Below are 72089 nucleotides of genomic sequence, written 5' to 3'. Positions count from 1 at the left end.
TATGAGTGAGCCTGTGATTTCAGCACACCATCCCCAGCAGCTCCTCCTCTGCACACCATCTTATCAAACCATGCCTGAGGACGCTGGAGCATCCTTACCTCATCCTCCTTTTTAACTGAGGATGTTTCACATCCCATGAAGAGATCCATCCCCCAGAGGGAACACAGAGGAAGAGAGGACCATAAGGACAGACCAACTGAGTGGAGTAACTTATGAGTGCTGTCACTGAGGTGAGCAGGGCCTCCCCAAGGCCATCCTCTCTCCATAAGCCATGTCAGGCCCCATTTTCCTTTAACAACACAAACCCTATTTTCCAAGGCCTGAGACATGGCTCTTGGCTTCAGAAAATTGTTGAGGCACTGTGTACAGCTTGAGAAAATCACACAACCACACGTTAGAGCCACTGTGCTTTTATCATCTTCACTGTCTCCTGGGATCTCCATGCTGTACAGAATGCCATCACTCTTTGTGATGCCCCTATCCCATCCCATTCCCTTCTGGAAGGCTCCCAAGTTTGAACCTCTCTCCTGGTATCCTCTATCACACATCTTTCTATTCACTCTTAGCCAAAGCAAATTTCCATTCTTAGATGAGATCAAAGCATGCAGGAAGCAGGAGGGAGAAGAGCCTCAGTGCTGGACTGGGTTGCGGGATCCTGTTGTCTTGGCAACATTCTTCTGCTCGTCCTTACTGGGCCACTCAGCTCAGACAACAGCCCAGCCATGACAGGTGAGAAATACTTCTCTCCATCTCACTCCATTTTCTGTTACCAGAGGCTGTGATAAAACACTAACGTTGGTTACCAGAGAAACTGAAGCTTAATCCATCTGACCCAAGAAAAAGTAACCAGTAAAGGAGTAGAAAGTAAGACACAGGATGTATTGTGGAAGGCCACACACAGACATGAAACTGTGCCTCTGAATAGATGTGCTTGTTGCAGGGGTCCCACTCCTAGATATTTATCGAAAGGAAATGTAATTATGTTCTCAAAAAAAATCTGTGGATGGATATTTATGTTGGCTTCATTTATCATTGCCCAGAATGGAAAACAACTCAAATGTCCCCATCTTGTGAAATCCATATGGAGAAATACTATTAGCAATAAAAAGGAATGGGTAAACAACATTGATGAAGCTCAAATGCATAAGGCAAAATGAAATAAGCCAGATGCAAACATTAATTACCGTATGATTTTATTGCTATAAAAGACCAAACTAAAGAGCCACGTGGAGATTAGATCAGTGGTTGCCAGGGGCCAGAAATAAGGGACACATTGAGTAAAAAAATGGTAAAAGACAATTTGAGGTTGATGGAACTACTCTGTTTTGATTGTTATGGTAGTTATATATTATATGTATTTGTCAAAAGTCACAGAACTGTAGAACAAGAAGATTGAATTTTTCTGTGGTTAAGTTATGCCTCAATATTAAAAATAGTAAGACAGAGTAAACTGTTGGTACTACAGATCAACTCAGGTGTGACCTGACTAATTGAAACACAGCATTTCTAAAAGGTCTCATGCCAGCCAAAACAAAACAAAACAAAACAAAACATAAAAACCATACATACATATGTGTGTGTGTGTGTGTGTGTGTGTGTGTGTGTGTTGTGTGTGTGTGTGTGTTTGAAGCTGAATAATCTCTATTTTGGAACAGCTGAGTGATGGAAGATGTATTCAGGAAGACGATATACTTAGATTGGGTCACCTTGGAGGAACAGGCTTCAACCCTTAACTTTGATGAGTCAGTTGTAAAGATTTAGTTCAAGAACTGTCACATCATGTGGAGAAAGTAGGAGCAGAAAACTAAGGAATGGCTATTACTAGTACCACCAAACCAGACTGTTTCAGTGAAGGAGGAAGAGAATCCCCTATCTAAAACTGCTATAAGCGTTTGTCCTATGAGTCTTGGAATTTCAGGTCCCCGTGTCCCTGATTAACCTGAGCTTCCTTGATGGATTAACCTGAAGGGGTCAATGCTTCTCTTTGGAATTCATCATGTGAATCTCAGCCTCATGATGCCCAGCAGACACATCTCAGTGTGCGTGTATGTGTGTATGTTTGGGGTGGGGGTGGGGGGTTCTCTGGTCTTCCTGAGGTCTTTATTCCTGTAATGTAAATCAATTTGTGTAATTATATCCTTTGCCCTGAGAAGATGATCTCAGTAGCCTAGATACGTATCTTTTCCTCAAGGGGCCTTTGCTGAGAGGAACTAACACCAATCTTCAATATGGCTTCTGACCTAATCACAGAGCTCCTGATTAAAGCCTGAGCAGCAGGAAAACATCTTTAATCATTTTTAATGGGTAGATTCAAATATAAATAGATCAGACATCATGGGTTTATCTTTTTCTGTAAAGAGAAAAATCTTTCCCCTTTTCCTCGTTGCCCAAGTTTTCCATCTTCCATTCATCCAAATTTCTGAATCAAAGTCTTTAGGCGACTTGGGGAGAAGAGCAGAAATAAATCAGTTTCTCCTAACTTTCAACTTTCCCCAAATTGAAATTAGTTCATTGAAAGCACCCCAACAAAATCAGCACAAAGTAAGAATGCCTGTTCCCTATGGATGACTTCTCCACCTCCTTTTCAAAAAAAAAAAAGCCTATTTAGATTGCAAACAAGGCAGGGGGATTTCAGGGCAAGATACAACCCCCGTGCTCTGTAAACTCTTCCATTAGGGAGGGCAAGAATGTGTTTCCAAAATTTTTTAGGGAGTTGCCATAACTTTGGTATCAACAAGGACAGGAGAGAGAGGACAAGATGGCGGAGGAGTAGGAAGACACGCTCTCCCTCTCCCACAAACACTACAAAAAAAGCACATCTACAGAAGAAATGACTCGCACAGAACAGCAACCAATCGCTGGCAGAGGAACCTAAACTCCAATAACGGCAAGAAATTCGTGACATTATTGGGCAGAACAGGAGAAAAGAGGAGAGTGAGAGAAGGCGAATCCGAGCGAGACGGGGGCTCCCGAAAGGGAACTGCGGAGGAGAAAGGGATCCCGCACCCTGGAAAGTCACCTACCGGGCGAAAGATCAAACGAACCGGAGGAATCTCCAGATGCAGAGAAGAGTGTAGCAGTAAGTTGGAGTACGGAAAAGCCGATCAAGAACCCAACGGACCATCTGAACTACGGGCAGAGTCATCAAAAATTGAGACGCCTGGGTGGGGGCTGGGCACTGAGACCTCGCCTCTGAAGGTTAGTCCCCGAGAGGGGGCCGGGGGACGCCTGGGTGGGGGCTGGGCACTGAGACCTTGCCGCCGAAGGTTAGTCCCCGAGAGGGAGCTGGGGGACGCCTGGGTGGGGGCTGAACACCGAGACCTCGCCTCTGAAGGTTAATCCCTGAGAAAGGGCCGGGGGACGCCTGGGGGGGGGGCTGGGCACCGAGACCTCGCTGCCGAAGGTTAATTCCTGAGAAAGGGCCGGGGGACGCCTGGGAGGGAGGCTGGGCACCGAGACCTCGCTGCCAAGGTTAGTCCCCGAGAAAGGGCCAGGGGGCGCCGCCTGGGTGGGGGCTGGGCACCAAGACCTCGGCTCCAGAGATTAGTCCCCGGGCTAGGGGGGCGGGGCAGAGCGGAAACTGCTTGGGAGGTCTAGAAACCAGTTGACAGTTGACGGGGCAGAGACTGCCTGGGAGACTAGAAAACAAAGCTGTCGCAGAGGAAGGGAGCAATACTCCAGGAGTGGGGAAGGGGAAAGCCACATCAGAGGGAACCTGGGAGAAGAGCCTGGTCTGCGCCCGAGATGGGGAGGGGAGAGAAGAAGGGGTGGGTCCCCAGAGAATACCCCCCATGCCACAGCAAGCTTACAGGCCCGCTAGCTAGCTGAAAACTCTGCTTCCCAGTGCATCCCCTCCCCCCACCCCCGCCACGCCCTACGCTCTCACGGACCTGGGGCTGCCTGCCATCCAGGAGGGCTGGCCTCAAAAATTGCCTGAAGCCTACCACCACAGGGGCTGTCCCTGCACAGGCCTGCTTGCCCTTTGGAGGGGCTACACTTCCGCAGAGCAGCACCAAACAGCACCAGCCCCCGAGAAAAGGCCTGCAGCCTAGAAAAGCTAGAACAAGCTTAGCCAGGCTGTGAATAGATCATAGATCGGCCTAATTCTCGGACTGTTTTTCTGAGTCGGGTTGCCCCGGGGAGGAGCCTCTTCGGTTTCCAACGGCCCTGCTACCCGCCCAAGCCCCCAGGGGATGCTCTAGTGGACCAGCTGCATAGGACTGCCAGCTCCAGGCAGGACCCCCTGCAGCCCAGAAAAGCTGCAACAAGTTCAGCCAGACTGTGAAAAGATCCGCCTACATTCTCAGGCTGTCCTTCTGAGTTGGGCTGCCCTAGGGAAGAGCCTCTCAGGTTCTCAGTGCCCCAGATAGCTGATGCAGCCCCCAGGGGGTGATGCACCCCTAAAAAGCAGCTGCCCAACACCGCCAACCCCCTGCAAGAACCCCACAGCCTAAAAACACCAGAGCAAGCTCTGCATGGCCAAGTGAAATCTGCTACCATCGAGGTGTGGACCTCCCAGTCCTGTCTGCCCTCAGGAAGTCCTCCTTTGCTTCAAAGAAACACTGTTAGCCCCATCAACACTCCAGAAAAGCCACACTGCCTCAAAAAAGATTGACCAACAACGCCAGCCCTCAGGAAATATTTCACGGCAGTGACAAGGCAAACACTGCCCGATAACGGAGAGGACAACTCCCTCAGGAGAAAGAAAACAACAAGCAAGATGAAGAAGCTGAGAAACCACTCCCAGTCAAACCAACAGGAGAACTCACCTAAAACAGTCAACAATGAAACAGATCTTTGCAGTCTGACAGACCTGGAGTTCAAAAGAGAAATACTGAAAATACTGAAGGAATTAAGAGAAGATAGGAACAGTAATGCAGATACCCTCAGAAAGGAACTAGAAAATATAAGGAGGAGCCAAGAAAAACTAGAACATTCATTTGCAGAGATGCAAACTGAACTAGGGGCAGTAAAACCCAGAATGAATAATGCAGAAGAACGAATCAGTGATATGGAAGATAGAATAATGGAAATCACTCAATCTGGTCAACAGACAGAAAACCGAATCAAAAAACTGGAAAGCAATGTAAGAGACCTATGGGATAATATAAAGCGGGCCAATCTACGCATAATAGGAATTCCAGAAGGAGTAGAAAAAGATAAGGGAATGGAAAATATATTTGAAGAAATTATCGCTGGAAACTTCCCAAATCTAAAGGATACTGGATTCAAGATACAAGAAGCACAGAGGGCCCCAAACAAACTGAACCCAAACAGACCCACACCAAGACACATCATAATAAAAATGGCAAAAGTTAGTGATAAAGAGAGGATCCTCAAGGCAGCAAGAGAAAAACAGAATGTTACCTACAAGGGAACCCCCATAAGAATATCAGCTGATTTCTCTACAGAAACACTACAGGCCAGGAGGGAATGGCAAGAGATATTTAAAGTGCTCAAAGGAAAAAATATGCAACCTAGAATACTCTATCCAGCAAGAATATCATTTAAAATAGAAGGGGAAATAAAAATTTTTCCCAACAAACAAAAACTTAAAGAATACAGCAACACAAAACCCAGGTAAAAGGAAATATTGAAAGGGCTTCTCTAAACCAAAAAGAAAGGAAGGAAAGGGAAGAAAAAAGAAAAGAAAAAAAAAAGAAGAAGAAGAAGAGGAAGAACTAGGACTGAGGAAACTGCAATCAGAGAGAAGTCACTCAAATAAGCCAGCATACAGATTTAATCATGAACATGCTTCAAACAAAATAAAATTAAAAAGAAAAAAATTAAAAAAGAGTCATCAAAACCATAAAATGTGGGCAAGGGATGTCAGGAGGTAAATAACCCTTTTTGTTTATATGTATGTCTCTCTTCTTAATTTTAATATAGTAATGAAGTGCTTGAACTTACAGGACCATCAGGCTAAAACACACATTTATGGGAAGGGGTTAGCATACTTAAAAAACAGGGCAATCACAAGCCAAAACCAAATATTGCATTTGCAAAAAATGAAAAATAAAACCACTCAAGCAGATAATAACAGGAGACCATCCAACCAAAAAAAAAAAAAAATGGAGAACCATAGAATCAACTGGAACACGAGGATCAAATGGCAATAAATAATCATCTATCAATTATCACCTTAAATGTCAATGGACTGAATGCCCCAATCAAAAGACACAGACTGGCTGAGTGGATAAAAAGGCAAAAACCTTCAATATGCTGCCTACAAGAAACTCACCTTAGGACAAAAGATACATATAGATTGAAAGTGAAAGGGTGGGGAAAAATATTTCACGCCAATAGACATGACAGAAAAGCAGGAGTTGCAACGCTCATATCAGACAAAATAGACTTCAAAACAAAAGGCATAAAGAAAGACAAAGAAGGACACTATTTAATGATTAAGGGATCCATCCAAGGAGAGGATGTTACTATTGTCAACATATATGCCCCAAATACAGGAGCACCCAGATACACACAACAAATATTAACAGACATAAAGGGAGATATTGATGAGAATACAATCATAGTAGGAGACCTTAATATCCCCCTCACATCAATGGACAGATCCTCTAGACAGAAAACCAATAAAGCAACAGAGATCCTAAAGGAAACAATAGAAAAGTTAGACTTAATTGATATCTTCAGAACACTACATCCAAAAAAAGCAGAATACACATTCTTCTCAAATGCTCATGGAACATTCTCAAGAATCGACCACATATTGGGACACAAAGCGAATCTCAATAAATTTAGGAGTGTAGAAATTATCTCAAGTATCTTCTCTGACCACAATGCCATGAAATTAGAAATCAACCACGGGAAAAGCAAAGAGAAAAAACCTACTCCATGGAGACTAAACAACATGCTACTAAAAAACCAATGGGTGAATGAGGAAATCAAGAAGGAAATTAAAAACTACCTTGAAACAAATGATAATGAAGACACAACCTCTCAAAATCTATGGGATGCTGCGAAAGCAGTGCTCAGAGGGAAATTTATAGCAATCCAGGCCTTTCTCAAAAAAGAAGAAAGATCCCAAATGGACAACTTAACCCTCCACCTAAACGAATTAGAAAAAGAAGAACAAAAAAGTCCTAAAGTCAGCAGAAGGAAGGACATTATAAAGATCAAAGAAGAAATCAATAAAATAGAGACTCACAAAACAATAGAGAAAATTAATAAAACCAAGAGCTGGTTCTTTGAAAAGGTGAACAAAATTGACAAACCTCTGGCCAGACTCACTAAAAAGAGGAGAGAAAGAACCCAAATCACCAAAATTAGAAATGAAAAAGGAGAAATCACAACGGATACAGCAGAAATACAAAAACCCATAAGAGAATACTATGAACAACTCTACGGCAACAAGTTTGACAATCTGGAAGAAATGGACAATTTTCTAGAATCTTACAGCCTGCCAAAACTGAATCAAGCAGAAACAGACCAACTGAACAGACCGATCACTAGAAATGAAATTGAAGAGGTCATAAAATCACTCCCTACAAATAAAAGTCCAGGACCAGATGGCTTCACAGGTGAATTTTATCAAACATATAAAGAGGAATTGGTGCCCATCCTCCTTAAACTCTTTCAAAAGGTTGAAGAAGAAGGAATACTCCCAAAGACATTCTATGAGGCCACTATCACCCTCATTCCAAAACCAGACAGAGATACCACCAAAAAAGAAAACCATCGCCCAATATCTTTGATGAGTATAGATGCAAAAATTCTCAACAAAATCTTAGCCAACCGAATCCAACAACATACCAAAAAAATTATACACCATGACCAGGTTGGGTTCATCCCAGGTTCACAAGGATGGTTCAACATACGCAAATCAATCAGCATCATACACCACATTAACAAAAAAAAGGTCAAAAATCATATGATCATCTCAATAGACGCAGAAAAAGCATTTGACAAAGTTCAACATCCATTCATGATCAAGACCCTCTCCAAAGTGGGTATAGAGGGAACATTCCTGAATATAATCAAAGCCATTTATGATAAACCCACAGCAAATATAATCCTCAATGGGGAAAAACTGAAAGCCTTCTCACTCAAATCTGGAACAAGACAGGGATGCCCACTCTCACCACTGCTCTTCAACATCGTTTTGGAAGTCTTAGCCACAGCAATTAGACAAACAAAAGAAATCAAAGGCATCCATATAGGAAGTGAAGAGATCAAACTGTCACTGTATGCAGATGATATGATACTATACCTAGAAAACCCTAAGGACTCAACCCCAAAACTCCTTGAACTGATTAATAACTTCAGCAAAGTAGCAGGATATAAGATTAACATTCAGAAGTCAGTTGCATTTCTGTATACCAGCAATGAAACATTAGAAAAGGAATACAAAAAAAATGATACCTTTTAAAGTTGTACCTCACAAAATCAAATACCTCGGAATACACCTGGCCAAAGAGGTAAAGGACCTATATGCCGAGAACTATAAAACTTTCCTCAAAGAAATCAAAGAAGATGTAAAGAAATGGAAAGATATTCCATGTTCCTGGATTGGAAAAATCAATATTGTGAAAATGGCCATCCTACCCAAAGCAATCTACAGATTCAATGCAATCCCTATCAAATCACCCATGACATTTTTCACAGAAGTAGAACAAACAATCCAAACATTTATATGGAACCACAAAAGACCCAGAATCGCCAAAGCAATCCTGAGAAACAAAAACCAAGCAGGAGGCATCACTCTCCCAGACTTCAAGAACTACTACAAAGCCACAGTCATCAAAACAGTGTGGTACTGGTATCAAAACAGACAGACAGACCAATGGAACAGAAGAGAGAATCCGGAAATAAACCCTGACACCTATGGTCAATTAATCTTTGACAAGGGAGGCAAGAACATAAAATGGGAAAAGGAAAGTCTATTCAGCAAGCATTGCTGGGAAACCTGGACGACTGTATGCAAAGCAATGAAACTAGAACACACCCTCACACCATGCACCAAAATAAACTCCAAATGGCTGAAAGACTTAAATATACGACAGGACACCATCAAACTCCTAGAAGAAAACATAGGCAAAACACTCTCTGACATCAACATCATGAATATTTTCTCAGGTCAGTCTCCCAAAGCAATAGAAATTAGAGCAAAAATAAACCCATGGGACCTCATCAAACTGACAAGCTTTTGCACAGCAAAGGAAACCAAAAAGAAAACAAAAAGACAACTTACAGAATGGGAGAAAATAGTTTCAAATGATGCATCGGACAAGGGCTTAATCTCTAGAATATACAAACAACTTATACAACTCAATAGCAAAAAAGCCAATCAATCAATGGAAAAATGGGCAAAAGACCTGAATAGACATTTCTCCAAGGAAGATATACAGATGGCCAACAAACACATGAAAAAATGCTCAACATCGCTGATTATAAGAGAAAAGCAAATCAAAACTACCATGAGATATCACCTCACACCAGTCAGAATGGCCATCATTCATAAATCCACAAATAACAAGTGCTGGAGGGGCTGTGGAGAAAAGGGAACCCTCCTGCACTGCTGGTGGGAATGTCAACTGGTACAGCCACTATGGAGAACAGTTTGGAGATACCTTAGAAATCTATACATAGAACTTCCATATGACCCTGCAATCCCACTCTTGGGCATCTATGCGGACAAAGCTCTACTTAAAAGAGACACATGCACCCGCATGTTCATTGCAGCCCTATTCACAATAGCCAGGACATGGAAACAATCCAAATGTCCATCGACAGATGATTGGATTCGGAAGAGGTGGTATATATACACAATGGAATACTACTCAGCCATAAAAAAGGATGACATCATGCCATTTGCAGCAACATGGATGGAACTAGAGAATCTCATCCTGAGTGAAATGAGCCAGAAAGACAAAGACAAATACCATATCATATCACTTATAACTGGAATCTAATATCCAGCACAAATGAACATCTCCTCAGAAAAGAAAATCATGGACTTGGAGAAGAGACTTGTGGTTGCCTGATGGGAGGGGGAGGGAGTGGGAGGGATCGGGAGCTTGGGCTTATCAGACACAACCTAGAATAGATTTAGAAGGAGATCCTGCTGAATAGCATTGAGAACTATGTCTAGATACTCATGTCGCAACAGAAGAAAGGGTGGGGGAAAAAACTGTAACTGCAATGTATACATCTAAGGATGTCCTGACCCCCTTGCTGTACAGTGGGAAAATAATAAAAAAAAAAAAAACAAGGACAGATTAATTTACATATTTATATTTAGCCATAAATTAAGAAAGAGTAATAGATTTTTAAAAAGAAATTTTTAGAAATCAGGTAGCTAATAAAAAAACATTCAATGGAAGACTTGGAAAAAACAAGTTGAGAAAATCTTGCACAAAGTTGAATGAAGAGACAAAAGGAGTGAAACTTTTTAATGTATTTATATTTTTAATTAAAAGAATTTCAAGATACTGAAAATACTGAAAGAAATAGAAGTTATCAAAGAAATAACACAAGAATACCCCTAAAATTTAATGGCATGATTATTGAGTACAAGTGAATAAAGGCTCAGACAAAGGTGTATTACTGTAAGCATTCACATACCAAGAATATAAAATTAGTAAATCCTAAAAAACCATAAGACTAACAACTCAATATAATATGTCAAAGGCATTTGAGCAGACTAGAATTTCTGCTATTCTCCCCAAGTCGCCTATATATGGCATTTGAGCACATAGCCATATATATGGCAAATAAATATATGAAAAATGTATTCAAGATGTTGAAATGTACATTAAAACTCTAAGGACATATCACTACATGCTATTGGAGTGGCTAAAATTGAAAAAGACTGATTATACCAAGTGTTCATGAGGATGTGGAGCAACTGTAACCCTCATTCACTACTGGTGGGAATGTAATATGGTACTTAAAATTGACTTTGAAAACTTTTTCAGCGGTTTGTCAATAAAGTCATGCAAAAACAAACTACAGATGAGTTAAAGAAAAATAGTTTATGGGAAAAGCACAGCAAGGAAAACTATACATGATGAGTGTAAAATAAAAGAGAAGACGATATTAAGAGCAACCAGATGGTTGTAATAAGAAGTACACATGGACTCTAAGATCTGTAGGTTGGAAACTGACTGCTCCACTGGCTAGAGATTTGACTTTGAATAAATTACTTATCTTCTCTGATCCCTAGTCACATATAAAATTGAGGTTTATATAAATGGATTTATATTTTTAATGTAAATAAAGGGCAATGATGAACTAAGAGATTAAAATTTATTTATAGTGAAGCAGTACTTAGAACACATGCATAATCCCCAGGAGAAGCCATATTTGACTCCTTGGGTTACAGGGCCTTTTACTATGTTCTAAGAATCCCCTCTTTCACCCCTGACATAGCTTTCATCATACTTGTTTTTTTTTTTTTTTTTTCTCTTTTCGTTTTGTCTTTTTAGAGCTGCCCTCACGGCATTTGGAGGTTCCTAGGCTAGGGGTCGAATTGGAGCTGTAGCCGCTGGCCTACACCACAGCCACAGCAATGTGGGATCCAAGCCATGTCTGTGACCTATACCACAGCTCACAGCAACGTGGGATCCTTAACCCACTGAGTGGGGCCAGGGATCGGACCTCATCAGTTTAGTTTCTGCTGAGCCATGATGGGAACTCCTCATCACACTTGTTTTTTCATTGTTATTTAAACGGTTTTCTGATCACTAGACTTCGAGCTCTTTGAGAACTTGTATCCAACATAAACCATTTTTTAAGTCTTCCTAGCCCAGAGCCCAGAGGCTGATTCCCAACAGGTGATTAGAGAGGATTTTTTGTATGTTTCTGACTCCTCACTTTACTAAGTATAGCCATGATTATAATAGAAGTTTATCAAAAATAATACATTGCAAGTGAGAGATCATAGGAAATCTCTCTTCCCAAACTTCTGTTTGAGGGATTTGTAACTTCATTCCACACCACTCAGAGTGTTCAGTACCAGGGTGTTCCCTACCTTGATGATGTTCATAATGAATCTTGGACACTTTGCTCAGATCACCTGTTATGGACTGTATTATGTAATTCACTGATCTTCCTCCATACACAGAGGCCAAAAAACAGATTGGGTCATTAATAAATACTTTCCAAATGATCATGTCAGTGCCAATTTGATTATTTATCTATTTAAATATGAGGTATAAATGCCACTTAGCCTTGTATTAGCAGAGTCAAGTATATGAACCTAGTGATCAATGGACATGAGAAAGCCAGGGGACCTATTTCACTCTCATAATTAGTCTTTTCTCCTTGGTTGAACTCTTGATTCTAGACCACCTCATTCATTGTTTTTATTGTTGTTTTGTGGGTGCTTGTGTCCTTTACTTTTGACTTTGCTTTCTATTTGTCTGCTTTTCCAACTAGAGTGTTCTATCCCTTATGACAAGTACTGTGTGACATTAGTCTTTTAATTTCCAGCATCCCAGATATTTCCTGAAGCATGGGGGCATTAATTCATGTATAATTAATTAAAATTAATCCTTTATAATGACTCTGGCAGGAAAAGCATCTGCTCTCGAGTCACTATTATTCATGTCATGTTTGTAGGTACCATACATACGACCTCTTATTTTATGCTAGACACTGTAGGGGTATGGCTCTGCCTTGGTCCCCTGACAACCTTGCATATCACCACTCAGGCCATGGATGCAAGGCTAGACTGCAGGCAGACCTGAATCAGGCAGAACACCATGTGATTCCTCTGGGGGCAAAAAGAAATAAGTATCTTGGCGAGAGTTTCTACTAGGCAGTTTCTCGCCTGCCTCCCTGTCTTTGCTGGAGGCTGACATAAGGAGATTCATCCATCCCCTTCTTTTCAGTTGAGTACAGGATGTTCTTCCTTGCTCTACCTTAACCTACAGCTGTGGTCTTCAGAACTGCTCACTCACTATTTTAAGGTACAGCTATGGGCTCCTCACCAGCAGAGAGACTCGCCACCTGTGGCGTTTCTCAATGCAAATCTCTGACAGTGTCATGCTGTGGACTAGGGACACGGGGAACTGACACAATGCTGACCTTTCTTTTGCTGTGTCATAAGTAAGAAACTTTTTAGATCCATTTGAGCTACTTGTCTCCTTTCCAGTCAAATCTATGGAAGTGTGGTAACCCAACCTAAAAACTGCAGTACTATACTTTATGGCCCTGTTCACCACCACAGTGCTGTTTAAGGAACGCCTAATCACTTGACAAAGACTCTGTTATTGAAAATTGTGTGGAGCACAGTTTTCAGCTCACAGCAGGACTTAAGCAAAGCAGCCTTTGCCAGGCCTCTGTCATTTATAAAGCAACTTTAAACTTGATGCTATGTCTGATAATGCTATATAACTTATTTAAATCAAATCAGTTTTTCTAAGCCAAATTCATTTATGAAGTTAACCTGATATCCCAATATGAAATTCAAAAGCAGTATCAGCTGCTATAGGTATAATTGCAAAAGTAAAAAAAAATTAAAATTTAAATAAAAATATGGAATATAATTAATAGACCATATCCATTTGTACTGTAACTCCTATCCTATATATATATTGATTAGCTCATTTTTTCTTCATAGCAGTACTCTAGTGTAAACATTATAATTTTTATTTTAGACATAGATAAATAATCCAAAGAATTTAAGTATTTTCTACCATCACACAGCCAGTATGTCAAAGCCAGGACTGAAACCCATGGCTATTTCATGCCATAGCCTTTAAGGAGAGAGAGTAGGTAGGACCTAAGTAATTTTGCCTCAGCAAGTCCCTTTGGTTCCTTTCACTTTTTTTTTCCTACTTTGATACCGTTTTGTTCTTCTCTAATACTTTTCAGCCAGTTCTATAACCTTGGCACCTCTCACATATCTTGTGGCAAATTGGGATACTCTAAATTTAGACTCATTTTTCATTTGGACTGCAGATTTTCAGCCATTTTGGGATAAGGTATTTTTAAACTTCTGTAAGAGGGAGCGATAATTGCCATTTATAATTCCCTGCCATTTCCTAAGCAGAGTGGATTCTAAATGGAGTCCTTTGTTGCAGTAGTGTTTTACTGAGGTGTAAGGATGAAAATGCAAAAAACAATGTAATTTATCACATTAACCAATTATTAATGGAGGAATAATCCTCTGATTTCAAGAGATGCACTATGTTCAGTGTTTGATGAAATTTTACATACGGTCAGAATGGAATGGAACTTTCTTACTTCGATAAAGTGTACCTATGAAAAAGTATAGTAAACATTATGTTGAAAGGGGAAAATTTTCCATTTCTGATCAAGAAAAAGACAATGATATCTACTACTAATTAGTTCTGGGTGGTCCTGTCCAATACCAAAATTGAGAAAAGTAAATAAAAGGTATAATGCTGAAAATGGCAAAACCAAAACATTATCCAAAGATGATATGACTGTGTACTTTAAAAATCCAAAAGTGTCAAGAGGTAAACCTTTGGAAATAGTAAGCATATTTTAGCTAGAAAAATGAATCAACGTACATTTTTTTTCCTCTAAATACAGGCTCAAACACTTAGAATATAAACTTGCAAAAAAGATTCAATTTGCAAGAGCATCAAATACATAGGAATAAATTTAATAAAACTATACAAGAATTCTTTGAAGAAAAGTTGTAAAACTTTATTGAGCAATGTTTAACAGTCAAATTCCCAACATAAGGATAGCATGCCTGTCTTTATTTAAATCTGTGGTTGTCCTTCACCTATAATAAAACAAAATTAAGGCAAATTACTTGGCAGAACTTTTATTTAGATGACTATAGTTATACAAGGACACTACAGTTTTAGTGGATTAAAGTCAAAACCCTACAGGTGACCCTTTGGCTTACAACCAGTTAACCTCTGAATAGATATTGAAGGTAAACTTTTAGGCATATAAATAGCACTTCTAACCACATCACTTTTTTTTTTTTTTTACTGGAATAAGAGAACAAAGAGATTGTTCCAGTTCAGTGAAAATTTAATCAAACTATTTAAAGGTAAGTATAGGTAGAAAGAGAAAAAAACATACTTTTAGTAATAATCCAACCGAACAAAAAAAACCTCAGGAAAAATATGTTTTCAATGTTTTGATGTGAAATGATATTTTGAATATAGGATGTGCTTGGAACTACCTAGGTGAAGTAAACAGAAAAGCCATTACTGCATTTGTTACCTCTATTGTGGAAAAATGCAAAAATTTTTTGGTGGGATAGTTTAGTCTTTATGTAGCTTTTTTTAAGTAGGGTAAACAATTGTTCCCTTTTTTACCCATACTCTTGCCTCTTTACACACTCAAAACATTTCAGTTTGTATAATAAATTACATGTCTGCACTAGTTTTAGCCCATTACCATAAGTGGTGTCAAAATATAAACTAATATTTATTATAATGTGTTATATATTTATTAAAAGCAGGCCTTTATAAAAATATCTGCAAATTATTAGTTGTTGAATACATACCTTATACTCAAAAGAAAATACTTTTGCATCTTGTAATTCAATATTGATTTGACTCAATTTGTTTCCATCATTGATAGCTTAATATGAGTCATTTGTGATCTGAACTGCCTTTCCCATAACCTTTGTACACGAAGTCTGTTATTAAAGTAGCAGTAATGCTACCTCTATATTACAAAGAATATAACATTGTGGAAAACAGAAGCCCCATAATTTGCATCTTAATGGATAACAAACCTGCTTCTGGCATTTTAATGGGCTCTAGACTTGGGAGACTCTCCTCCTTGATATCAGGACCATCCCCAGGCTCATCCACAATCTTCAGCAGAGACAGTTCCTGTTCAGCTTTCATAACAAGCCCTTAAAAATTAAAAAAAAGGTTTTTTTTAATTTTAAGAAGTAAAGCCATGAAATATGAATAAGGAAATAATAGCCATTCCCCAAGCATTACGAGATAAAAGCCTGTATGCTCATGTGGCATAAGAATTCCAAGAGGCTTAGTTTCAGGAATCTGTGGCCAAAAAAAACCCAAAAAACAAAAACAACAACAACAAGACAGGTTATTCGAATATTATCATTTCCTCACCCCAGGCTACCCCCCCCCATAAAACTTAATTGTCCTATTTGTACTTAGCTGTTGTTATACTTTTTTGTTTTTGGTCTTTTTGACTTTTTAAGCTGCACTGGCAGCATATGGAGGTTCCCAGGCTAGAGGTCCAATCAGAGCTGCAGCCGCCAGCCTATGCCAGAGCCACAGCAACACAGGATCTGCGTTTGTCTGCGTTGTAGGCTGCATCTGCCACCTACACCACAGCTCATGGCAACACCGGATCCTTAACCCACTGAGCGAGGCCAGGAATCAAACCTATGTCTTCATGGATGCTAGTCAGGTTTGTTAACCACTGAGCCATGACAGGAACTCTGCTGTTATTATACTTATCATATTAAGTCAGTGGTTTTTTAGAGTCGCTCTAGATTATAAGCTTCAGACAGAAATTAGGTCTCTCATTAACATTTTGTATACACAAAATGGCATACATGGCATGAATAGGCACTAATAAATGTTGTGTTGAAAAAAGTCTTAAAAAATAAAGGAAGATATTCAGCAAAATGGCAGACTAGGTAGCCTCACACTCTCATTCTCCCATAGAAACAGCAAAAACCAACCAGTAACTGGTTGAAAAAAACTATATCAGAGATCCGGAAAGCACTCAAAAGTTAACATATAAAAGCCCAATAAAGAAAAAGCCACTTTCAAAATTCAGGAAAGTTTTTACTTGCTGTGTGCCACTCTTTCTCCAGAGCAGGAGTAAGAAATGCATATTTTTCTAATGTTTCTTTCCTCTTGTCACTGGTATGTCATGATGCATGGTACACAAATACACCTCCACCACCACCCACAGATCCACAAGGACTCTTACTCTTTACCTTGAGCTACAGGTGCTTCTTCATCTCCAATGTCCTGAGCAGGTATAATATCCTGACTCTCGGTTGGTGGTTTTTCTAGTTGAGGTTGTTTATCACTGGGCTGTTGAGCCTAGGGGTGTGATTTTACATATAAATAAAAACATATATATTAAATACATATACCTAATCATAACTACAAATACATTTTCCAACAGTAATTTATATATACACACACATACACACATTTTTTTCTAAAGAAAATCACTGCTCTTCCCACAGACATCTACTCCAAGTAAAATGTTAACAGTAATGACTTTGGAAGCTATTTTAATCTACACTGGAATGGATGTGCGTAATCTATTATCAATAAGCATGAGAAGGAAGTCACAAGGCAAAATATAGGGAACGAAAGAGCACACCCATCCAGGCAGTGGCAGAACGTAATCCTCCTGGGTCAGTGAGATTCCATCATCATGGAAAACCATATAAGTGTACCTACACAAGTTCAACAACATTGAAAAATAGATTCTGATAATAGAAAACATCAAATGTTAAAGCACTCACAACCAGACGTCCAACTGGCTGGAAGGACTCTCCATCATCTCTTCTTCCTGCAGATTTGGATTCTGTTCTTACATGCCCACTCATATTCTCCACTGAAAACAGATTATTGTGATTTTAAAACTGCATGTTAGAGGATAGCTATAATATGAACACCATGGTAAAATGATTATTTGTTCTTTTCAAAAATTTTTTGAAAATATTTTCAAAGTCAATTCCAGGGTCATTACAAGTGCTTTCTAAAAATACCAAATAAGCCTGTTTACCCAAATAAGCCTGTTTACGTGAACAACAAACAAGCATAGAAATCACATTAAGGCACATGTTAAAAGGATGGGGACTTTTCTAATATTTCATTTCACAAGCAGACTCATCATGAGGACACTAGAGAATTAGAACTTAAGTCAATATTGGTTTTGCCATACTCCCATTTACTAGACACATCCCCAGGCCCCCCCAAATAAAGTTTTGTGGGGAAACATAGGCAGGTTCATTCCATTACGTAATGTATATATCTGTTTTCTCAAAGAACAACTTGCCACTTGCCCCTTGGCACCCAGCTCGGGAGACCACAGATCTCGTAACACAGCCACAACCCCACAGCGTTCTCCGTTTCTAGGCCTTTCCTTTGCCCCCTGCCTTGCCCCCTGCCGGATCCCTGTCAGCAGATCCAGGGCCTCCAGGGCCCAGATATCTCAAGTAATGCCCCCAAGACTCTCCCCACCTTTGCCTGACCCCCTGCCCTCCACCGCCCACCCTCCTCCCTTTCCCACCACCACGAGGAGAGCCATGGAGGCTGCCCGACACCTGTGAGGAAAAAAACGACGACCTCGAAGACATTCCTCCTTGGAGGCCACAGATAGCACCGCATGAGCTCCTCCAAACCCGCTGGCTCCCCCTCACGCTCACTCACACTTAAGTCCCGGGAATAGTGCTATGGAGATCTACTGGCTAAGTTTCAGTCAGCAAGAAGGAATTGAAGACAGCAGGAACAGGACCACCGCTACCGGCACACAAGATAGACGGCAAGGCGCATGCGTCTTAACAGACCCGCTTACGCAACAAAGGGCATGCGCAGCCATGCTTGCGCAGCGCAGCCTGTGGTGTTCCCACTGCTGCAGAGAGTTTGAGGTGCAACCTCAGGACAGAAATGGTTTTCAAAGAACTTTTGATTTTCCTGCCAGCCTTTCCTTTGTGTCCAGTAACTCTGGGGATGATCAGCCCTGGGTTATTCTTAGAGAAGGATGTGCCTTAGAAAAATCCGCCTTGATTGAAATAAATATTAAGGATTTTAATGCTTATTTTATACATGCTTTATTCAGTCATTTCCTTCACCGCTTATTGAGATTTTTGTCATGCTTGCAGCGACCTTGCTCACTCCAAAAGAATAGGCACAATTACTTTATTTATTTATTTATTTATTTATTTATTGGTTGCATTACTGTAATTCAAACCTTTGATTGACCTGGACAACATAAATTCCTGAAGCTCCAGTTCTCCTACAGATTTGAAATGGCTTTCATTATCACCTACATTCCCTTTCATTCTGTAATTCGCTCCTTTTAATTTTCTTCCACTGAGCTTTTTATCTATACTAGTATCACTACCAACCTATTTTAATGGCTGTAGTTTGATTATACTTGCAGCACTAATACTGCCTCTCATTACGTTCAGTTCTCCTGGCTTTTCGAACACTCTTTATCTTTCAGACGAACATTGTGATCATGTGAACCAAAGTAGTTCTGTTGGGATGCTAACTGGTATTGTATATAAATTACAATTTTATTTAGGGAAAATTGCCATTTTTGATGATTTTATATTAAGCTTCATAGAATAGTTTTTAAACAGAGGATAGTTGATTTATAACATTTAAATTAGTTTCAGGTGTGCAATGTAGTGATTCAAGATTTTTATAGATTATGCTCCATTTGAAGTTATCACAAACAAGGAGTTCCCACTGTGGCACAGCAGAAATGAATCCAACTAGTATGTATGAGGATGAGGGTGATCCCTGGCCTTGCTCAGTGGGTCAGGGATCCAGCATTGCCGAGAGCTGTGGTGTAGGTCACAGATGCAGCTTGGATCCCGCATTGTTGTGGCTGTGGTGTAGACCAGCAGCTGTAGCTCCATTCAACACCTAGCCTGGGAACTTCCATATGCCACCGGTGTGGCCCTAAAAAGCAAAAAACAAAACAAAAATTATCACAAAATAACGGCCATATTTCCCTGTGTTGTACAATAGATCTATACAGCTCATTTATTTTATAAATAGTAATTTGTATCTACTAATCCCATACTGTATCTTTTCCCTCTTTCCTTCCCTCTCCTAATTGGTAACCATTAGCTAGTGCTTTATATCTCTAAATCTGTTTCTGTTTCACATATGCAATCATTTATATTACTGTATTAGATTCCAGTATGTATGTATGTGTGTGTGTGTGTATATATATATATATATGTGTGTGTGTGTGTATATATACACATGTATATAGTATATGTCTTCTTCTATGTGACTTAAAATGCATAATATTATCTAGGTCCATCCACACTGCAGAAATGACAGTATTTCTTTCTTTTTATGGTGGAATAATATTCCATTACAGTCATCTACCACATCTTAATACAATCATCTGTTGATGAACTTGCTTACCTGGGTTGCTTTGTGTCTTAGCTATTGTAAATACTATGGCTGTGATTACTGGGGTGCATGTATATATATATTTTCAAATTAGTGTTTTCTTTTTTTTCAGGATATATATACCCAGAAGTGGAAATGCTAGATCATATGGTAGCTCTATATAATTTTTTGAGGAACTTCCATACTGTATTCAATAGTGAAGTTACCAATTTACATTCCCAACACAGAAATACTAGGATTCCTTTTTCTCCATATCCTCACGGACATTGTTATTTGTCGATTTTTAGATTATAGGCATTCTGATAGGTATGGGGTGATATTGCAATGTGTTGTTGATTTGCATTACTCTGAGAATTATTAAGGTTCAGCATCTTTCATGTGTCTGTTTTCCATTTGCATATATTCTTGAAAAAATGTCTATTGAAGTTTGCTGCCCTTTTTCAGTCATTTGTTTTTTATTTTGAGTCCTATGAGCTGAATAGATAGAGATAGAGATATATAAATATGTTATTTTTTATTTTTGTTATAATGATTTTTATTTTTATCATTATAGATGGTTTACAGTACTCTGTCAATTTTCTACTGTACAGCATGGTAACCCAGTTACACATTCGTGTATAGATTCCTTTTTCTCACATTATCATGCTCCATCATAAGTGACTAGATATAGTTCCCAGCACTACATAGCAGGATCTCATTGCTTATCCAATCCAAAGGCAATAGTCTGCATCTATTAACCCCAAGTTCCCAATCTGTCCCGCTCCCTCCCCCTTCCCCTTGGCAACCACAAGTCCGTTCTCCAAGTCAATGATTTTTTTTTTCTGTAGAAAGTTTCATTTGTGCTGTATATTAGATTCCAGATATAAGCAATATCATGTGGTTTTTGTCTTTATCTTTCTGACTTACTTCATTCATTATGAGAGTCTCTAATTCCATCCATGTTGCCGCAAATGGCATTCTTTTGTTCTTTTTTATGGCTGAGAACTATTCCATTGTGTATATAAACCGAGTCTTCCCAATCCAATCATCTGTCAATGGACATTTTTAGGTTGTTTCCATGTCTTGGCTCTTGTGAATAGCACTGCAATGAACATGCAGGTTCATGTGTATTTTTCAAGGAAAGTGTTGTCCAGATATATGCCCAAGTGTTGGAGGCATGAATATGCGACATGACAAAGAATGGAAAGAAAAGACTGGCGCCATAGAGTGGCTGTAGAGGTCAGTCTATGCAAAGTCTTGTGACTCTCTCATGACCCTTGAGGCGAAACGAATGAGAACAACATCAAAGAATGGCATCTTGAAAACAAGATTGCCGAAGCATTGATGTTGCTAATGGAAAATCATCAGCTCTGACATTCTCAGGACTGGAGGCTTGGGGGATTTTTGGAAGATGCCATAGATGGCTTGAAGCAAACAACAAATTATGGCCTGGGAGGGCTAAAACATTTATGATTACTTTCCATGCTTAGGAATGACTGTCCTAGCATATCTTGCTTCCAATCTGTTTGAAGTGAAATATCAATGTATCCCGTGCACATACAAGGAAGTAGAAAATAGTAAATAAAAACCTTGAGTTGACTCAGAGGGTTGCTATTGCCTCTCGAAGGCGGTAGTCCCCTGATCCCCACTCTATTTCTGTGTCTCCTTCTACTTATTTCTGTGGCACCACTGACTTCGGGACATGGGTTGATGAGCAGGCCTTGTCACCCAAGAGTGGGATTGCTGGGTCAGATGGTAGTTCTATGTATAGATTTTTAAGGTGCCTCCATACTGTTCTCCATAGTGGCTGTACCAGCTTACATTGCCACCACCAGTGCAGGAGGGTTGCCTTTTCTCCACACCCCCTCCAGCACTTGTTATCTGTGGACTTCTTCAAGATGGCCATTCTGATTGGTGTGAGGTGGTACCTCATGGTAGTTTTGATTTGCATTTCTCTAATAATCTGGGAGGGTGAGCATGTTTTCATGTGCTGGTTGGCCATCTGTACATCTCCCTTGGAGAAATGTCTCTTCAGGTCCTTTGCCCATCTTTCAGTTGGGTTGTTGGCTTTTTTGCTGTTGAGTTGTATAAGTTGCTTGTATATTCTAGCGATTAAGCCCTTGTCAGTTGCATCATTTGAAACTGTTTTCTCCCATTCTGGAAGTTGTCTTTTTGTTTTTGTTTTGGTTTCCTTTGCTGTGCAAATCTTGTCAGTTTGATTAGGTCCCACTGGTTTATGTTTGCTTTTATTTCTGTTGCTTTGGGAGACTGACCTGAGGAAACATTTGTAAGGCTGATGTCAGAGAGTGTTTTGCCTATGTTCTCTTCCAGGAGTTTAATGGTGTCCTGTCTTATATTTAAGTCTTCCATCAGCCATTTTGAGTTTCTTTTGGTGCATGGTGTGAGGGTGTGTTCTAGTTTCATTGATGTGCATGCAGCTGTCCAGGTTTCCCAGCAATGCTTGCTGAATAGACTGTCTTTTTCCCATTTTATGTTCTTGCCTCCTTTGTCAAAGATTAATTGACCATAGGTTTCTTGGTTTATTTCTGGGTTCTCTCTTCTGTTCCATTGGTCTGTCTGTCTGTTTTGGTGCCAGTGCCACACTGTCTTGATGACTGTGGCGTTGTAACAGTACCTGAAGTCTGTGAGAGTTTTGCCTCCTGCTTGGTTTTTGTTCCTCAGGATTGCTTTGGCAATTCTGGGTGTGTTGTGGTTCCATATAAATGTTTGGATTGCTTGTTCTCGTTCTGTGGAAAATGTCATGGGTAATTTGATAGGGATTGCATTGAATCTGTAGTTTGCTTTGGGCAGTATGGCCATTTTTACAATATTAATTTTTCCAATCCTGGAACACGGGGTATCTTTCCATTTCTTCACATCTTCTTTAATTTCCTTGATTAATGTTTTATAGTTCTCAGCATATAGGTCCTTTGCCTCCTTGGTCAGGTGTATTCCCAGGTATTTGGTTTTTTGAGGTTCAGTGTTCAAAGGTATTGTATTTTGTATTCCTTTTCTAATATTTCATTGTTAGTATATAGAAGTGCGACTGATTTCTGAATGTTAATCTTGTATCCTGCTACTTTGCTGAATTTGTTGATTAGTTCAAGCAGTCTTTGGCTTGAGTCCTTAGGGTTTTATATATATAGTAATCAGCTTCTAATGAGGCTACAAGTATGTGCTTATTTGGATCCTTCTATGAGGCTGAACGAACTTATGGGCATTTCCCAGCATTGTCTCTCTTGTTTGCTCCAGTAATATAAGCAGGTCTCCAGCTTCTCCTGATGGGCTTGTCTACACATTTGGCACCATAAAAGATTTCAAAGAAAAGATGACAAAGGAATATGTTTCATACAGAGGAGTGAGATAAAAATCCATACAAACAGCTAAATGAAGATATTTGCACTCTACCTGCAAAAAAGAATTCATAATGATGATAGAAAAGATGACCCACGATTTTGGAAAATGAAGGGAACCACAGGTTGAGAATTTACTAGAAATGTTTTTAAAAGGCTAGTAGAATTAAGGAACAACAAACAAAGATGAATAACACAATATCTCAAAAAAAAACACTAGAAGAAATCAATAGAAGGATAACTGAGGCAGAATAATGAATAAGTGAGTTGGAAGACAGTGGTGGAAATCACTACTGCTGAAAATAATACAGAAAAATAATGAAAAAATTGAGGGCAGGGAATTACCATTGTGGCTCAGTGGTAATGATTCTGGCCAGTATCTATGAGGATGCAGGTTTGAAACTGTGCCTCACTCAGTTGGTTAAGGATCCAGCATTGCCATTAGCCATGCTGTAGGTCACAGATATGGCTTAGGTCTGGTGTTTCTGTAGCTGTGGCTGTGGCAGCAGCTCCCATTCCAATTCAACCCCTAGCCTTGGAGAATTCCATATGTCACAGATTTGGCTCTAAAATGAAAAAAAAAAAAAAAAAAACTAAGGACAGTTGAAGAGGCCTCTGAGACATTAAACAGTCACATCATAGTGGTCCCAGAGGGAGAATAGAGAGAGAAAGGGCCAGAGAAAATATTTGAAAAAGTGGTAACCAAAAAATTTCCTAATATGGAAAAGGAAACACTCACTCAAGTTGAAGAAGCAGAGAGAATCCCATACAGGATAAATAAAGGAGGAAAATGGAAAAACGCATACTAATCAAACTGACAAAAATTGAATACAAAGAAAAATATTAAAGGCAACAAGGAAGAGAAGGATCAAGATGGTGGAGGAGTAAGACGTCGCACTCACCTTCTCCCACAAACACATAAAAAAAAGAAATCTACCTGTAGAACAATTCACACAGAACATTTATCGAATGCTGGTAGAAGAACGTAAACCTCCAAAAAGGGCAGGAGACCCTCAAAATAACTGGGCAGGACAAAAGAAAAAAAAAAGAGAGAAAGAGAGAGAGAAAGGAAATCAGGACAGGACTAGCATTCCTGAGAAGGAGCTGTGAAAGAGAAAAGGAACCCACACCCTGGGAAGCCACTTAACCTACTGGGAGATAAGCTGAGAGGGAGGGACCTCAAAGTTGCTGAGAATAGCATAGCAGCTGGAGTGAAGAGGGCAAAGTAGAGTGAGAGCCACACAGTCCATCTGTACTACTGCCCCTGACACCACGCCTGAGACACTCCAGCAAGAGCTGGTCACTGAGACTCAGGCTCTGGAGAAACATTACAGGCCAGAAGAGAATGGCAAGATATATTCAAAGTTCTAAAAGGGAAAAATTTGCAGCCTAGAATACCCAGCAAGAATATCATTTAAAATATAAGGAGAAATAAACAATTTCTCCAGAACATAAACTGAAAGAGTACAGCAACACTAAACCTATTCTAAAAGAAATACTGAAAGGGCTTCTCTAAATAAAAAAGAAGTAAGAAGAAATAGGATGGAGGAAATCACAATTGGAAAGCAATCACGTAAATAAGCCAGTATACAGATCTAAAAGGAAAAGAAAAAACAAAACAAAAAACTACTGTAAAAGTGACGACAAACACAAAGAACAGCAAAAGGACAAATACGAAGATGTTAAAAAAGGACTTCAAAATCATAGAACATGGAGAAGGAAAGTAAGAAAATCTAGACACTTTTTTTTTAAGAATGTGTTTGAGCCTATATAACTATCAGGCTAAAGCAAGCAGATACAGGAAGGGGTTAAAATACTTAAAAAATAGGGCAACCACAAACCAAAACCAAACATTGCATTCACAAAAACTAAAAAGAAAAGGATGCAAGCATAAAATAAATGGAAATTATCCAACAAAAAAACAGAAAGGAACAAAGGAGAAACATAGAATCAACTGGAAAACAAGGTTTAAAATGGCAATAAATACATATTTGTCAATAATTACCATAAATGTCAATGGACTGAATGCTCCCATCAAAAGACACAGAATGGCAGACTGGATAAAAAAGCAAAAGCCTACAAGATGCTGTCTACAAAAGACTCACCTCAGGGCAAAGAACACATATAGATTAAAAATGAGGGGATGGGAAAATATATTTCATGCCAATGGACCCAGACAGGAAAGCAGGAATTGTAATACTTATATCAGACAAAATAGACTTGAAAATGAAGGCAATAAAGAAAGACAAAGAAGGACACTATTTAAAGATAAAAGCATCCATTCAAGAAGAGGATGTTATTATCATCATATATGCCCCTAATATAGGAGCACGCAGATACAGACAACAAATACTAACAGACATAAAAGGAGAAATTGATGGGAATGCAATCATAGTAGGAGAACTTAACACCCCACTCACATCAATGGACTGATCCTCTAGACAGAAAATCGATAAGGCAACAGAGATCCTAAATGAGTGTAGAAAAATTAGACTTAATTGATATTTTTAGGATATTATACACAAAAAAACCCAAAATATACATTCTTTTCAAGTGCACATGGAATATTCTCAAGGATTGACCACATACTGGGGCACAAAACTAATCTCAACAAATTTAAGAGTAAAGAAATTATTTCTAGTATCTTCTCTAACCACAATGGCATGAAACTAGAAATCAACCACAGGAAAAGAAATGAGAAAAAAACTGACTACATGGAGACTAAAAAATTTGCTACTAAAAAACCAGTGGATGAATGAGGAAAACAAAATGGAAATTAAAAAATACCTTGAGACACATGATAATGACACAACCATTCAAAATCTATAGGATGCTGCAAAAACAGTGCTTAGAAGGAAATTCATTGAGATACAAGCCTTCTTCAAAAGAGAAGAAAAATCTCAAATTGATAACTTAATGCACCACCTAAATGGTTCCCTCTTTTTTTTTATCTTTTGTCTTTTTAGGGCCACACCCATAGCACATGGAGGTTCTCAGAATAGGGATCTAATCAGAGCTACAGCTGCCAGCCTTTGCCACAGTCACAGCAATGCCAGATCTGTGCTGTGTCTGTGACCTACACCACAGCTCACAGCAACACTGGATCCTTAACCCACTGAGGGAGGCCAGGGATCAAACCCGCAACCTCATGGTTCCTACTCAGATTCGTTTCCACTGTGCCATGATGGGAATTCAAACCCATCCCCTAAAATGAATTAGAAAAAGAAGAACAAACAAAACTTGATAAAATAGAGATTCAAAAAACAATAGAAAAAATCAGTAAAACCAAGAGCTGGTTCTTTGAAAAGGTGAACAAAATTGACAAACCCCTGGCCAGACTCACTAAAAAGAGGAGAGAAAGAACCCAAATCACCAAAATTAGAAATGAAAAAGGAGAAATCACAACGGATACAGCAGAAATACAAAAACCCATAAGAGAATACTACGAACAACTCTACGGCAACAAGTTTGACAATCTGGAAGAAATGGACAATTTTCTAGAATCTTACAGCCTGCTGAAACTGAATCAAGCAGAAACAGACCAACTGAACAGACCGATCACTAGAAATGAAATTGAAGAGGTCATAAAATCACTCCCTACAAATAAAGGTCCAGGACCAGATGGCTTCACAGGCGAATTTTATCAAACATATAAAGAGGAATTGGTGCTCATCCTCCTTAAACTCTTTCAAAAGGTTGAAGAAGAAGGAATACTCCCAAAGACATTCTATGAGGCCACTATCACCCTCATTCCAAAACCAGACAGAGATACCACCAAAAAAGAAAACCATCGCCCAATATCTTTGATGAGTATAGATGCAAAAATTCTCAACAAAATCTTAGCCAACCGAATCCAACAACATATCAAAAGAATTATACACTATGACCAGGTAGGGTTCATCCCAGGTTCACAAGGATGGTTCAACATACGCAAATCAATCAACATCATACACCACATTAACAAAATAAAAGGCAAAACCCACATGATCATCTCAATAGACGCAGAAAAAGCATTTGACAAAATCCAACATCCATTCATGATCAAGACCCTCTCCAAAGTGGGTATAGAGGGAACATTCCTGAATATAATCAAAGCCATTTATGATAAACCCACAGCAAATATAATCCTCAATGGGGAAAAACTGAAAGCCTTCTCACTCAAATCTGGAACAAGACAGGGATGCCCACTCTCACCACTGCTCTTCAACATCGTTTTGGAAGTCCTAGCCACAGCAATTAGACAAACAAAAGAAATCAAAGGCATCCATATAGGAAGAGAAGAGATCAAACTGTCACTGTATGCAGATGACATGATACTATACATAGAAAACCCTAAGGACTCAACCCCAAAACTCCTTGAACTGATTAATAACTTCAGCAAAGTAGCAGGATATAAGATTAACATTCAGAAGTCAGTCGCATTTCTGTATACCAGCAATGAAATATTAGAAAAGGAATACAAAAATACGATACCTTTGAAAATTGTACCTCACAAAATCACATACCTCGAAATACACCTGACCAAGGAGGTAAAGGACCTATATGCCGAGAACTATAAAACTTTCATCAAAGAAATCAAAGAAGATGTAAAGAAATGGAAAGATATTCCATGTTCCTGGATTGGGAACATCAATACTGTAAAAATGGCCATACTACCCAAAGCAATCTACAGATTCAATGCAATCCCTATCAAATCACCCATGACATTTTTCACAGAACTAGAAAAAACTATCCAAATATTTATATGGAACCACAAAAGACCCAGAATTGCCAAAGCAATCCTGAGAAACAAAAACCAAGCAGGAGGCATCACTCTCCCAGACTTCAAGAAATACTACAAAGCCACAGTCATCAAAACAGTGTGGTACTGGTATCAAAACAGACAGACAGACCAATGGAACAGAAGAGAGAACCCAGAAATAAACCCTGACACCTATGGTCAATTAAGCTTTGACAAGGGAGGCAAGAACATAAAATGGGAAAAGGAAAGTCTATTCAGCAAGCATTGCTGGGAAACCTGGACAGCTGCATGCAAAGCAATGAAACTAGAACACACTCTCACACCATGCACAAAAAGAAACTCCAAATGGCTGAAAGACCTAAATATACGACAGGATACCATCAAACTCCTAGAGGAAAACATAGGCAAAACACTCTCTGACATCAACATCATGAATATTTTCTCAGGTCAGTCTCCCAAAGCAATAGAAATTAGAGCAAAAATGAACCCATGGGACCTCATCAAACTGAAAAGCTTTTGCACAGCAAAGGAAACTCAAAAGAAAACAAAAAGACAACTTTCAGAATGGGAGAAAATAGTTTCAAATGATGCAACCGACAAGGGCTTAATCTCTAGAACATATAAACAACTTATACAACCCAAGAGCAAAAAAAGCCAACAACGCAATGGAAAAATGGACAAAAGACATGAATAGACATTTCTCCAAGGAAGATATACAGATGGCCAGCAAACACATTAAAAAATGCTCAATATCACTGAGTATAAGAGAAATGCAAATCAAAACTACCATGAGATATCACCTCACACCAGTCAGAATGGCCATCATTCATAAATCCACAAATAACAAGTGCTGGAGGGGCTGTGGAGAAAAGGGAACCCTCCTGCACTGCTGGTGGGAATGTAAACTGGTACAGCCACTATGGAGAACAGTTTGGAGATACCTTAGAAATCTATACATAGAACTTCCATATGACCCCACAATCCCACTCTTGGGCATCTGTCCAGAGAAAACTCTACTTAAAGGAGGCACATGCACCCGCATGTTCATCGTAGCACTATTCACAATAGCCAGGACATGGAAACAACCCAAATGTCCATCAACAGATGATTGGATTCGGAAGAGGTGGTATATATACACAATGGAATACTACTCAGCCATAAAAAAGAATGCCATAATGCCATTTGCAGCAACATGGATGGAACTAGAGAATCTCATCCTGAGTGAAATGAGCTAGAAAGACAAAGACAAATACCATATGATATCACTTATAACTGGAATCTGATATACAGCACAAATGAACATCTCCTCAGAAAAGAAAATCATGGACTTGGAGAAAAGACTTGTGGCTGCCTGATTGGAGAGGGAGGGAGTGGGAGGGATCGGGAGCTTGGGCTTATCAGACACAACTTAGAATAGATTTGCAAGGAGATACTGCTGAGTAGCATTGAGAACTTTGTCTAGATACTCATGTTGCAACAGAAGAAAGGGTGGCGAAAAAATGTAATTGTAATGTATACATGTATACATGTAAGGATAACTTGATCCTCTTGCTGTACAGTGGGAAAATAAAATAAAAAAAAAACAGCAATCATGAGAAGAGGAAAGTTCAAAAGCAGGATACTGAAAATGCATTTGAAATTGAGACCAGCAATTTAAAACAGTTTTGATGATATAGAGAATGCTGTATCAAGACCACATGAGGACCACAAGCTCTTTTTCATTTACTTGTTTTTAGTTGTTTTTGTGAATTTTTATCTTGTTCCTTTGTCTGAAACATATTTCTTTGTCATCTCATATTGTATAAATTTCTGTGTTTGTGGTCCCCTTGACAACAGATCTGTCAATGTGGTGGCTGGTGCCCAGTCCTGGAGTTCTCAGGGGCTGTAGTGGCTCACATGCACTCAGAGCACCTGATGGGAGCAGCAGTAGCTCACTACTTCTCTTGGGTCTGGTTGGATGCTAGGGATGGTGTCCATGATGCTAGGCAGTGGTTCACAGGGCTGCCCAGGAACGAGGGGGTGGCACTACTGCCACTATCCCTCCCATTTTCAGGCAGTTCATGTGACCATTTTCTGAAGCTGGTGAGGGGGGTGGCTGCTCCTGACATCCACCTTCCTTTGCTAGCCAGCTCCTGTGACCACTCTCTATTGCTGCAAATGTGGAGGCTCTTCTTGTGACCCCTCGCATTCCTAGGCAGCAGCTACCTGTGCTACATCTCCTGGAGTTGGTATAGGCAGTGTCCTGAAGCCTAAGAGTACACAAAAAGAACAAAGTTGTAGTGGTGGGCCCTGTTCCTTCCTCCCTGAAGCCCCAAACAATGGCATTTGGCCTCTAAACCAGTCGGGGTTTCCTCATTCTCAAATGTGGTCACCCTAGGCTCTAGTCTCTCCAGGCTGCTTCTGCACTGACACCTGTTTTTTTTGGTTTTTTGTTTTGTTTTGTTTTTTGTTTTTTTTTTTTCCCCACCAGCCAGCCCCAATTCTCCAAAGCCTAAATTTTAGTTCTCAGCCCCTGCCCAGACCATTGGATAGTCATATCAAGCTGCAGAGTGCAGGGCTTTAGCACTGACTGTTGTAGGACTGTTTCCATTTTAACTGCTACAAACCAATTGCTATGTTGTCCTCTGAGACTGTGAAGTTCCTCCTCTGTCTCAGCTATCTCCACACTGGTAGAGGGACTTCCCAAGTGTCGGAACTTTTCTTCTTTCCTAGATCCCTCCTAGAGGCACAGGTCCTATTCTGCTTCCTTTCTCACTTTATTTTTTCTTTCTATTTTGTCTTACCCAGTTATGTAGGGATTTTCTTGCCCTATTATAATCTTGAGGTCTTTTACCAGCATTCAGTAAATTTTCCTTGTGAATAATTCCACACATAGATGTATTTTGGGGAGGTGATCTTCACGTCTTACTACTCTGCCATTTTCTTATTTCATACCATTGTGGATAGAAGACATATTAGCGACAATTTTAATGTTTTTTATTTTCCAAGATCTGTTTTGTGGCCTATTATATAATTTCTCCTGTAGAATGTTCTGTGTATGCTTAAGAAGAATATTCTGCTGCTGTTGGATGGAATATTTTGTACATGTCTGTTAGTACCATTTATTTTATACTTTGTTTTGAAACCATTGTTTCCTTATTCATTTTCTGTCTGAATGACCTATCTATTGTTGAAAGTATGGTATTGTACTAATTGTACTAATTAGTATTGTACTAATTACTATTATTATTATTGTACTACTAATACAATATTAGTAGTCTCCTACTATTATTGTATTGTTGTCTACTTCTCTTTTATGATATTCAAATCTTTTTGTTTATTCATTAACAAATTGTTAGTATTTTCTTAATATATGTATGTGCATATATATATTTAAGATTGTTATATCTTCTTGATTAATTGACTACTTTATCATTATAGAATAACCATCTTTGTCTCTTGTTATTTTTTGCTTAAAGACTATTTTGTTTGATAAAGTATAGCTACCCCTCCTTTCTTTTGTTTTCCACCTGTGTGGAATATCTTTTTTCATCCCTTTACTTTGAGCTTATGTGTCTTTAAAACTGAAATATGTCTCCATAGGCAGCATATAGTTGTTTATTACTTTGTTATCCATTCTGCCATACTTTGTCATTTGATTGGATAATTCAATCCATTTACATTAAGAGTAATTATTGATAGGTAAAGACTTACTAATGCCATCTTATTGTTTTCAGACCATTTTACAGTTTGATTATTCTTTTCTTCCTTTCTTGCTGCTTACCTTTGTGGATTTATAATTTTCCAAAGTTGTATAATTTGATTCTCCTATCTTTTTTTACCTGCAGTACATTTTTGCTTTGCAGTTAACAATGAGGCTTATATAAATCTTCTTATATATAACAGTATATTTTATAGTAATAATTTAACTTTGATTGCATAAAAAGACTATATACTTTACTCCCCTTTCCTTTTATGATATTCAAATATTTTTGTTTATTCATTAACAAATTCTTGAAGCTATAGCTATTTTCTGTACTTTTTTAATATTTATGCTAGAGTTAACACATCATATTACAGTATCAGGCTGTTTTGAATCTGACTCTATGCTCACTTTACCAATGCGTTGCCTATTTTCTTATGTTTTCATGTTAGTAATTAGCATTATTTTGTTTAAGCTTGAAGAACTCATTTCAGCATTTCTCGTAAGGAAGATTTAGTGGTGATGAACTCCCTCAGCTTTTGTCTGGAAAACTCTTATCAATCTCCCTCATTTCTGAAAAACAACTTTGCTGGCTAAAGTATTTGTGGCTGACAGTTTCTTTTAGTGCCTTGAATATGTCATCCCACTTTCTCCTAATGTGCAAGCTCACTGCTGAGAAATCCACTGATAGCATTATGGGTGTTTCCTTGTTGGAAAATTTTTTTTCTCTTGTTGCTGGTAAAATTCTCTTTTTGCCTTTGGATTTAAACAATTTTTTATTATGCATTTGGAGAATGTTGATTTGGATTAAAATTTTGAGGTAACCAATTAGCTTAATGAACCAGGATATATATATCCCTTCCCAGGTTTTTGAAGTTCTCAGCCACTGTTTCTTTTCTTTCCTTTTTTTTTCCTGTGCATGTGGCATGTGGAAGTTCCTGGGCCATGGATCAAACCCGTGCCACAGCAGTGACCCAGGCCACTGCAGTGAAAACTCTTGATCTTTAACCTGCTTCACCACAGGGGAACACCTGCCATTATTTCTTTAAATAAGCTTTCTACCCCTTTCTCCATTTCTTCTCCTTCTCTCTTTTGATGATGTTTCATAATTCTCATAGGCATTCTTCATTCATTTCTATTTTTGCTCCTCTGATTGAATAATTTCAATTGATCTGCCTTCTAGCTAACTCTTTTGTTTGTTCAAGTATTCTGTTGAAGTTCTCTATTGAATTCTTCCATTCAGCAATTGTATTTAGCCCCAAAAATCTGTTTGGTTGTTCTTTATGTTTTCTATCTCTTTGTTGAACTTCTCTAAATTTGTTCTTATAGTGTTTCCCTGATGTCATTAAATTGCTTATCTGTGTTCTCTTCTATCTCCCTGGGTATCTGTAGAATAATTATTTTGAATTATTTGTCAAGCACTTCCTTGAACCCTATTTCTCTGGGGACAGTTACTGGTGGTTTACTGTATTATATCAGTAGAGATATGTTCTGATTTTTCATGGTCCCTGTAGCCTTGAGTTGATGTCTGCACATTTTAAGAAGAAGTCACCTCTTTAGAAATTATGGATTGACTTTAGTAAGGAAAGAATTTCACCTGTGGATAGAGGCATGCTGTATCATGTTGTGACCCTGGGTCTAGTGGTCCAGGGCACCAAGTGGACCACTCCGGGGCGGGGGGTGGAACTGGGTCTGGGAAGCATGCCTCTTCAGCTTAGGTCACTAGAGCCTATGGCACTGACAACTATATGGTCCTTGGTGAGAACAATGGGGGTACACAGTATATATAAGGACTGTTGGGGTCCTTAGTGGCACCTCCAGATCTAGCAGCAGCTAGGGTCAATGGCAAGCAGCAATGTTGATCAGAGTCAGTGGTGTTCACACACTCAGCTGCAGACACTAGCTGCAGATGCCCATTCCTGAATACTTTACTCTTACTCATGTGTGCTTCAGTGGAGGCTGACAGTGGGAGTTGGGGAAGGGGAATGCAGGGGCACAGCTGGAGGGATGGGTGTGGTGTTTCCAGCCAGTGACTGAATCCAGGGCCTAATCCAGGCCCACAAAGAGCTGCAGGGGCTCTGATGGTCATTGTGGTCATCTGTGGCTCCAACTCTCCATGCACTCCCTCACTCTGGGCATGTGTGCTACAGTGGAAGCTGATGGCTGATGAGGAGCCAGGCTGGGAGCATGCAGGTGCACAGCTGGAGGGGCTAGCTATGGGTGGATGTGGTAGTGCTGGCCAGTGGCAGAAGACAGGTCTGATCTGGGCTCAGAAGGCTGCTCCAGGAACACTGGCTTTTGTCGTGCCCACTGTAGCAGTACACTCTTCTTCGGGGTATGAATCCTGCAGTTGAGGTGTCAGGCTTGTTGCATGTAGATGCACAGCTGAAGGCACTAGCCCCAAGCACAAACACTTGGGGTGGTGGAAGTCATTCAGGGTGCCTAGGCTGACATTTTGAACTCATAGATTCAGGGGCTCAAACTGGCTATGAGTGTGACTCCTGGGCTCTGGCAATAGAAAGGAGGGACCCAGGAAGCCGGCAATTATACTTGTATAACTTCAGGGTGCTGGATGGCTTTTGGTATGGTTCCTTGGCACTGGAAGGAGTGGGAGGAGGAAGGGGACAGAAGAGGACTCAAATGGCTGGCATCAACAAATACAAATACCTGTGGAGTAAAAAGCTGGTGAAATCTACAGCCAATCCACAGCAACTGTGCTGTCTGTTGGCTTCTTCAGTGATAGAGTTTGCTGAGTTTGTCTGCAAAGGAAGTCTCTGTGAACTGTGATACTTTCTGCTGCATATCTGCTACTAATAGCCTTTGTTTTTCCTCCTTTTTCCTAGCTGGCTGTATACATCTCAGCTTTGATGTTCTATGTGGGGGTGAAACCAAAGTGGGAACTTTCTTCAACTCTCTCTAGGTGGAAGTTCCTTCTTGGTGATGAATAATACTGGTTCGTGATATGGGATGATGCAGGTGGAATGAAGTTGTCTTCTTTCTCTGCTTATGTGGTAATCTCAGTTTTTTGTTCCACTATGTTGCTAAAATTCCTAGGTGGACTCTAGAGGTTTCCAAGAGCTGTTTTCATCCATGGATAGCTGTCCAATCATGGAAATTTTGTGTATGTGGGGGGTTATTCTGCATTGAATTTTCCCCAGAAACTAGCAGCTGAATTCTCATCAAAAACCATGGAGGCCAGAAGGTATATTTAAAGTATGAAAAGAAAACAAAATAGTCAAATAAGTATTCAATATATGCCAAAATTATTCATCAAAATTGAAGGAGAAATTAAGAAACTCTCAAACAAACAAAATCAGAAGAATTTGTCACCAGTAGACTTCCCTACAAGAAATACAGATGAGACCAGGTACATTCAGGGCGATGGCTGTAGATCCTACAAGAAAAACAAATGACAGTCCTTCAGGATGAAGGGGAGGATACTAGATAGCCACACAAAGAAGTAAAGAACACTGGTAAAGATCATTCAACAGGTAAATATAAAATTCAGTATTATTTTATCATTGATCTGTAACTTTTCTTTTTTACCACAGAATTTGAAAAACATTCATAAAACAATAATTGTAAGTCAAAGATAATGGATATACATTGTATGAAGATGTAAGTTATGACAATAACACCATAAAGGGGAAAGTACAGAGGTCTCTAGGAGTATAGGAGTAGAGTTTTACATGCTATTGAAGATGTTAGTTTTAATTCAAGCTAAAATGTTATGAATTCAATATGTTACTTGTAATCCCTGGATACCCACTAAAAAAAAAAAAAAAAAAACCCTCAGAAATATGCAAAAAAGAAAATGAGAATAGAATAAAAATGGTGAACAACAGAAAAAAAAATAATTAAATGCAAAAGAATGCAGTAACGGAGGCAATGAGGAAGGAAAAGTTATGACATATAGAAAAATATAGAAAAATGGCTAAAGCAAATTATTCCTTATTGGTAATAACTTTAAATATGAATATATGGAGTTCCCGTCATGGCTAGTAGTTAACGAATCCGACTAGGAACCATGAGGTTGCGAGTTCGATCCCTGGCCTCGCTCGGTGGGTTAAGGATCCGTCATTGCCCTAAGCTGTAGTGTAGGTCACAGACACTGATCCAGCATTACTGTGGCTCTGGTGTAGGCTGGTTGCTACAGCTTTGGTTCGACTCCTAGCCTGGGAACCTCCATATGCCATGGGGTGGCCCTAGAAAAGATTTTTAAAAAAGACAAAAAATAAATAAATATAAATAGAATAAGCTCTCTAATCAAAAGGCATAGATTGGCAGAATGGATGAAAAAGTATTGTCAAACTATATACTGTCTATAAGAGACTCGCTTTAGTAAAAAGAAACTGGTAAGTTGAAAGTGAAATTATGGAAAGAATACTCCACACAAATATTAGCTAAAAGAGAGCTGGAGTAATTATACAAATATCAGACAAAATAAACTTTAAGTCAAAATATGTTTGAAGGTACAAAGGACATTATATGTTGATTAAAGGGTCAATTCACAAAGAAGCCATAACAATTATAAATTTTTACACAACCAACAAGACAGTCACAAAATACATGGAGCAAAAACTTACAGAAGAGAAGGGAGAACAGTTTCATACTTCAATACTCCACTGTCAGTAATGAATAGAACAACAACCCATAAACAGGAGATCAATAAGGAAATAGAGAACTTGCAAAACACTATAAACCAACTAAAACTGACAGAATAAAATAGCAACAATAGCAGAATACATATTTTTTCTCAAGTGCACATGGAGCATTCTCCTTGATACACTATAAATTTGGCCAAAAGTCTCAGTTAATTTTAAAAAAGTAAAATCACACAAAATATCTTCTGTGATGTCAATGGAATGAAACTAAAAATCAAGAACAAGTAAAATTATAAAATTAAAATACGTGGAAATGGACTAACACTATCAAACAATCAGTAGGTCAAAGAATACATCACAAGGAAAATTTGAAAATACAACCTATGAAAACATATGAGATGCAGCAAAGCAGTGTTCAAGCAGAAATTTATAGTTAAAAAAACATATATTAAAAAATAAAAAATATATCAAATCAATAACCTTGAGGAAGTAGAAAGTAAAGAAACAAAATAAATCCAAAGTTAGCAAAAGAAAGGAAATGATAAAAATTAGTTATAATACTATAAATCGATTATACTTCAGTGAAGTAATTCATTAATTTTTTTAATGGTGTTGGCAAGTTGATGAGAGAATAGACACCTGCACACTCTCATGCACCATTATTGGGGATGTATAGCACAGGCCTAGGGAGAATTGGCAGTATAAAAATTGAAATTTCTTTATACCTTTTGATGTAGGAATTTTTTTAGGATGCTACCATATAGAAATAAGGAGTTTCTGTTGTGGCTCAGTAGGTTAAAGGCTTGACATTTTCTCTACATGGATGTGGGTTCAAACCCTGGCCTTGCAGCAAGCTACAGGGTAGGTTGCAGATGCAGCTTAGATCCAGTGCTGCTGTGGCTGTGGCATAGGCCCCAGCTCTAGCTCCAATTAGACCCTTGGCCTGGGAAATTCCATATGCTACAGGTGCAGCCATAAAGAGAAAAACAAAATATTCTCACATATGCCCAAACATATTTATTGCAGTATCATTCATAGAGGAAGGGGGTAATCCCTGGAAGTAACCTAAATTTTCATTAATAAGGGATTATTATGGTAACATTCAGATTCTGGAATATATTGACTCCTCTAAAAAGAAATAACTTATCTGGAAAGATCTACATGGCATATTGGCATGCGGTCAAATGGAAAAAAAAAGTAAATTGCAGATCAGTACATAGAGTATGATCCTATTTATGTAAATATAATATTAACAATAATAATCTGTCCCACAGATGAAATTTCCTGGCTATGACATAATCATGCTGCCCTAGGATTGAGAAGGAAAGGAGAAGATAGGAGAAGAAAATTACAAAGAGATAAGGAAACAGTCATAAAAAGAAAAAATAAAAAAACTTCAATATTTTAACTGTATATTCTGAAAAGGAGAATAGTGCTTAAAGAGTGCAGGTTCTGGAACCAGACTGCCTGAGTTCATAGCTGGGCTCTGTATTTACTAGCTGAGTAATTATCAGTTAGTTACCTCACCTTTCTGAGCCCCAGTTTCTTCATCTGTAAGATGTGGTTAATAGTACCTACCTCATAAGGTCCTTATGAGGATGGGCTAAATTAATCCACGTAAAGCACTTAGCAAAGGTCTGGTGCATAGTAAATACTCAATCAACATCAGCTGCTATTTTTTTGGACCAGGTACTGTGTTGTGTTTTCTGTATATGATGTTGTTGAATTGTTACAATGGCCTGAATGTCCCTCTATAGTAGCTGTTAGAGAGCCCTTCCCTCTGTGCTACAGTTGCTTTGAATTTAATTGCCCTCCTCTTATAGTTGAGGAAAACTAGAGTAGGAGAGGTGGTTTTGCTCAGGGTGCCCTAGCTATATAGGGATGGTCATTTCCAAAGCCCAGAAATTTCATTTTACTACTCCAGAGGGAAAAGAGAAAGAAAATAGAGAGAGGGAGCCAGTCCTGAGTGAGGGGGGAGGCAAAGGGGGACTACATTGTGTTTTATCTCTAGCAAGGGCCTGAGATACCTTTGGGGCCAATGCAGAGCCAGACCAGCAGAAGGCGGGGTGGGTGGAGCTGAGCCAAGGGGGAAGGGATAAAAACAAGGTCCTGATCCACAGCACCCACCCGTCGTTCGTTCGTCCTCAGTGCAGGGCAACAGGTAAGTGTTGCTTTCTGTCTGCTTGCCCACCTCAAAGCCTTATACACTGACTCTCTGGCCTGATTAGATCTGACTTTGTTTCTTAGAATCTGTCACTCTGTCATTTTCTATCCCCCATCCCAAGCCTCTTCCTGTCTTTCTCTATTTTCAGGCTTACTTTGTCTTTTCCCCCATTGTTTCCTCTCCTGTGTTAGTTTTCAACACCACTCACTTCACTTCATCACTCTCTGACATGCTAGCTTTCTCTTATTTTTCCTTTGCCTGAGACTGGTATGTATCTTTTCCTCTAAATCTCTCTCGCCGTTTCCATCTCTTGCCTTTACTTACTCTGTATCTCTCAGTCTCTTTCTGTCTATCTTCCTTTCTTTCTCTGTCCCCCAGAAAGATGTATTGATATTTCTTCTGGCAATTCTCCTTTCCACCCTCATTTTGACTGCTTCTCTGCTTGGCTAACAGCAGAGCTCAATGGGTCAGAGCCTAGAGGGCCAAAGGTAGGGAGAGAAAACTGAGTGAATGTGGGGTGATGGGAATCTAGGGAGAGATTTGAGGGAATTGAGTGATGAATAATTCATATAAATAAAGAGAGAAGATGGGAAAAGTATGTTTTGTCACTAAAAGGGCCATACACTATAAGTCAGTAAATTTGCATTCTCATTCTAATTTATTATGAAGCAAATCATTCATCCTCTGGAAAAAAGAAAAAAAAGAAAAAAAAAATTGGCCTATAATTTCCGCAACCTTTTCTAAGTTTGATTTTGTGGGCTTCTAAATTTTCCTGTTCTTGAGAATTTCTGGATTCTGATTCCAGGTATCTAAAATTCTCTATGATTCTTCAGTGACATGGAGAGGGTGCTAGGAGGAAGTAAAGCCTGATGCTTCCAACTCCTAAAGAGAAGTGACAATGTACCCTCCAGACTTAACTGATTCTTACAAAGTAGGCCACAAAGGGGAGACTGGGAGCAAGGAACACTTCAGTGAGTGGTTTCAGGCTTTCTGCTGGGGTAGAGTTGTGGTTAACCCCTCTGATTAACCCCTGCAGATTGACCACTGACACAAGAGAGGAATTTAAGGTGTAAGCAGTCACTTGGCCCCAGTTTTCACTGTTATCTGAAAGCATTGTTCTGAGAAGACCCTGGCAAAGATTGGAGCATAAATTGTTAAATGATGGAGTGAAAGAACGAACAAATTAATGAATGTTCACCAGTGCCTGAAATTCCACTTAAGTTAGAAATCTGTCCCTTTGGTAAAGACATTGGTTACAGCTCAAAATCAAATGTCTCAGAAAGGGACCTGTTAGTGCAGCAGAGGGGATTAAAGTCTGGAGTCAGGCTCTCAGTAAAGAAAATATGTAGTATGGAGTTCCTGTCATGGCTCAGCGGGAATGAATCTGACTAGCATCCATGAAGACATGGATTCAATCTCTGGTCTCACTCAGTGGGTTGAGGATCCAGCATTGCCATGAGCTGAGGTGTAGGTCGCAGACGTGGCTCAGATCTGGCATTGCTCTGGCTGTGGCATAGGCTGGCAGCTACAGCTCTGATAGGACCCCTAGCCTGGGAACTTCCATATGCCGCAGGTGCAGCCCTAAAAATAGAAATAAAGAAAATATGTAGTCATATTTTAATCATAAATCTATGGTGGTTAAGTTAGCAGGTTCTGGAACCAGACTGACTAGGTCTAAATTCTGGTTTTCCTACTTACTAGCTCTGTGACCTTAACAGTTTACTTAAATCTTTTGGGTCCTTGGTTTCCTCAACTTTGAAATAAATTTGACATTAATATATACCTCACAGGCTTCACATTAAATAAGTCAATATGTGAAGCATTTACAAAGGGGTCTGGCACAGTGAGAACTCTACAAATGACTGTTAGAACTAGATGGAATCTATGAAGTTATCTTGTCCACTGTCTGTGGAGAAACTGAGGCCCAGAGAGAGAAGTTCATATAGTAAATTGTAACAAAATAAGGACAAGAATCAGGAGACAAGACTTAGCTTTTCAAAACTGGCCTGATGTATTTATGATATTATTTCCCTTGGATACTTTCACTTTCCCTGTATAGAAAATGAGGACTAGAAAAACACTTTTTCAGTGTTTACTCTAGGATAGGAACTCTTCTACACACTTTATATAGATTATATTACTGAATCTTCACAACATCCCTATGAATTAGATTGTTCTTGTTATTATCTACATTTTAAATATATGACATTGGAGTTCCCTTGTGGTACAGCAGATTAAGGATCCAGTGTTGTCACTACAGTGGTCCGGGGTCACGGCTGTGGCATGAGTTCAACCTCTGGCCTTGGAATTTCCACATGTAGTGGGCATGGAATATATATATATATTAGACACAGAGCAGAGTTTTCTAAGGTCTCAGAGCTAGTAAATGGTAGAACCAGGTTTCAAATGCAAGTAGTCTGGATCCAGAGGCTGTGTTCTTAATACACTAAACTGTCTAAAATGCTCTCTTGATTCAATTTTACTCACTCCAATCTCATGATAGGCAATGAGATAGAATGGAAACAGAGTTCAAGGTAACTAGCGGGACTACAAGGCTATGTGTCAGAAAGATGGGAAGACGAGTAAGGCAGGGCAAATTTCGGGAAAGCAGTATCAGAACAGAGAAGTTGGAACTGGAGCTTGAAAGAACTTGATAATTTAACAAATTCAAAGAAGTAACCTGTATTTTCCCAGGTGCCTTAACAAATCATGGTTAAAGCCCCTTAGAGGAGATGTGTGTGTGCGCGAGCGCGTGTGCTGAACTTCTATTTTTATACCTAGGGGCAGGATGCATCATCATCCCAAGGCAGGACTGGATTTTGCTTTTTTTCTTTTTTTTTTTTTTTTTTTTTTTTTGGTCTTTTTGCCTTTTCTACGACTGCTCCTGCGGCATATGGAGATTCCCAGGCTAGGGGTCGAATCGGAGCTGTAGCTGTCCAGACTACACCAGAGCCACAGCAACATGAGATCTGAGCTGCGTCTGCAACCTACACCGCAGCTCATGGCAATGCCAGATCCTTAACCCACTGAGCAAGGCCAGGGATCAAACCCACAACCTCATGCTTCCTAGTCAGATTCGTTAACCACTGAGCCACGACGGGAACGCCTGGATTTTGCTTTTAATCTTGGAGGTTTTCCTTCACATTACGTAGCCCAATGTTGTCATTATTGCTGTTAATGTTTGGGGAAAGGAATTCGCAAGAGCCTGGAACCTGGCCATCTGCCTTGCCTGCCTCTTCTTGGACCATCTGTCTCCCTAACCACCAATAGCCAGGGTTAGCCCAGCCAGATGCTCAGACATGATTCTAGAAATGAACTCCTCTTCTCTCCCACACCCTGGTCTCAGCTTGGGGAGTGGTCAGACCCTAAATGTGATAAACTCTGGGAGCCTTATCTGTGGTCTGCAGGCTCAGCCCCAAGCACTTTAGCCTTTGCAGACAGGCAGGAGAAGAGAAACTCATTTTTCCAGATATGAGGTAGGCGTCAAATCCAATTCAATACCTACTATGTGAGGTAGACATAAACACCTAACATTTGATGGCTGATGAAAGCTGACTCAAAGAGGGAAAGTTACTTTCCAAGAACATCCAACAAGGAGTTGGGGAGCTGGAATTCAAATAAGAAAAGTTAACACTTTCTCTTAGGCACTGTCCTCAAGTCTCAACATGAGTTTCATTTAGTCCTTTCATTTAGTCCTTTCAACCCCTGGACTTTCCCAATTTCTAGAACCACATACCCTACCCCACATACCAACCTGTGCTCCTATGACAAACTGTGAGAGTTGGAGGGAGGATGTTCTGGGATGGAACAAGTGCAAGAAATTGCTTTGTGAGTTAGGAGGAGGGTCCTTGCCCTGTGAGATCTAAAAGGGAAGGGTATTGCTCTATAAGAGGTAAAGGTGGTTGCCATATGACAACATAGCCACAGGTTGCTTCTGTTCACTTGTCTCTCAGAACATAAGGCCCTAAATACCAGAGGTGTTGTTAGGTTCTACTCAGTGTCTCTCCTGGTGGTGGTAGGGTTTTAGTCTTCCTACATTCCTCCATCTCTCTCTTATTGTCCTGTCCCGTAACTTATCTCACCCTCTGATTGCCAGATCTCTAGTTTGCCCTTTTACTTTTAATCTATTTCTTCTTGCTCTCTCAAGCTCTCTTTCTCTTCGTATATCTCAGCCCTCTCTCATCCCAATCCCCAACCAAACTTAGCCACCTCTCTGTCTCTATCCTTTGATCTTATATCTAGTTCCTTCTCCCTATCACACAGTCTCAGTCTCATTTCCCTTAGTAGGGCCAAGCTCCTCTTCCCCTAACTCTTCCTTGTTGTTCTCTCCCATCCCTACAATCTCTAACAGTGTTTTTCTTTCACATTTGTACCTGACTGACTCTCTGCCCCTGCTAGGCATAATTCTCTTCTCTCCTGATCTCAGTTTTCTGAGTCTTTGTGTATTTCTCCATGCTCCTTGATCTAACCTCATGTCCCTCTTGTGTCCCTCTATATGTCTCTAACCCTAACTCTACCTCTGCTCTGTTAATCTCCCTCTCTCTTTCTCCCTCCCTCCCCCTTCTCTTCTCTCTTTGATTTTTTTTTCTCTCATCTCAGTCTCTTTCCCTATACTTATGCATTTACCATAAGCCTTTTGCCCTTTATTTTCCTGGATCTGTCCTCGTCTCCATGTTCTTACCTCTACCAGTCCCCTTTCTTTCAGGCTTTGATCTTTCTCTCTTGCACAATTTCTGTTCTTCTAACTCCAACACTACCACTGCACCTCTGTTCGCTATTACTTTCCTCCTTTTATCTTTCCTAATTTTTCTTTCCTTCTGACACTTCCCCTACTCTCCTCTTTCATTTGAGTTCCTATTCATTCATTAATTTACTCACAAATCCAACAAATATTTATTGAATGCCTTCTATGTGTATTTAATTTACTGTTTCTTATCTTCTCTCTGCCATTTTTCTCTCCTCTTAGTCTTTGTCTCTCTCATTTGGCCATATACTTGTTTCCCAGATCCCTTGGGTCTTTCTTTCACTTACTTCTCTATCTATGGTTTTCCAAAGGCCAGGAGCAAATCTAAAGACAGTAAAACACCAATCTCGTGGCACATGGTGCCCTTTTGCCCTGTTCCCTGAATCTGCTTAACTGGTAGCTGTGTCCTCAAGCTCCTTGTCTCTCTGGCTGGGCATGCTCAGGAAAAACTCAGAGCCATGTTTTAGGAGCCCTGGTCAATGGCGTCTGTCTGCATTAATAGACTGAATCTTCATTTGGTTGAGGCCACTAGACTTAAAAAGAGTTTTTGCCTTAAGTGTTTATCAAAGTGTTGGTGGGTTCTCAACTCTCATCCTACCACACAAAATCACACTTCAGTTATCCTTACCATCACAGAGGGGGTCAGTGGCAGAGACTGAATCAGAATTTAGTCATTCTGATCTCCAATAGGAACTCTTCCCTTCAGCCCTTTTGCCTAATGGTCAGTTTCCTATTTCTCCCCCTCTGATACATTCTTGGTACATTTTAAAATTGGTGGAGAAGCTAAAGGCAAAGGATCAAACACAGGAATGACCTTTGGATTTAGGACAGGCTTTCATGGTGAAATCTCATCTCTTCCACATCTTCTGCAGAACTTCGGGCTCAAGATGGTGGCAGCAGCCATGTTGCTACAGCGTTGCCCAGTGCTTATCCGGGGCCCCACAGGCCTCCTGGGCAAGATGATTAAGACTCACCAGTTCCTGTTTGGTATTGGACGCTGTCCCATCCTGGCCACCCAAGGACCAACCTGTTCTCAAATCCATCTTAAGGCAACCAAGGCTGGAGGGGGTAAGAAGTCATTGCTGGAAAATGGGGGAGAATATCTGGGTCCTGGAGACAATGTTCCAAGTCATACTGTTCATCACTACATGAAAACTGGGAGGGTTCATTTGAAAAGTGTCAAGGAAGAATGAGATGGCCTAAAAATACACCTGGGCTCTGACTTCTGGCAATATCTCTAACAAGAGTCTTACTCTCATGCCTCTCACACTCTATATATTTCAGTCATTCTGAAACTACTTAAAATTTCCTAGATTAACTTTATTGCCTCAAACTTCTGTGCTCCTGCCACATGACCCTCTTCCCATGATCTTTACCAGAATATCTCATACTTCCCATGCAACACTTAACTGAGGCATCATCTCCTCTACGAAGCCTGCCTAGACTTCCAGCCTGTCCATTTCCAATTCTGGGTCATATCCCTTCCCTCTTCTAAATTTCCATAGCCCATTCCTCCTTCCCATCCCAGCACTGTTCACAATATATCTTCAGTATGTGCCATTCTCAACAACTTAGGAGCTCCCCTAGCACAGGGACCAGATACATTCATCTCTGTGTATCTACATAGCCTGAGACAGAGCTTTGAGATATAGTACCTCTCAGTGACCATTTTTTAAACTTATAACTAGAAATTCACTGCTGCTTACTCTCTTAAATTTACACAGACTCTCCATCTTGGGCTAAGAGCCACTGTCCCTTCATGCTGTCGGAACTCCAGGATGGGAAGAGTAAGATTGTGCAGAAGGCAGCCCCAGAAGTTCAAGAGGATGTGAAGACTTTCAAGACAGGTTGGAGTTAAGTTCCACTTCATCTAAACTCTACTCCTAATGCTTGAATTTTATTCATCACAGTCCTGAACTAGGCTAATCCAGGGACAGCTACTACATATTCCATGATGGAACTCCAGTCTTTTCCAGGGGAATCATGGTAGGCAACAGCTTAGACTGAAATGCACCCTCCCCAACACAAATATATGCTTCCATAATCTTTAGCTAAATAAGTCTAAAATGAGCCCTCTAGAGTTCCATCCCCTCTCTCCTGAGTGGCTAAATGGATCCCAAAGCTGGGATTGCACATTTAAGCAATATTATTCTATGATAATATAGATTTGCATGAAAGAGTACCCTTTGCAAGCAGGTACATCATTTAAAAGGGTATGGAGTCCAAGCCAACTCAACTGTTGCAGAACACCCAAGATTATAACACTTGAGAGGTGTTGCCACACTGTCAATATCTTTCATAGACTCTTTTGGAGTATTATTAATGATAAAAATTTCAAAATTGAATTTTAATGACTTTCAAGAGAAAAGGGTAAAGTACACTGCCCTGCATCTACCTTCCAAATGCAGTACTCAGAAATGCTAACCCAGTTACCTCACCCAAGGGAAAATCCGAGGGAGGAGAAGTATAATTCACCTTGTAGAAAGTTTCCAGACACATAAGTCTCTACTTGGGAAGATGAAAAGGGGCTCACTTTGCAGAATATTTCTCTCTGCACAACGCTTCCCTACTTCCTAATCTTGAATTTTTATGTTACATTAAGTTTAAAGAGGACAGAGATGTTTTCTTCCCCTACCCCCTTTCTTCATGGCCAATGAATCCCATATTCCCTCTCAGACCTCCCCATCTCCCTGGCCTCAGCCAGCTTGAAGAAGCCATTCTCCAGTGCCCAGGATCCAGAGAAAAATTCAAAGAAAGTCACACACCTGATTCAGAACAATATGCCTGGTGAGTTTGCTGAGGTGAAAGTAAAAAGGAATAGGAATATGGAAGGGATGCTAAAAGTGTTTCTGCCACAGTAGAAGAAATGGCAAAGATATATTTTAGAGTCAAAGGGAGTCTGAGTTTAAAGTTTAGTGCTGGCACTTGATGAATCTGTGTGCTTTGGACAGTAAGTCACTTGCCTGAAGCAGGATTTTTAATACATCAAGTTTATCATGAGAAGTAAATAAAATTCCAATTACATATGCAAGTGCCTCTAACTAGTTATGAAGCCTCATTAAATATTAGGTTTATTCCTAGTATCTTTTCTGCATGTTTCCCTCAACAACTCTCACTCTTCATAGAGAAATTTTTCCCCTCTCTTGTATGTGTTTATATTCATTTTCATAATGAAATGTTTTATTTTCCCAATATAAAATGGATCCAATTCATTGTAAAATATTTTTCAACAGATACAGGAAAGTATAAAGAGGAAAATTCAAATCACTCAGAGTTCCATTATCCACCAGTAATTTTTTGTTATACTTTCTTCCAGATATTTTTCTATGACCCCCCCCCCCACACACACACATGTTTGTATTAGAAATGTGATCTTGGAGTTCCCTTAGTGGTGCAGCATAAATGAATCTGACTAAGAACCATGAGGTTGCAGGTTCAATCCCTGGCCTTGCTCAGTGGGTTAAAGATCTGGTGTTGCCATGAGCTGTGGTGTAGGTCGCAGATGTGGCTTGGATCCCCCATTGCTGTGGCTGTGGCATAGGCCGGTGGCTGTGGCCCTACAAAGCAAAAAAATAAGAAATGTGATCTTACTTATGCTTTGTTAACTTATGATGAGTCACGGGCATAATTCCATGTCCCTAAACATAGAACTGCATAATAATTATTAATCATTGAAATGTGTTCTGTAGCATGGATCAAATGTCATTTAGCTAATCAAGCACCTATATCTCAGGTAATTTTTTCCCAATTTTTGTATGTATTCCTCCACTTTATATTGTATGTTCATTATGCATACAAATAAATGTACCCAAAGATAATATATAGTATTATCTTAAACTTAGTATGGATATACTAGACATTAATTAGTCTTCTATTGGGTTACTTCCAATTTTTATTATTACGAACAGTGGTGCAACAAATATCCTTGAATGTACCTCTTCCTACACATAAGTGTTTCTCTAGAATAGGCACCAAGAGGTGGGAATTTTGAGAATGTAAGGGTGTGTATATTTTCAATATTAATAAATATTGCAATTAGTCTTCCAAGGAGGTGTACCAGTTATCAAAGAGAGAATTCATATTCTCATATCCTCCCCACAACTTGATATTATCAAACTTTATCAAACTTTTAAAATTTTATCAATTTGACGGGTGAAAATTTATTTTTGCAGTTTGATTTCCCCTCATTAAGCATCTTTTTCTACATTTATTGAATTGTCTGTTTATATTCTTTACCTGTTTTTCTACTGGGTTATATTTTTTCATAGTAACTGTTCAGTTTCTTAAAAAATGAATTCTGAATATCAATAATTTTCTGTTAAATATGCTTCAAGTATTTCCCTAGGTATGTCGGCATGTGCATTTTAAAAACCTTTGCTACATATTTCCAAAGACCACTGCAGCAGTGATGTTACCAGTTTACACCCCCATTACATAGTTTCCATCTGCAATGATCATGATATCTGTCTCATGTATAGAGTTCTAGAGTTTAACACGTCCTTTGGCATATAGTATTTCAATTTATCCTTAAAATATGGTTGCTCCATTTTGTAGTAAGAGTGGTTAAAGAAGCAGACTTTAAGGACTTTAGGTACTTATTTATAGGCCACTTATGTGCTATATGACCTTGGTCAAGTTACCTAACCTCTATATGCCTCCATTTCCTCATCTGTAAAAGGAGATACTAATAGAACTTTCCACATATGGTTGTTGTTAGGAATAAATGAAATAATATCCATAAAGTTCCTAAGAGAGGGCATTGCATGTAATAGGCACTTATTAAATGTTGGCTACAATAAATATAATTAAATATTTATTATTATTATTATTATTATTATTACTATGACTACTATATTACTATAGTCACAATACTATCATATACCAGATATTAGTCTGGGTGTATTACATTCTGTTTGTCATCAGATGGTCACAATTTCACAAGGAAGATATTAGCCCCATTCTGCAGATGAAGACATTAAAACTAAGAGGATTCATAACTTGCTCAAGGCCACAAAACTAAGAAGTTACAGAGATAAGACTATAAGCCAGATCTGTCAAAACTATTTCCACTGAAACTGGAAGTAGTGATTCTGGTACGGAGGCTGCCATACTAAACTCGGGAAAAGAGATGAGGCCATGCCAGGGGTAGGAAGCCTGAGTGAATATATAAATGAATTATTAAGTTAATAAGCCAGTGTGTAAGGAATGGGATGGTTGAATAAAGCATTAATGTTTGAAGTAATAGAAAATGGCAGATAATAAGTTAATGACTGATCAAATAAATGAATAAATGGAAAAAGAATTGGAGAACTCAAAATAAAATAATGAATAAAAGATGGACTAACCAAGAAGTGATTTAAAATGAATTATTTTCATCCCTATATCTACTCCCACAGGAAACCATTTCTTTGGTTATGACCAGTTTTTTAGGGACAAGATCATGGAGAAGAAACAGGACCACACCTACCGTGTGTTCAAGACTGTGAACCGCTGGGCTGATGCTTATCCCTTTGCCGAACACTTCTTTGAGGCATCTGTGCCCTCAAAGGATGTGTCTGTCTGGTGCAGTAATGACTACCTGGGCATGAGCCGGCATCCTCGAGTCTTGCAAGCCACACAGTGAGTAGCAGGGTCTGAACCATGAGTTGTAGGGATATGTCCAGAGAAGAGCCAAGGCCACAAATGGAAAAAAAAGACAGAGCTGAGAGTAGAAACCTAGGTTCCACCCAACATCCCTTTTGTTGAGTTCCTTCAGCAAATCTAATCTTCAGACATGAACTAAGTCAACAAACCATGTTTTCCAAACTCTTTGGTGTCCAGCGCTATGGAGGAAAGGATAAGAAACTGAGCAAGGCCCATTCGCCATGAGCTTTTACTCTGGCTGCAGAATGAGTATTACCAAAGAGGTTGTGCAGCCTTCTCTAGAAGGTCTTCCAACCTAATCAAGCTCAACCCAGCTTCTCCCTTTATCTGAGTGCCTTCAGCCTGAGAAGGAAGGGCCATTTCTCCCCGTTGTCCCTATCCTGTCCTCTACTTGGTTGTATAAGACACAGCTCATAGAGAATCACTAAGTCAATATTAACCCCCATCAAGGAATAGAAATCTACTCAGTTCCTCAGTATCTGACAATGGTTTCTTTTCCTTTTCTTCCCTCTGTTTTCTCCTGAGCAGAGAGACCCTGCAGCGTCATGGAGCTGGAGCTGGTGGCACCCGCAACATCTCGGGTACCAGTAAGTTTCATGTCGAGGTGGAGCAGGAGCTGGCTGAATTGCACCAGAAGGATTCAGCCCTACTCTTCTCTTCCTGTTTTGTGGCCAATGACTCCACTCTCTTCACCTTGGCCAAGATCCTGCCAGGTAAGCCTGCCTGAGTTTTGTTCAGGGCTGGTATCCTGTACTATGGCATCTAGTCTTACTACCTCCATCACTCCTTCCCCATCTTATGAGTTCACTTGCTGCCACTGTCCTTCCTTTCTTACTCACCTTTCATGTTTTCAACTCTGGATGACCATATGCCTCTCCTTTCTCCCCTTCTGCGCATAGGCTTAAGACTACTACTGAGGAACATTGCCTAACCTCACAGAAGGGTGACATAAATGTGTCACTTCCCAACTCAACTGCACTCTTAACACTTTATATCCTTACATGAACTTTTTTCAAACTTTTTTCCCTCTTCTAAAACCTATAGCTACCTCCTTCAGTTTTAGCAAATAACCTCACATCTTACATCATGAAGAAAACAGAAGCCACCAGACAAGAACTCCTTTAACTTGTAGCCACCAAATCCACAAATTTACCTGACTGTTCATCTACCCTTCTTTCCTTCTCTTCTTTTACAAGTTGAAGACACATCTCTCCTGCCTAAAGCCAATCCCTTCACTTGAATAACACATCCCATCCAGATCCCATCCTCCTGCTCTCCACTCTCTAGGCAATATTGTCCTCAACTCATAAGCCTGTCATCCTTCCATCACAGCCCAAACCAAGATGAATATAACTTTCCACCTTCTCTATGTCAATCCTGGACTTAGATAATTGTTCATATGGGAGCCACGAAAAATTTATGGTCCCCAACCTCTAACAGATCCTCTATGCTATCTGGCAATCTTGTTTCCATAGTCAGCTTTCCAAGTCTCCAGGGAAACTTTGCCAAACCCTCATTCTCCTCAGCCTTCTTATACCTGCACCTCACCCACACCCACAGCAGATGACTTCACTTCCTACAACACAGAAAATAGAAGACCCCCAAATAGTAATGTCCTCAACTTCTTACCTCAAACTACCTACAAACTCATGAGCATTCCCACATGTCCTCGCCTTGTTCCTTCTTGCCTGTCACAATGGAAGAGGTGCCCTTTTTCTTGTTGACTGATCCTTACATTGGTGATCTGTGTCTTCCTCCTCAGGAATCTTGATCTATAAGTTTCCCCTCTCCATCCTCTATCTTCAGTCTCTCCCTCTCTTTAAACATGTTGAAGTACCTTGTAATCCCCCCCCAAAAAAATTTCTCTAGTCACTAACTACTGTCCTCCCTATTTACAGACAAGCTGCTTGAGAGAAGCCTCCACAGTTTCTATCTACTTCCTCACTTCTTGCTGATTTTTCAGCACACTGTAAACATCTCTACTGCTTCTCAGAAAATTTTTTTCTGAGATCACACATAACCTCAACTAAAACCAACATCTTTGGGAATGTTTTCAATGAATCTACCTCTTCAGCCATTAGAATTCAACTTCTTTCCATTTCCTCTGCCAGCCTAGACCAACATCATTTTCATGATTTCACCTTTGCCTTCCTACAATATATTCTTCACAACAGTTAGATGATATTTTAAAAATGAAAACCTGCCTTTGTTACCCCTTGCCCCAAACCTTTAATAGTTCCCCACTGGCCTTAGGACCAAATCCAAATGCTTTATCATGCCTTCTAAAGATCTCAATAATATGGCCTCTACCTACCACTTTAGCTTCATCTTTTGACATCCCTCTTCTCGCTCTTCCATATTCTTCCATCCAGTAATATTCACTCACTTAAAAATCAGTAATTTGTTTTTTCATCCATTCATTCAAGAAACTTTACTTAGCATCTACTGCACACTTAGCCTTAATCTGGGTACCAGAGACAGAAAGATTAAAAAAAATGTGTTTCTGGGATTTCCTGGGTGGCTCAGCTGGTTAAGGATCTGGCACTGTCACTACTGTGGCACGGTTTCAGTCCCTGACCCCAGAACTTCCACATGCTATAGGGATGGCCAAAAATAAAAAAAAGGTGTGGTTCCTGCTCTCAAGAAACTCCCAATCTACTTATCTTTCACAGCAGATCCTCCAGGAAGTCATGCCTGATTTTTGCAGGTAGAAGTGATCCCTTGCACTAATGAAGGGTCACAGTTCCAAAGTGCAGCTTGGGAAGCCCAGGAATCAACTCTCTCCACCAATTTCCCATCTCTACATGATCTTCCAGCATTGTCCAGTAAAGACCCCTGCATTCCTCAGATCTTAGAGAAAGGTCTTCTCCTCTCTGGACCTTACATTTCTCACTTGTACATTAAAGGCCTAGATTCCATGTTCACAAATGGCCCTTCTGTCTGTGACTTGTCATGAGCTTATGATTCAAACTGTGAAACTCTGATGAGTATCTACCCTATAACAATAAAGAGAGAGGATTCTACCTGGAAGAATTGGAATTTCATTCATATCAGAAAGAATCTAGCATCAGTCCAACTCATTAGACTGGGATATTCCCCAGGATAAACTCCTTTCTAAGGCTTAATCTTGGCGTCTGGGAGAAGGAACCTAGGCCCTATCCTTAGGAGACTCTAGAGCTTCTTGAGAAATTTAAATTTCCTCTGCCACAAGATAATCAAAGGACAGGCTAGGGTTAGAAATGCCTAGAGTGAAGGGTATAGGGGATTAGAGTTTCAGGGCAGAGGAATTCTTCCAAGAGAGGAAGAAGTATTACAAAATCTTCCAGAGGACAGAGACCAAGTCTTCAGAGGGAGGAAAGGATTGGCTCTCTGCCCCTGCCATGTCAGTCATGAGATTGAAGTGTGAATACTGGGACAGAAGCTTAATAATTATGCATCTGGTTCTTCAGGGTGTGAGATTTATTCAGATGCAGGCAACCATGCTTCAATGATCCAAGGTATCCGCAATAGTGGAGCAGTCAAATTTGTCTTCAGGCACAATGACCCTGAGCATCTGAAGAAGCTTCTAGAGAAGTCCAACCCCGTGACACCCAAAATTGTGGCCTTTGAGACTGTTCACTCCATGGATGGTATGCATATGTGTGGATGTATATTTCTAAAATTGGTCTCACAAAAAATGATGATAATGATAACAGCTAACATTTATAGAGTGGTAATTATGTGTCAAGCAAAATCATTAGTATTTTATGTGTCTTACTTCACTTACTCTTCACACAATTCTATGAAGTAGGTGCAATTATTATTTCTATTTATTTACATGAGGAAACTGAGATACAAACAAGTGATATGACTTGCCCAAAGTCACACAGCCAGTAAATGAAAAAGAATGGAGGCAGCTATTACACTGATCTCAAAAGTTAAGAAAGAAAAGTGCAGAGACAGTACCCAATTGGTTGGCTCAGTAAATTGGTGCCGAATTGAGTAACTGTACCCTAGGATGTATGATTCCAATTCCTTCACATGACAGTCTCTCCATTGGAAATGATGTGCAAACCAATCATCCCAGTGTCTTATTTCTGCAACAGAAAATTTCCCAATTGCCAAGGGTCTTTTTCAATGTCCAGTATGAAGTATTGGAATCAAAACAGGTTTTCAGATCGGATAGACCTTGGTTTAAATCCCGCCTCTGGCACTTACCAGCTCTCTGAACTTGGTTAACTCTTTAGCTATCTGAGCTTCAGTTTTCCCCAAGGTAAAATATATGTTTGTAAGAATTAGAGATGATGGAAGACATGCCATTTATTATGATCTGAGTAGAAATAAATGAACTTTATCATCATACTTCTTTTCTTTCCCGAAGTGAAACAATACTCATATCATTCTATTGCTGTCCCTTTTAAGCAGAAATAAAGTGTTTTATGCATAAACTTTTTGGAATTATTAAAGGTAAGAGGCCCTCACTTCATTTCAATTTGTCACTTTTACAAGAAAAAAAAAAAAAGAGAGTCCACTGTATTCTCTGATTTAGCAAATGTAAGTGCCATCAGCATCAATCAGTGGTGATGCACAGGCTGTGGAACTAGACCATTCATGTTCAAATCCCAGCATGACAACTTATTAGCTTGGGCAAGTTTCTTAATTGTTCTGTGTCTCAGTTGCCTTACTTTTAAAAATGGAGATGATAAAAATAGAAGAGCTGGGAGTTCCCGTCGTGGCACAGTGGTTAATGAATCCGACTAGGAACCATGAGGTTACGGGTTCGGTCCCTGCCCTTGCTCAGTGGGTTGACGATCTGGCGTTGCCGTGAGCTGTGGTGTAGGTTGCAGACGCGGCTCGGATCCTGCGTTGCTGTGGCTCTGGCGTAGGCCGGTGGCTACAGCTCCGATTCAACCCCTAGCCTGGGAACCTCCATATGCCGCGGGAGCGGCCCAAGAAATAGCAACAACAACAACAACAACAACAACAACAACAAAAAGACAAAAAAAAATAGAAGAGCTGTGAGAATTATTAGTTAATACATGTAAGGAATTTATTCTTGTGCCCTCTCCCACATTTCTGCAAGTAGCAGTGATTATATTTCTGCCACAGAAATTATTTTAATTCATTATTTCTCTAGTGTAAACCATGTTGAGACAATTCTACTTCCTTACACATGCAAATACATGATTCCTTATTTTTTTTTTATGGAAACCCTACCTAAACTGTCAATCATAGGACAGAGTTACTCCCATTGAAATAATTCTTGAGCCATCACACTGTTCTCTTTGTTTTAGCTCCAACTCTTGTGGTCGTCTCCCCTCATGTTGTCCCACACGTTGCCTATATATAAGATTTACAGCCATTTGAAGAGCTTAAAACAACTAACAGCATAGATGATGCCTAGGATAATAGGGGAAATGGTAAATCTTCATGGAAAATATATAGAAACAGTTACTTCTAATTCATTTTCATTTAATCAATTGAGACTGAGTCTGTGGGAGGGTGCCCTCAGGTAACAACATTGACAGAGATGAGAAAGAAATACATTCCCACAGAGACACAGAAAAGACAGAAATGCAGATACAAAGAAACTCAGAAAGAGACACAAAGATACGGAGAAATTCTGAAGTCAGAAAGGTATACATAAAGTGACACAAATGGTGAGAAATGGAGAAGTGAAAGAGGAAGGTGAGGGACCGAGTGAGAGAGACAAAGAAACAGAGGGAGGAAGAGGAGAGGAGAGAGAAAAACAAAGGCAGAGACAGAAAAATAGAGCTGCAGAACCAAAGATGGAAATAGCCACAAAAAGAGAGAGAAAGTTACAGAAAGGCAGAAAGATAGAAATAGTGAGGACCCATGAAGAATAATGATATTGAAAGGGCTGCCAACAGCACTTGGTTGAGGACGTGAATGGGATCTGAAATCAGGACTACATTAACCTGGAGCAAAAGGTGATTTTTGTTTTCAATTTATTTGAACAAAGCCATCATATAGTCTAGTGCCAATCCTAGATGGAAATACACAGACTTGTAAGAAAAAATAAAGATGCAGAGAGAGGCTGGCAAATAGCATAAACAAGGGGACAGATATTATCAAAATGAAGTAAAAATAAAAAGACAGAGAGGCAAGCCTTAATCATGAGTTGTGGAACACACACACACACACACACACACACACACACACACACACACACACACACACAGCTTAGATGGGAGTGAGCTGAAACCAGTCAACACACACAAAGAAGTTTGGCATAGTCCCAAATGAGGGCGAACACTGTCCCCCTTTCCCAACCCAATATAGTTATGGTTGCAAATTCCATGCTGGAGATGGAACTGGGGAAGGGTTATAATCTACCTCTATCCATTGGCTTTGCTCAGGTGCCATCTGTCCCCTTGAAGAGTTGTGTGATGTGGCTCACCAGTATGGGGCTCTGACTTTTGTGGATGAGGTTCATGCTGTAGGACTGTATGGGTCCCGAGGCGCTGGGATTGGGGAGCGTGATGGAATTATGCATAAGATTGACATCATCTCTGGAACTCTTGGTGAGTGAGTCCCTTGGGTTACCCTTATATACAATCCAGAAAGAAGGCCCCTAGAATACCCTTTTCTTACTCCTCCCCAAAGTTGCAGGAGCTATTGGGGTAGAATTTACAACCCCAGGCCAAGGAAATCCTGGATTCTCTCCTCCCACTCCCACCCCACTGCAGAGTTGAGAAAGTCTGGGAGGGTTCTTTGAGAAGGCCCCCTGAGCTGAGCCAAATAGCCATGTTCATCTAAGTAGAGAATTGTAGTTCTAAACTCCTTCCCCACCCCAGCTCCAAGCTTCACTTTTAGCTCCACTTTGGGGCCTATTTGAAGGTCCCCACCCAGCTCCTGCCTATCTAGTCACTGCATATGGCAGGCTTTCCTTGAAACTCCTATCTCAAAGCAGCAGAATTTTCAGCTCTGTCTGCCTTGTCATGGACAGGAGAGATGAACAGAGGCCTGGGAAGGGAGCGTGGAGCTCCAGCTTCTGATGCACCTCCTTGTGTTATCTGGGGCATGACCCTGTTCCTCAGGGGACTTACAATGGGGTCTGTGCATATCCTCTTCTTACTCCTCCCTGTCTCCAGGCAAGGCCTTTGGCTGTGTGGGTGGCTACATTGCCAGCACTCGTGACTTGGTGGACATGGTGCGCTCCTATGCTGCTGGTTTCATCTTCACCACTTCACTGCCTCCCATGGTGCTCTCTGGGGCTCTGGAATCCGTGCGGCTGCTCAAGGGAGAGGAAGGCCAAGCCCTGAGGCGGGCCCACCAGCGCAATGTCAAGCACATGCGCCAGCTACTGATGGACAGGGGCCTTCCTGTCATCCCATGCCCTAGCCACATCATCCCCATTCGGGTGAGAGCCCCATACTACCTATTACCCTTTCCGCCTATCTCTTCTGGGCGCCTCCTCATACCCAGCAAACCAACACCTGCTCCTCTCAACTCTGCTTTCCTGTTAACCATCCTCCTTATTGTGACTTTTGTGACCCTTTTCAAAAAATGATCAGCCATTCTGGATTAACCAGTGTTTTTTTTTATTTTTTATTTTTTGCATCAGCTATTATCTCATGTTTATTAGACTTTCCTGATCCTCACAATATTGAATACTGACCTATAATTCAGTGTTTTTTCAAACTGTGGATCTAGACCATTAATGGGTCACAAAATCAGTTTAATGGGTTATGACTATCATTAAAAAATAGAAGAAACAATAGGAAATGTTGGAGTAAATCACACACAGTAAGGTTATCATATTATGAGAAATGTGTTTCAGTTGTGTATATGCATGTTTATGTGTATGTGTATATAGTTCAGTCATGTTGTGAAATGTATTTCTTACTGAGAACTGAAGTCAGAAAACAGAAAATCAAAATCCATGGGAGTAGCTGCTACTTTGGATTCTCAAGTATGTTTGAGTATGCACTGCCTTTTAAAATGAACTGATAATTCTTTCTTAAATGGCATCTATTTGTGTGTGTCAATAAGTTAGGGTATGGGAAGGACATATTTTTGTGACTTTTTTATGGATGAGAAAGAAATAGTCACTGTTCTTGGGCTAACCCAATGTTCCCTTGAAAGACTGCTTTTGTAAATATATTTCTTTAATTAACCCAATGACAACATCCCAGAGGGGGCTTGAAGGGTTTATCTTCTTACCCAGAACCACCCCAAATCAATATACTAGCTAAGTAAAACCAGTGTGCTTGCTCTGCAAACAGCTTCAAGACAAGGTCCCTGGCACCACCTTCACCGCCTTTAATTTTTTTTGAAGTATAGATGATTTACAATGTTAGTTTCAGTGTACAGCGGTGATTCAGTTATATATATATTTTTCAAATTATTTTCCAGTATAGGTTATTACAAGATATGGAATATAGTTCCATGTGTTATACAGTAAATCTTTATTGCTTATCTGTTTTATGTATAATTTGTATCTGTTAATTCCATACTCCTAATTTATCCCTCCCCATTCCCTTTTTCCTTACATATCTATAAGTTTGTTTTCTGTCTATTTCTGATTTTTTTTACAGATTTTTATTATTTTTTTAGATTCCACATATAAGTGATATCATATTTGTCTTTCTCTTACTTCGCTTAGTATGATATTCTCTAGGTCCATCCATGTTTCTACAAATGGCAATATTTCAATTTTTTATGGCTGAGTAATATTCCATTGAATATATAGACCACATCGTCTTAAGCCAATCATTTGTTGGTGGGACTTGGGTTGTTTCCATGTCACAGATATTGTAGGTAGTACTGCTATGAACACTGTAGTGCATGCATCTTAAATTTGACCACCACTTTTGAGCAACTCCTTGAGAAATTCTAGATCTGCCACTGACCAAGTCTCATTAAAAAATATGTCACCAACTTTGCTAGTGTTCTTTGATCTGATTCCCTCCACCTGATTAATGGAGCTAGTGATAGTGGGGCCAGGGTGACAGATACTGATAGGCTTTTCTCCTGAACCTAGGTGGGCAATGCAGCACTGAACAGCAGGATATGTGACCTCCTTCTCTCCAAGCATGGAATCTATGTGCAGGCCATCAACTACCCAACTGTCCCCAGGGGTGAGGAGCTGCTGCGCCTGGCACCCTCCCCCCACCACAGCCCTCAGATGATGGAAGACTTTGTGGGTAAGTCCTCAACATGGATTCCTACAGCACTTTCCTTCCCTTCAGCCCCAGTACCTGAAGAAGTTGAGAATGGATTCCATTCAGCTTAAAAATATATTTCTGGAACATCCATTGTGTGCCAGGTTCTATACTAGGGGATTCAGTTTGGTTGAGGAGGCCATAGCAGACCCAAACAATGACTTCAAGAGGTGATCAAAGTTCAACAAAGACAATGCATGGGGGAGTTGTGGGAGCAGAGAGGAGAGGCCTCACCCAACTTCTGAGATTCAAGACAGGCTTCCTAATGGAGGTGACACCTGAGCTGAGTCTTGCAAAGGTGTGTGGTATTGGACCAAGAGAAGAAAGAGGGTATGGAAGGAGTATTCCCAGCAGAAAAAAGAGCATGAAGAAAGGCAAGAAGGGTAAGAAGTAGCCTGGGATATATCAAGAACAATAAGTAGGTATGACTGGAATGTAGGGTAGTAAGAATGAATTGGGGGAGGAGAGTGTTTATCTATGAATCTAAAGACAATACAAGATTTAGAAGCTTGTAGAGCTGACTGAGTAGCTTGGGTTTTATCCTGAAAGATACCAATTTGTCAACTCACCTAAAGTTTACTGGATTTCTGTTGGGTGCAGGACCTGCCATAGAGCATGTTCTCATTCTATGTCTGTTGGGTCAAAGACATGTAGGCAGATGATGGTATAGAAAAGGAGACAGACATAAATGTGAATGGTATTGGTCCAGTGTAATGAGTTCCAATATTCTGGGAACTGGAACGAGAGTGCTCATTTATGGCTAGAGAAGGTAAGAAAGGTGAAAATAAGCAAGCATTGTAGGTTAGGAATTGCTGCTGCTGCACCTTGAAGTACATGTGGTATGGTATAAGGACATTCCAGAATAAGGAAATTCCATAGCATAGACACAGAGGTAGGAAAACAGATGGCATGAATTTGCAACAGATGCAGAATGATAGTTCAAGGGAGACAAGATAGGTAGGTGCCATTTGTTCAGTCACTTACAAACATCAAATAATGCTAGCCAGTATTTATTATTTACCATGTGCCAAGAACTGTTCTAAACATGTTGCATGTATTAACTCATCTAATCCTCATGGGGTAGAAATAGTATTATTAGCATTTCCATTTTATATATGTGGAAATTAAGGTCACACAGCTGCTAGATTTGAACTGGGGAGTCTGTTTCTATCTCCGTGCTCATAATTACTAGATGTACCACCTCCCTGAGCTGACCATCTAGACTTCTAGACCTTTTGCTCAGTCCCCTCAGTTGCTCCGGGCTTCAATTATAGAGCTCTTGGTACTCTCAGTCCTCTGGAGTGTCCACTTATGTTGGACTTTTGCAGGCAGGAAATATGAGAGGCATTCACCATGATTCCACCAATCAGTCTTTCAATCTCACAGCAAACCCATCATAAAATCTTGCATATGTTCTCTACAATCTCTCTCAAATCTCTTCTCCAGTGCCACTTCTTTAATCCATGTCAATGTGATTTTTCTCCTAATTTTCCTGCTTCTCTCTTGCTTCCTTCTCATCCCTTATCCATACTGACCACCAGAAGGATTGTTCTAAAAACATGACCATATAGCTACTTGCTTAAACCTTTCTACATTGTCATATTGTGTCCAAGGTGAGGTGTGCAAGATAATCCACAGGATAAGGGGATTTATTAGAATTTTGCTTACTTTTTATCTTAAAAAATAGGAAATTAAGCATTACTGATAATGACCTCTAATATAAAGACAATGATAATTGTCTATAGTGTATAAAAAACTCATAGAGATTGGAGGACATGTTAGAACTTTTGTAACTGATGGGATGTATAGCCCCAAAATTGGAGACCATTGGCCTGTAGAATAGTCAAAGCTCCATGGCATGGTATTCAGTGCCTTTAACATGGTGATCTCTATGTGCTCACCTCTTCTCCACATTTGTTTTATTTCTTCAGCTACATTGAATGACTTATAGTTCCTAAATTTTGCTCTAGACTCTTACCTCTGGGACGTTACTAATGACTCTCCCTTCTGATTGGAATGCCCTCACTCACCCCTTCCTCTGGCTTCCTCTTTTGCATCTTCTAGACTTAATCAGGCATTCCCCCCCCCTTTTTTTTTCTTTTTAGGGCCTCACCTGAAGCATATGGAAGTTCCCGAGCTAAGGGTCAAATCAGAGCTGCTGCTGCCGGCCTACACCACAGCCACAGCAATGCAAGATCTGAGCCACATCTGCGACCTACACTGCAGCTTGTGGCAATCCCAGATCCTTAACCCAATGAGGGAGGTCGGGGATTGAATCCACATCCTCATGGATAGTAGTCAGGTTCTTAACCTGCTGAGCCACAACAGGAACTCAAATCAGACATCCTTTAATTCATCCTTTGACCACATTACTGAGTACCCACTGTGTACAAGTTTCTGGGGATCCAGTAATAAACAAAACAGACATAAAAATCCCTGTCCTTCTGGAGCTTACATTCTACTGGCAGGAGATAGTAAAAAAACCCTTTTAATAATTAGCAAATTAAATTGCATGGTAGTTCTAAGCATAATGGGAAAAAAAGAGGAAGAAAAAAGAGATAGAAGGTGCCGGGGTTTACAGGAGCTAGCTTGGACGAGAGCTGTAACATTAAACAGAGTGATAAGAGTAGAGAACACCAAGGTGACAAGTAAGCAAAGTTGAAGGAGGCGAAGAAGTTACCTGGGCAGAAATTAAGGGAAGGGCATCCCAGACAGAGAGAACAGCCTGACAGGGAAAACCTTAACACAGGAGTATTCCTTCTGTATTTGAAGAACAGTAAGTAAATGAGTGTGGATGGAGTGGTGTGAACAAGAAGGAAAGAGAAAACTGAGGAGGGATAACGTGGGGCCAGACTGTGTAGAATATTATAAGCCATTGGAAGGACTATGGCTTTAACTCTGAAATAGAGAGCTTTCTGAAGGATTTAAGCAGAAGAGTAATATATCTGATTTGGGATTTTAAAGAATTTCTCTGCCTTCTGTGTTGAGAATAGACTGAAAGAAAGAAAGAGTGGAAGCAGGGAGATCCCTTAGAAGCCTACTACAGAACCTCAGGTTAAGAGATGATGGTAGCTCAGACGTGAGGATAGTATTGAAGGTCATGAGAAGTGGTCAAGTGTTGAAGGTAAAGCCAATGGCATTTGCTGATAAATTGGATGTGTGCTAGGAGAAAGAGAAAAATAAAGTTGGCTCAAACATTTCCATATTGAGGAGTCCCCATTGTGGCTAAATGTTAACGAACGCAACTAGTATCCATGAGGATGCTGGTTTGATCTGTGGCCTCGCTCAGTGGGTCAAGGATCCGGCATTGCCATTAGCTATGGTGTAGGTCATAGACGCATCTCCAATTCTGTGTTGCTGTGGCTGTGGCATAGGCCAGCAGTTGCAGCTACAATTCGACCCCTAACCTGGGAACTTCCATATATAGCACTTGTGGCCCTAAAAAGGCAAAAGGAAAGAAGAAAGAAAGAAAAGAAAAGAAAAGAAAAGAAAGAAAGAAAGAAAGAAAGAAAGAAAGAAAGAAAGAAAGAAAGAAAGAAAAAAAGAAAGAAAGAAAGAAAGAAAGGAAGGAAGGAAGAAAGAAAAAAAGAAAGAAAGAAAGAAAGAAAGGAAGGAAGGAAGGAAGGAAGGAAGGAAGGAAGAAAGAAAGAAAGAAAGAAAGAAAGAAAGAAAGGAAGAAAGAAAGAAAGAAAGAAGAAAGACAGAGAGAGAGAGGGAGGGAGGAAGGAAGGAAGAAAGGAAGGAAAGAAAGGAAGGAAGAAGGGAGGGAAGGAAGAAAGGAAAAAAAAAAGCATTTCTGTATTGAGCAACTGGAATTGCCATCAACCAAGATGGGTAAGGCTAAGAGTAGAGTAAGCTTGGTGGAGGGTGGGGAGATTAGTAGCTCAGTTGTGCTCCTGTTAAGTTAGAGATGCCTATTAGATATCCAGGTAAAACTATAAAAAGGCAATTGGATATACAATTCTAGAATTCAGGAGAGGTTTGGGCTAGAGACGAAAATTTCAGATCATCAGCATACCAATGGTGCTTAAGCCATAAAATTAGGTAAGATCACCCAGGGAGTGAGCATGAAAAACAGCCAAGGACAGAAACCTGGGACACAACTGACAGTGAGGTCAGGTTCTGTCCTCTGGGTTCCCACCCCCTCTAGGAAAAACCCCTGCCCCAGGCTCCCAGGTCACAATACTGACGAAACTGTGTGGTTACTGTCAGTGTCGTCTTCCTCACCAGGCTAGGAGATCCCAAGCAGATAGATTCATCTCTTAGGCCACAGCATGTCTTATACTTAGGGAGTGGTCCAGGCCAGGCCAGTATAGCTTCAAATCAGGTCAAATGAGTGCTTCCCAATTGTTTATATAGCACAGCACCCATATACAAATGGTAACATTCACAGCACACAATGGAGCAAATAGAGGAGGCTACTTCTGGTTCTGAGACATCTCAATGTGTTGAGGGTATCTTGGCATATCTGTACTGTAACACAGGGATTAGGACTTACTCTAACCAATTCTTTCCCTCCCCTCCCTGCTACCACCTTCAGAGAAGCTGCTGGCAGCCTGGATTGAGGTGGGGCTGCCCCTCCAGGATGTATCTATGACTGCCTGCAATTTCTGTCGCCGACCTGTGCACTTCGAGCTGATGAGTGAGTGGGAACGTTCCTACTTTGGGAACATGGGGCCCCAGTATGTCACCACCTATGCCTGAGAAACCAGCTTCCTTGGATCCCCAGTCCACCTGTACTTCACTTGGGGCTAGGCTGCCTCCTGTCCTCTGCTTTGCTGTGTGCCTTTAACTGACTTGAGTCTGAAAATAAAGAGCAAAGTGCAGCATATGTTACCCTTTGTTTGACAGAGAACAGACAACTGCATTATACTTGACCCCACTCAGACAAGTGGCAGAGCCTTAAGGAAATCACAAATCACCTGTTGGTCTGACCACACTGTTTTACTGACAGGGAAATAGAGATTTAGAAAAAAGAAGAGGCCAAAAACTACACAGTGAGTTGCACAAAGAGCCAGGACACTTGTCAAGTTTATATGAAATAGCTCTTTCCCCATGGTTTCAACAAAAATCCAGGAATTAACTCTATGGTAGGCCTGTAAACCTGGACCCCAGGTAGCACCCGAAGCCAAGAGACGGAATCAGTCCACACCAATCTGCTTGCAGGAAGGGAGTGGTTCCCCAAAACTATGGAGGTATTCTCCCGCAGAGAATGGAGGTCCTCCTCAATCCATGATCCTCTTTCCTTCCTACAGCACCTTATAGAAAAGGATTTATCAGTTCTGTTTCCCAAGGTGAGAAAGAGGCTTGGCTATAGCAAGAACTTGTTCAAGGCAATGCTCCCAAACTTTCTAGGTCATAACATACAGAAAACATTTGCATGGCACATTTGGGTGAAATAATAGTATTAGTTGCCTTGGAGGCAATTTTTCCTGACACTTGTGTAATTCCTGGTACTGCTCGGCAACTCTAGGGTTGAGGGACTCATTTCTTTCCACCCTGTAACCCATCTGTGGCATCTGTGTGACATACCAGTTAGAAAGCACTGTTTAAAAGTTTCATTGGCTGCCTCAGCTTTCTACCACACCCACCCACCTCCCTTGCTGATTCACCCTTAGCAGTGCAGGGAAACCTGACAACTTAACAGAGTACCTTTACAATGAGCATCACTCCTCCTTCCTCCACTCTCCTCTGGGAGTTCTATTATCAGGCTACAAGCAGTACTGAAATAACATCTCTGAGTCAACTTCATGAAGCACATTCAAAATGATATGGTGAGTAGCAACAAAGACGTGGACTTTATTTAGGCACAGCTACATTTCCCAACAAGTAAGAAAGTGGTTTAAAAATCACAACTTCCCCAGGCAACTGGTTCCTATGTACTTCTGACAGGAAGATGGGAAGTAGGGTGGGGATATGGGTTATAGCATTAAGGCCCAAGAAGCTCACTAGTGAGGAGGAGCTAGGCAGGAAGAACAGAGAGGAAGAGAGGCCTTGGAGGAAGAAAAAGAGGGAAGGGATGGGTCCTTGAGAAAGGTGGAAGAAGAAAAGGAAGAGGAGGAGGAGGAGGAAGGGAAGGAGGCCTTGGGGGATGATGAGGCAGCTTAGGATGAAGCTGGCCTCAGATCATGTGCAAGGTTGACCATGCCAGATATCCTGGCTTGGTTCAACTGGGCCTGCTCCAGAGGAAGAAGTTGCAGCGGGAGGAAGGGTCAGTGGGAGGACCCTGGGGCCTAGCACACATGTAGAAGTGGCGGCCCAGGTTGGGTCCTGGCTTCTTCACAGTTCGCATTACACACGGCTCCCTGTGGCCCCCACAGAGGGGTGTGGGTAAGGGCCCTCTCAGCAGAGACTTCCAGAACAAGCTCCGTACTTCCTTTTTATCCTTGGCCTCTGAAACCTTGGTGTGCCCCTCCACCACACTGGCCATCGCTTCCTCTTCTGAGGTCTCTGGGGTCACGAGGGTGCCAAGGCTAGGAAGATCCAAGTTAGAAGTGGTTTGAGGACGGCTGGAGGATGGCTGGAAATAGCTCATCAGTTTTTTTTGGCCTCTACTGGAGCCAGTCTGACTTGGCCGAGGCCTGGTTGATCGCACACGGGCTTTATTTTGGCGCAACTGTACCTGTGTTTGATTCCTGAGCTGCAGTGCAGACTGCTTGAACACAGGATCTTGTTCAAGACGAACTAGGAAGCGAAGAATCTTGAGCTGGGTGCCTGCAAACTCGGGGAGGAAGCGGGTACATAAAGGTGGACACTGTTTTGCTGGCACAGGGGACACGTTCAAGACTGCACCCACAGGGCAATGGTCAGAGCCCATCACCTCAGGCAGCACAAAGGAGGACTGAAAGGTATCCATAACCAGGGCCCTGTCCCCCAGCACATAGTCAATCCGGGAGCCATAGTTCAGATGGCGGGCACCAGTGACTGTCGACCAGCAGGTGAAGGCCCCTTTCTGCTTTGGCTGGAAGTAGCGGTAGCTATCAATGAAAGGTCCCATATGGGAACCAGCCTGGCACCTCAGGTTACTGAGCAAGCCATCCATCCACTTGCGCCCTGGGTCCTCTTCAAAGCATTCCTGGGAAGGGGGAGGGGAACAAAGAAAGAAGAACTAAATGCCTAGAACTGGAGGGGACTTAAACTAACTGCTTCATTTTACAGACAAGAAAATGTGGTTACTCCAAAGAAGACTGCTCAAAGTCACACAGTCTGGAACTGGCTGAGCTAGGATTCACTTTCCATCCTTACTGATTTAAAAGCCCATTGTTGTTTTTCCCTCTGCATCAGGCTCTATCTACCTTGCACTGGGCCATAAATCCCAAATTTGAAAGGTCATTATTTGCTTAATCAAGGCAATTCTCAGAACTGCTCACCAAGAGAATGGAAAGTAAGTTAAAATTGGTTACTGCTAGGAAATATGGCTGCAGTTAGGAGTTCAGAAGACTGTTGCCTTTTTATTTAAACACTCTGGTACTACTTTGGTTTATCTTGTATGTGTCAAAGACCTCACTGACCAACCTTCCCCCATCCTGAGCTGAGGGGCTCCAAGGATTCATGTCTGAATACTTCCTTTGGCTCTGATCCCTAAGGCATCATCCATCCAATTCACACATCCAATTCACTCACCCACTCATTCAATGCAACACATTCAAAGAGACACTGATTACGCACCAGGCACAATACTAGGAACAAAGTGGGACTCTGAGCTTGCACTGGGGACCAACGAGGCTTCCTTTAAGGAAATGATCTTGAGCTGAGAAGTGAAGGTGGAGCAGGAATTACCCAGGCAGAGGGTGTTATAAAATGAGAGAATAACTTCTATGATGGGCCTATGGAGGGAGGGGGCAGCCTACCCAAAAGACTTGAAGGGCAACCAGACTGTCGGCCAGAATACTAGCAGAAGATGACTACCATAGTCCACGCACTTAAGTAAGAGATGATGGTCACTTGGTCACTCAGACTAGGGTGCTGCCAGAGGAAACAAAATGAAATTAAGAGATAATTTACAGCTAGAATCAACAGGACTCACTGACCAAATGAGTGGGGAAAGAGGGGGTAGAGAAGGACAATTCTAACACAATTCCCAGGCTTCTGGCTGGAGCAAACAAGGGGATGATGGTGTCATTTAGGGAGATGAGACTAGAAGAGCCAGTCTTTTTTATTTTTGCTTTTTAGGGCCGCACCTGCGGCATATAGAGGTTCCTGGGCTAGAGGTCAAATTGGAGCTACAGCTGCTAGCCTACGCAACAGTCACAGCAACACAGGATTCGAGCCACGTCTGCAACCTACACCACAGCTCATGGCAACGCTGGATCCCCGACCCACTAAGCAAGGTCAGGAATCAAACCCACATCCTCATGGATACTAGTCAGATTCGTTTCTGCTGAGCCATGACGGGAACTCCAGAAGAGCCAGTCTTGTGGGAAGTGGACATATCCTGCTATTTTCAAGACTGTGTCATGTCATGTTCACTTTTTCTGGAAAAAGAGAATGTAGGCAGTACACTTAAGAGATCTAGGATAGTTCTGAATTAAGAAGAGATGGCATAAAGGTATATGACACTATCACAGGAAGCAGCAAGAAAAGGCTGAGTAAACTCCAGATGAGGAATAAGGTATGGAGGACTGAAGGGTTGCACTCTGTGTATACACTCCGTTCCCCACCACACCACACCACCACCACCAGTCTCTCATTATCTTATTTCCGTTCATTTTCCCAGCTGGGAGCCACATCTCTGTTCAAATTGCCCTTCTGCAAACTAATCAAGGAATCTTCCTACAGCCTCTTCTTTGAGCCAAACCTAGTGCTGAATTGGATGATACCATCATAAATTACCGATCCCTATCCTTGTGAGGCAAGCCAAGGTGAGAACTGACTTGTAGATTCTAGAGCAGGGGTTCTCAAGCCTAAATATACAATAAAATCAGCCTAAGAGCTTTTAAAACATATTGCTAACCTAGCCCCACACCCAAGAGATTCTGATTTAATTGATGTATGGTTGTACCAAAGTATTGATAATTTTCAAAATGCTTTGTTCTAATGGTGATGTCAGGAGTTGAGAACCTTTGGCCTAGAGGGACTCAGAGATGAGTGGATCACTTAAGAAAGAAGATGGAAGGAAGGGGATGCCCACCAATTCAGAGTACAATGAGAAAAGTCAAAATGAGAGTAACTTTTGCAATGAGCAGAGAGAAGATAACCTGGTTGGAGTGGAAGGAGTGTGTAGAGGTACTGAGGATGGAAATGGAGAGTGGGTACAGATAAGAAAGAGCCTTGAATGCCAGGTCTGGGTGTTTTCTCTCCATCACAAAGGGATATAACAGGGATATACTGAAGATTTGTGAGTGGGAAACATTGTGTATTAGGGAAATGATCAAGGCAATGTAGACCTCAAGGCCCCTGAAATCTGACTGGGACTCTAACCCCATCTCTTGCCACTCAACCTCCTTCCCATGTCACCCTCTAACAAAAATGGGAGTTGCAGGTCCCCATACACACCAGGCAAATTCTCACCTTGCAGCCACTGCTCATCATGCTACAATGCTTTGCTCCCCAACCCTACCCCAAAGCTCTGTTCTATTCATCTTTTACGATTCAGCCAATTTTAAGATTATCTCCCCTGGTGTCCATGCTAGCCCATGAATTCCATTTCTGGGCTCTCCTAAACTCCTGGGCTGCCATCTTTGTCTCAGTCCTGAAAACATCATTCTATAATTGGCTCCACAGCTCACCACCATACACAGAGCTCTGAGGAGCAACAGCCAGAGCTAATGGGTAACTGAGTCCCCAGGACAATCCTCAGTGCTTTGAGAATAGAATTTCAAACCAAGCTCTGCTTTTCCATGAAGGAAGCCTGCCTCTGGGCCAAAACCCCAGCATTGGTTGGCTAGATGAAAAGAACCATAGTAAGAGATCAAAGGTCTAGAGGGAGCTTTACCAGGTTGACTGCATCCCAGTGGTCAATGGGGCGGTGGGCTGTATTCAGGTCACCCAGAATGATAACATGGCTGAAAAATATAAAATAAATGTCAAGAAAGGGAAGCAGTAGCCCTGGCCCATCTATTTTCTCCTGGGCCCAAGAGCTCAGATAGGCTCCCTGTGACACTGAGGCAAAGGTGGGAGCCAACAGAAAGTCACAGTAGCCTACCTCTCCAATCTCATTATAACTTTGATGCTTTTTACACATGACCAACCCAATTCTGACCTCTCAAGGTTACACTGCTCCATGTTTGACATGATTGTTTTACTGATCTATACCTAATGGCATCTTTCTGGTCCTTCAAAGATGAGCTCAGGTACCACTCCCTCCAGGAAGCATCCCTCGATTACCTTAACCCACCCCAACCTTCCTGTCTCTCCCTCGGACAAGACTTTTCATTTGTTCCCAGGTACTTTACCTTCCTCATCTCATTTCACCCTTAAAACTATTCTGTGAGGTAAGGATTCATATAGCTATTTCATAAAAGGGCAAACAGAGGCAGGACTAGCCTTTGGGCTCACAGTGAGTAAAAGGAGGAGCCAGGATAGGTGCTCAAAGCTATCTGAGTACAAAACCCATATTTGTGTCACTTAACCAGGTCTTCGCAGCTTTTAGAGAGCAGGGCCTATTAAGGTGGGCATGTTGATGTCTACAACTAGGCTGTGAATTCAAAAGATAAAGATCCCATATCCCTCTCAGTGGAGCTTGACACAGGGCTGAGTGCCCAGAAAAAAACTCAAGGAAGCCTGCTGCCCAGGCTTGCAGTACCTGCCAGCTGCCAGGAGGGCTTCTGCTCGGATCTGCAGCAAGTGATAGAAGCGCATCTTAAAGGTGAGCCGCTCAGGCTTTCCAGGGTCCGCATGGGGGCAGTACACGTTGATTACAGTCAAGGACTTCTCATCCCCATCCTGTGTGCTGGGGAGAAGAGATACAGCTCCCTCAAAAGGGGTCATTTTCAAGCCACCTTCCCTATCCCTACACTATGTGGCTTCCACTTAATGGTTGTCTGTGGCATGGACGTGAAGGAAAGGGATAGAAAGACTTAAGCTGGCATACACAGGACTTGGGGGCTAACTACAGATGAGGCAGAGAAAGGGGCATCTGGGATGATACCCAGGTAAACCAAGTGATGGTGCTGCCATTTACAAAAATAGGACATCCAGAAGGAGCAACCTGAGGCAGTAGTTCAGCATTGGCTAACTTGTTTTTGAGGTACCTATGGTACTTAAGAGAGCCAAATCTCCTGGCTAGTTCCTTTACTGTAGAATTCAAGGTTTAGAGAAGAACATAATTTGTCCAGGGTCACATAGTAGGTAGCCTAGCCAGGACTAAAGTCCAAGAAAGGCAAATTTGGGAAGTTTTCCATGGTTAATGCATGTTTACTTATAAGGCAAGCCTTAAAATCACTACATTCACAGAATTGAACCAGCAATGTTCAGTAATAGGGAGATGTGGGCTATTACCAGGAGATATGGGCTATTACTGGGAGATGTGGGCTATTACCGGATCTTGTGTTGTGTGAGGAGGGCCCGGCCCTCACTATCCAGAGCCCGAAGCTCTTCCTGGGTGAACTCATCCATGTTTCCGTAGCAATTCACGTCCCCATTCAGAGTGGCAAGTAGGCCACTCAGGCCTTCTTCAGCAGCCACTGGGGTAGCACTGTCCTTACAAAAGGTGGCTACACCTGGAGACAGAAAGGATACTCTAAACCAGCCTGGCAGCCAATAGCCTGTTGCCCCTACACATGTCACCTTACTCATCTTCCTCAAGTGTGGCCTTATTGATGACTCTCCCAACTCAAAGGCCATGGATGCCTGGGGCAACTTTTCTGAAACCCTGGAGTCTCAGTTCCTTCATCTAGAAAAGCCACAGATTAATAACAGCTAATATTCTAAGTGTTTTACATGGTATGTGCTCAGAAAATGTTAGCTATTGTTATTACCACATGTATTGATTGGATTAATCCTTGTAATAGCCCTAAGAAGTAGGCATTATGCCTATTTTCCAGCTGAGGAGCTTGATGCATAAAGAGGTTAAATAGCTTGCCAGAGGGTACATAGCTAGGAAGTGAGCTAGGATTCGACCCAGGCAATCTGGCTCCAGAGCTCATACAATTAACCATCACAATTAACATAGCTAATACAAATAACCATATGCTTCTGAGGTCCCGTATTTTACATATATATATATATATATATATATATATATATAAATTATTCTATATGTAATTTGATGTGGCTTTAGCTCTGTGGACTAAAACCCTATGTTTCTTATTACCTTCTCATCGAATACTGAAAACTCTTTCCCACCTGCCCCCAGCACTAAGTCCCCAGAAAGCCCCACTTACCAGAATAACCACTACGGTTGCGGCTGAAACTAAAATAGGAGTTATAGCCCTCAATGATAGCCAGGGGCTCTGTCAGCACATCCCCTGGAAAAAAAGATGTAAGATTATAAAATTATGTCCAAGATAAAACTAGGACCCAGGACACATAAAGGCCTGGAATTACAGCTGTAGGCTAGTTCCTCATATCCATCATAGACAGGGTGGGGGAGAAAATGAAGTATCTATGATTAGAGGAAGAGCTGAAAAAGTGAGGAATAGAGAGAGAACTGATATCAGAATTACCAGAAGGGGGAAGACTAAGGGAGGTGAAGAATTTGGTGGGAAGAGGCAAGGTGACCAGATTACCAGAGGGAGCTGAGAGTGGGAAATGGACATATGGGAAAAAGAACTGGGAATCTGAGCTGGGGATAGGAGATAGGAGATAGGAGAGGGAATTTGAGGATATGAACTGAGAATGGAGGGAAAAGTAAGTAGAGGGTCTACAAGGGGGGTGGTGAGAGAGGGAAGGAATCAGGGATTGAGCTGTGGGGGGGAGAGAATTAGAGGATCTAAGCTTGGAATGGAACATGATGTAGGAATGATGAGAAGCTCTCAGCTGGGGAGAGGTGGGGTAAAGATAAGTTGAACTGGGGATCTGAGATGGAAGTTTAAAAACGAGGAAATTAGGGAATCTAAGCTGGGGGCAAAGATGTGGTGGGAATTAAAAAATATGAGCTGGGCTTTGGTGGGAATGGGAGATCTGACTTCGGAGTGAGAAAAGGAAAGTGTGCAGGGGGAGGAAATTTGAGGGACTGAGCTGGAGCAGGAGAACGGGTGTGAATTGGAGGATCTGAAAGAAGATGGAGATTGCAAGGGGGAGAGGGTTAAGGTTTTCATGAAGCCAGGAGGTGATGTGAGAATTAGGAGAAAAAGAGTGAGAAACAGGAGGGGACTGGAATTCTAAACTGGCTCCAAAGGGAGTACTTTAAATTGAGAGAAATGGGAAGGTGAAATGAGATACACCAAGGTCAAAATTTAGCTTAAAAGGGAAAGTATGGTAAGGGTCCTGAATTCTTGGGCGCTCACTGGTCACTTTGGTCTCCTGAAGACAGACGATGTCAGCATCCAGCTTGTCCAAAATGCGCCCCACGGCCCTGGCAGTACAGTTGCTAGGCTCTTCGTACCCTGCTCCTTGCAGGTGACTCCGGATCCCATTGATGTTCCAGCTCACCACTCGCAACATGGTGACAGCTAATTGCAAGGCAGGTAAAGCGGCGCCCTGCGTAGGCGCGAGCTAGAGACTGAAGGACCCCGAGCCACTAGGGCTTGACCTTCCGCGCGCGTGCGCGCGCGCGTTTGCGCAGGCGTTCTCTTGCCTGCTGCGAAAGGGTCAGTCGCACGTGGGGCGGGGCTTCGAGCCCCTGAGTTTTCATTGGCGGGAGGAGCGGAAGCTGAAGAGGGCGACGCGGGCGCTTAGGGGGAGGGAGTGATGAAAGAAAGTTGGCCTCCTGCTGCTTCCGAGAAATATAGGTCCACACACCGGGGTCTGACTGCGTTTCTACTCTGCTCAGATGGCCCCTTCTTGGTGCTTTGGATTACTTATAAGTGGGATTTCACCACATTTAAAGCAGCGGAACCGCGCAGAGACCG

At 40.9% G+C, this 72089-nt stretch overlaps 3 protein-coding genes across 10 annotated transcripts; 1 reads left to right on the top strand and 2 right to left on the bottom strand.

The window, feature by feature from the left end:
- Positions 1–14612: 14612 nt before the first annotated feature.
- Positions 14613–18440, bottom strand: PAGE2B (PAGE family member 2B; the record flags this gene model as incomplete). The annotated part of the gene is given in 5 exon segments (NM_001195364.1): positions 14613–14719; positions 15692–15814; positions 16883–16991; positions 17426–17517; positions 18336–18440. Coding segments are annotated over 4 exon segments (339 nt in total). The 3' UTR covers positions 14613–14696.
- A 20104-nt stretch (positions 18441–38544) lies between these two features.
- ALAS2 (5'-aminolevulinate synthase 2) lies at positions 38545–62968 on the top strand. Of its 6 annotated transcripts, none has more exons than XM_003360337.5 (11): positions 38545–38580; positions 44200–44395; positions 45052–45174; positions 46004–46114; positions 48724–48946; positions 49499–49683; positions 52420–52599; positions 55330–55494; positions 56065–56333; positions 57957–58119; positions 62678–62968. In XM_003360337.5, exons 2-11 carry the CDS (start codon positions 44215–44217, stop codon positions 62839–62841), a joined length of 1764 nt encoding a protein of 587 aa, XP_003360385.1. In that variant the 5' UTR covers positions 38545–38580; positions 44200–44214; the 3' UTR covers positions 62842–62968. The 6 variants fall into 6 exon arrangements, with proteins under 6 accessions (XP_003360385.1, XP_005673726.1, XP_003360386.1 ...); XM_005673669.4 differs by having other exon boundaries at positions 45052–45180; XM_003360338.5 differs by lacking the exon at positions 46004–46114.
- A 941-nt stretch (positions 62969–63909) lies between these two features.
- APEX2 (apurinic/apyrimidinic endodeoxyribonuclease 2) lies at positions 63910–71799 on the bottom strand. Of its 3 annotated transcripts, XM_085008006.1 has the most exons (7): positions 71526–71799; positions 70461–70544; positions 69617–69797; positions 68882–69028; positions 68072–68141; positions 64760–65212; positions 63910–64610 (listed from the first exon to the last, which is right to left on the bottom strand). In XM_085008006.1, exons 1-7 carry the CDS (start codon positions 71680–71682, stop codon positions 64518–64520), a joined length of 1185 nt encoding a protein of 394 aa, XP_084864132.1. In that variant the 5' UTR covers positions 71683–71799; the 3' UTR covers positions 63910–64517. The 3 variants fall into 3 exon arrangements, with proteins under 3 accessions (XP_084864132.1, XP_003135157.1, XP_084864133.1); XM_003135109.5 differs by having other exon boundaries at positions 63910–65212; XM_085008007.1 differs by lacking the exons at positions 63910–64610; positions 64760–65212 and adding an exon at positions 65923–66102.
- Positions 71800–72089: the final 290 nt, after the last annotated feature.

Source organism: Sus scrofa, chromosome X (assembly GCF_054392235.1).
Source record: "Sus scrofa isolate SSC_HxYL_T2T_F1_AM1 chromosome X, Sscrofa_HxYL_maternal_Yorkshire_Landrace_v2.0, whole genome shotgun sequence".
NCBI lineage: Eukaryota > Metazoa > Chordata > Mammalia > Artiodactyla > Suidae > Sus > Sus scrofa.
This window is presented reverse-complemented; position numbering and strand designations above follow the sequence as displayed.

Coding starts and splice junctions, on each gene's coding strand:
- ALAS2 (XM_005673669.4), top strand. CDS start 44,215: ATGGTGGCAGCAGCCATGTTGCTACAGCGTTGCCCAGTGCTTATCCGG. Junction 45,181..46,003: donor GACTTTCAAGACAGGTTGGA/GTTAAGTTCCAC, acceptor ATTCCCTCTCAG/ACCTCCCCATCTCCCTGGCC. Junction 52,600..55,329: donor GACTGTTCACTCCATGGATG/GTATGCATATGT, acceptor GGCTTTGCTCAG/GTGCCATCTGTCCCCTTGAA.
- APEX2 (XM_003135109.5), bottom strand. CDS start 71,682: ATGTTGCGAGTGGTGAGCTGGAACATCAATGGGATCCGGAGTCACCTG. Junction 70,545..71,525: donor TCAGGAGACCAAAGTGACCA/GTGAGCGCCCAA, acceptor CTTTTTTTCCAG/GGGATGTGCTGACAGAGCCC. Junction 69,798..70,460: donor CAACCGTAGTGGTTATTCTG/GTAAGTGGGGCT, acceptor TTCTGTCTCCAG/GTGTAGCCACCTTTTGTAAG.